Below are 72,089 nucleotides of genomic sequence, written 5' to 3'. Positions count from 1 at the left end.
ACAATGAGCAAACACTGCCTAAATCATTTATACATAATTATGGTAAAAATGAAGCACTTTTTTTATTACATTATTTTCACTGGAGTTCCTCTTTAAGTGGGAGCAGCTGACCAAAAACGAATTACATTAGTACACAGCAAGGAAATGAGCAGCACTACTTAAAAACAAACAGACTAGTGCCTACCTGCAAAAGAGTGCAAGCCCCACTTGTGGGGTCGAATACACACCGAGCATACACATGACCTGTCTACCACTAGAGGAGGATGTTGGTTTCCATTAACAGCTTGCATGCAACCTATTAAGTACTCGTCCCTCCCACTGCGAAGAAGTCAATCCTCCATGGCAGGGGCCTAACACTAACTAAATCCTAACCTATGTATATGCATAGCCTGGGTGCGGCTAATCAAATAAAATTGAAAATTGCGCAAAAGGTGGATCAGCGCAACACCAGGCCGCCTCCGAATGGCCTCCATCAGAGATGCGCTGAGCCCCCCAGGAACTACAAATGCACCTTGAACCCAAACAGAAGCTCTGCATATACACCAAAAGCATGGCTGTTAAGTGGGAGCAGCTGACCAAAAACGAATTACATTAGTACACAGCAAGGAAATGAGCAGCGCTACTTAAAAACAAACAGACTAGTGCCTACCTGCAAAAGAGTGCAAGCCCCACTTGTGGGGTCGAATACACACCGAGCATACACATGACCTGTCTACCACTAGAGGAGGATGTTGGTTTCCATTAACAGCTTGCATGCAACCTATTAAGTACTCGTCCCTCCCACTGCGAAGAAGTCAATCCTCCATGGCAGGGGCCTAACACTAACTAAATCCTAACCTATGTATATGCATAGCCTGGGTGCGGCTAATCAAATAAAATTGAAAATTGCGCAAAAGGTGGATCAGCGCAACACCAGGCCGCCTCCGAATGGCCTCCATCAGAGATGCGCTGAGCCCCCCAGGAACTACAAATGCACCTTGAACCCAAACAGAAGCTCTGCATATACACCAAAAGCATGGCTGTTAAGTGGGAGCAGCTGACCAAAAACGAATTACATTAGTACACAGCAAGGAAATGAGCAGCGCTACTTAAAAACAAACAGACTAGTGCCTACCTGCAAAAGAGTGCAAGCCCCACTTGTGGGGTCGAATACACACCGAGCATACACATGACCTGTCTACCACTAGAGGAGGATGTTGGTTTCCATTAACAGCTTGCATGCAACCTATTAAGTACTCGTCCCTCCCACTGCAAAGAAGTCAATCCTCCATGGGAGGGGCCTAACACTAACTAAATCCTAACCTATGTATATGCATAGCCTGGGTACGGCTAATCAAATAAAATCGAAAATTGAAAATTGCGCAAAAGGTGGATCAGCGCAACACCAGGCCGCCTCCGAATGGCCTCCATCAGAGATGCGCTGAGCCCCCCAGGAACTACAAATGCACCTTGAACCCAAACAGAAGCTCTGCATATACACCAAAAGCATGGCTGTTAAGTGGGAGCAGCTGACCAAAAACGAATTACATTAGTACACAGCAAGGAAATGAGCAGCGCTACTTAAAAACAAACAGACTAGTGCCTACCTGCAAAAGAGTGCAAGCCCCACTTGTGGGGTCGAATACACACCGAGCATACACATGACCTGTCTACCACTAGAGGAGGATGTTGGTTTCCATTAACAGCTTGCATGCAACCTATTAAGTACTCGTCCCTCCCACTGCAAAGAAGTCAATCCTCCATGGGAGGGGCCTAACACTAACTAAATCCTAACCTATGTATATGCATAGCCTGGGTACGGCTAATCAAATAAAATCGAAAATTGAAAATTGCGCAAAAGGTGGATCAGCGCAACACCAGGCCGCCTCCGAATGGCCTCCATCAGAGATGCACTGCGCCCCCCCAGGAACTACAAACGCACCTTGGTCAAGGTGCTTTTGGTGTATATGCAGAGCTTCTGTTTGGGTCAAGGTGCGTTTGTAGTTCCTGGGGGGGCTCAGCGCATCTCTGATGGAGGCCATTCGGAGGCGGCCTGGTGTTGCGCTGATCCACCTTTTGCGCAATTTTCAATTTTCGATTTTATTTGATTAGCCGCACCCAGGCTATGCATATACATAGGTTAGGATTTAGTTAGTGTTAGGCCTCTCCCATGGAGGATTGACTTCTTCGCAGTGGGAGGGACGAGTACTTAATAGGTTGCATGCAAGCTGTTAATGGAAACCAACATCCTCCTCTAGTGGTAGACAGGTCATGTGTATGCTCGGTGTGTATTCGACCCCACAAGTGGGGCTTGCACTCTTTTGCAGGTAGGCACTAGTCTGTTTGTTTTTAAGTAGCGCTGCTCATTTCCTTGCTGTGTACTAATGTAATTCGTTTTTGGTCAGCTGCTCCCACTTAACAGCCATGCTTTTGGTGTATATGCAGAGCTTCTGTTTGGGTTCAAGGTGCGTTTGTAGTTCCTGGGGGGGCTCAGCGCATCTCTGATGGAGGCCATTCGGAGGCGGCCTCGTGTTGCGCTGATCCACCTTTTGCGCAATTTTCAATTTTAGATTTTATTTGAGTAGCCGCACCCAGGCTATGCATATACATAGGTTAGGATTTAGTTAGTGTTGGGCCCCTCCCATGGAGGATTGACTTCTTCGCAGTGGGAGGGACGAGTACTTAATAGGTTGCATGCAAGCTGTTAATGGAAACCAACATCCTTCTCTAGTGGTAGACAGGTCATGTGTATGCTCGGTGTGTATTCGACCCCACAAGTGGGGCTTGCACTCTTTTGCAGGTAGGCACTAGTCTGTTTGTTTTTAAGTAGCGCTGCTCATTTCCTTGCTGTGTACTAATGTAATTCGTTTTTGGTCAGCTGCTCCCACTTAACAGCCATGCTTTTGGTGTATATGCAGAGCTTCTGTTTGGGTTCAAGGTGCGTTTGTAGTTCCTGGGGGGGCTCAGCGCATCTCTGATGGAGGCCATTCGGAGGCGGCCTGGTGTTGCGCTGATCCACCTTTTGCGCATTTTTCAATTTTCGATTTTATTTGATTAGCCGCACCTAGGCTATGCATATACATAGGTTAGGATTTAGTTAGTGTTAGGCCCCTCCCATGGAGGATTGACTTCTTCGCAGTGGGAGGGACGAGTACTTAATAGGTTGCATGCAAGCTGTTAATGGAAACCAACATCCTCCTCTAGTGGTAGACAGGGCATGTGTATGCTCGGTGTGTATTCGACCCCACAAGGGGGGCTTGCACTCTTTTGCAGGTAGGCACTAGTCTGTTTGTTTTTAAGTAGCGCTGCTCATTTCCTTGCTGTGTACTAATGTAATTCGTTTTTGGTCAGCTGCTCCCACTTAACAGCCATGCTTTTGGTGTATATGCAGAGCTTCTGTTTGGGTTCAAGGTGCGTTTGTAGTTCCTGGGGGGGCTCAGCGCATCTCTGATGGAGGCCATTCGGAGGCGGCCTGGTGTTGCGCTGATCCACCTTTTGCGCAATTTTCAACTATATTACCTACACTGGGGGCAACTATATTACCTAAACTGGGGGCAACTATGTTACCTACACTGGGGGCAACTATACTAGCTATTCTGGGGGTAACCATACTAGCTATTCTGGGGGCAACTATATTACCTACACTGGGGGCAACTATATTACCTAAACTGGGGGAAACTATACTAGCTATTCTGGGGGCAACTATTATACCTACACTGGGGGCAACTATTATACCTACACTGGGGGCAACTATTATACCTACACTGGGGGCAACTATTATACCTACACTGGGGGCAACTATATTACCTACACCGGGGGCAACTATATTACCTACTCTGGGGGCAACTATACTAGCTACTCTGGGGGCAACTATATTACCTAAACTGGGGGCAACTATACTAGCTATTCTGTATCAACTGTCCTGGCCAGGTCTGCTACATGATTGAAGTGTTTTCTGGCCAGGTTGGCCACATGATTGCATGTATTTTCTGGTCAAATCTTCCACATGATTGCATGTATTTTCTGGGCAAAGCTGCCGACATGATTGCACGTATTTTCTGGGCAAAGCTGCCGACATGATTGAACGTATTTTCTGGGCAAAGCTGCCGACACGATTGCACGTATTTTCTGGGCAAAGGTGCCGACACGATTGCACGTATTTTCTGGGCAAAGCTGCCGACACGATTGCACGTCTTTTCTGGGCAAAGCTGCCGACATGATTGCACGTATTTTCTGGGCAAAGCTGCTGACATGATTGCACGTATTTTCTGGGCAAAGCTGCCGACATGATTGCACGTATTTTCTGGGCAAAGCTGCCGACATGATTGCACGTGTTTTTTGGTCAAATCTGCCGACACGATTGAACGTGTTTTCTGGTCAAATCTGCTCACATTACATGTATTTTCTTGAGAAAACCTGCACAATTATGTGAATTTTCTGGGGAAAGGGTCACCAAAACTTGGGCCCACTGTCCCGAGGTGAGAATAATATTGAGGCTGCCATATTTATCTCCTTTTAAGCAATACCAGTTGCCTGGCTGCCATGCTGGTCCTTTGCCTCTAATTCTTTCAACCATAGACCCTGAACAAGCATGCAGAAGGTCAGTGGTTTCTGACAATATTGTCAGAACTGACAAGATTAGCTGCATGCTTGTTTCTGGTGTAATTCAGTTCTACTGCAGCTAAATAGATCAGCTGGGCTGCCTATTGTTTAAAAGGAAATACATATAGCAGACTCCATATCACTCTCATCCCGGGTTCACTTTAAATTAGTTAGCTCCACCCTCATCCAGTCATGGCCACGCCCGCTTAGCGCCGCAGATTATAACCACACCCATTTTTTGTTAGCTACCTAGGTACGCCACTGAAACTGTATATATCAAATAAGCAGCAGTATGACACTGAGGGCTTCATCCAATTTTCTTTTTCTCCTAATTTTTTTTCCAAGTTAATATTTTCATCTTGTCAATAACATGAATTTTAAAGCAATCCTGAAGCGAATTTAAAGAGAATCTGTACTCTAAATCCTGGCTTGTAATTGCCATTTTTAGGCAGTGTTTACAAACAAAAGACATGGCTTCTAACTAGAGTGTGATAGGCTTGAGAGTAGCTCAGTCTCTGACTACACTGACTACACTGATACAGAGCTTGGAGAGGGTGTGTATAGCTTCTGCCAATGACAAGCAGTGCAGCACATTCCACACATTCCAGCCTCAGCCGACAGAGCCGACAGAAGAGAGAAGATTAGATCATATAACAGAGATAACACATCCACTGTGCAACTAGAAAAGGCTGCAGTAACATAGACCACATCAGAACAGGTAGAGGAACTTATAGGATAGAAGAAATAAGGCTGAACATTTTGTTACAGAGTCTCTTTAAAATAAATACCTATGGAGAGTGAAGGCTCTGGGTCCTTTCTGCTCCTCCCACCGTCCCTTCATTCCAGCGCCGTCACCGCCATTCAAATCTCATGCACAGACGGTTGGCTCTGTACTGCGCATGCGCGAGAGAGCAGGTGTAGTACGGAGTTGCCCGTCTTGGAAGCTCCCAAAGACTTCTGAAGCGGCACAAAGCAGTCTTTGACCAATCAGTTGAAGACTGCTAATGGAGGATCCAGCGCTGGAACGAGGGGACCGTGAGAAGAACAGGAAGACTCTATAGGACCCAGAGCCTTATTATTATTATTATTTATTGGATTTACTGTATATAGTGCCAACATATTACGTAGCGCTGTACAATACATAAGATTACAGACAATGATAACAGGGGTGACCGACAGCGCAATACAGGTAATAGACAATAGATACAACAATACAGGTACTAAGAAGCAATAAGATACACAATACAATACAGGTAATAATACAATGCCAGACCATACACTGTAGTGGTAGTGCTAATAATACAGGTTTTCATATTCTGGTTAGGGTGTAAAATCAAGTATAATATGTAAGGGCAGAAGGCCCTGCCAAAGGCTTACAATCTAGAGAGAGGAGGTGGTGACACAAAAGGAGGGGGGTGTATCAGGAAGTTCTGGCAGAGAGAGTTGGGGCAGCGTCGAGGTGAGGTAGGCTTCCTTGAAGAAGTGAGTTTTGAGTGCTTTTTTGAAGGTGTTGAGCCTGATGGGCAGTGGGAGAGAGTTCTACAGGATGGGGAAAGCTTTAGTGAAGTCCTTGTAACGATCGGTGTCAGCTCACAGAGAGAATCTGATTATTGGTGATCTGCAGTATCACCAAGAATACAGATCTATACCTGATTATGGATGATCTGCAGAATCACCAATAATACAGATATAGTGCTAACCTCTGGACACCTCTAATAAAGTATATAGTGAGTGTTTGGTGTAACAGTATGACTTTGAGTAACCCACCTGAAGAGCAGGTGGCCCTAGGCAGTACAGGAAGTACTGCTATAGAGAGTACAGAAACCTTCCAGCAGCGTGAGACTCTCCAAGGGGTGGAGTCAGGCTGAAGGTAGGAAGGACCAGAGAGTGAGTGACACCTGGAGGTGGATGTCACTGACAGATCTGGAGACTATCTCTTAAGTGGAGAGAGATAGCTCTCGAGGTCGGGCAAGCCAGGTCGGCAACACACGGACAGACAAAGTACAAAAGACAGAAAGCTAATTCGGTATCCGGGGCAGGCAGGGTTTGGCAACGGTATATCAGATATGCGTGGTACCGACCGTGGGGACCGTGTGGGAGATGTGCCTACACGGGGCGTCCCTGTAAACGACGCAATTCACGGTTGCGTCCAACCGAAGCCTCCCACCTAAATGCTAATCTATGTAATTCCTGCTAGGTATGGTACAGCAGGCAAAGGGTGTATGACAGTGCACCTGATTGGCTGACTAGCGTCTGCTGGCCAGATAGAGGCAGGATATTGCTCTGACTGGAAGTTAGCAATTGTGTTTGATGCGTGGTACCGAATCAGAAAGCAGAGGGATAGTCAGGAAAGCAACAGGTCATAACAAATATCAAACAATGCCTAGTCTTGGGTGTGAGGTCCGTGGTCTCTACACCCTGGAACTAGTCTGATGTATAACAGAATAATAACACAAGTTCCCTAGTCTTGGGTGTGAGGTCCGTGGTCTCTACACCCTGGAACTAGTCTGAAGTATAACAGAATAATAACACAAGTAATCTGGCTCAGTGTGAATTCCCAGGTCCTCCTGGTTCAAACACACTGTAGGATCTGACTAAGGTCTGAGTGCTTCTACGTAGTGATCGCAACGGCAGACAATTTGAGAGTGACCAGCAGTAACCATATATAGAGCAGTGCTCTCTGGCGCCGCCCTAAAGTGATCAACCAATGGTTACCAGCTCTGAGGTCAGCTGACCAGCCTGGTCAGCTGATCCCCCCTTGGCCATCATAAAAGATCTGCCTTTCCCAAACCTATGTGAACCAACAGGCCCAGCCACCCCAGCCGCACGCTGCTGCGTGCAAACCGCCGCGCTGGGCGCGGAACCAGCCGCCCCGCCATCAATACATGCGGTGGCTTTTCCGCGTTCTGCCATGTCACTAGATGTACGCTTCTGCGTGCAGACCGCCACGTTGGACGCGGAATCAGCCTCCTTGCTGCTAGTACATGCGGCGGCTTTTCGGCGTTTTCTCACAGTCCTGTAGTCGAGCATGGGAGTGTGAGATGCGTGGGGTGCTTAGGAGGAGGTTGTTGGAGGAGCGAAGTTGGTGGCCAGGTGTGTATCTGCTGACCAGGTCAGAGATGTAGGTCGGGCAGCATTTCTGGGGGCTTTAACACAAAAATTTAATTTTGAGCATTCCTTATATACTGCTGTATAAGCCTAATTTTTCAGCACAAAAAATGTGCTGAAAAGTTACCCCCTTGGCTTATATGCGAGTCGGTGGAGCAAAACAGATGGTGAAGCAGGTTTTGTTACTGGCAGAGGAGTGTAAGGATCGTGCACTAGTGATCCTGCTCTTGCCAGCTGGCTCTCTGCTGTGTCCATTTTCCTATCCCCTGCAATATGGTGTGCAGAGTGTGCTGCTCAAGACTACCTGAGTGCCCTGACTTGTGGAGCGCAGTGTGCAAGCAAGGGTCAGTGGTTCAATGATTGGGGATTCTTCTTGTGTGTCAATCACTGTGCCTCATATCTATCACACCATCTAGTGGGGCCTTGAGACACAGCTGTATCATCCTTGGGGCACGTCTGGCTATGGGGAGGGGGACTGACTTGTACTGGGGGTACATCTGGCTACTGTGAAGGAGGCTGTACTGGGGAGGGGGCTTAAATGCGAGTCAATAACTTTTTCCTAGTTTCTGAGGGAAAATTGGGTTCCTCGGCTTATACGCGGGTCGGCTTATATGCGAGTCTATACAGTAATCCCACCAAAATAAAGGGACACGTGCAACACAATAGTGGCAGTAAATAAGTAAGGGATAATCAATATCTTCAATGTGATTAATGGGTAAAATATTTAGGCCAGGTGAAAAGTAAAGTGTTAGTTAGCCCAGTCCTTTTATAAGCCTATGATCTGCCTAAAATGGTGTAGTCCAGTGTGGTCAAATATTTACCCAACATGTTTCACAGTAAACGTTACTGTCGTGACTCCTGAAGAGGACTAACTTGTACCACTACACATGTGGGGCACATTCAAGGCTGGATTTATACTTTTTCCACCCCTAGGCCACATATGTTGGAAGATCCATGTGCAGTAGTGCCCCTCCCATTCCATGTACAGCTCCCTCTTCCATGTATAACATCTACAGTATGTACTGCAGCCCCTCTTTCGTGCACACCTCTTTTGGACATCAGCTTCAGTTTTCATGTGTTGCTCCCCATTTGCAACCTTCTCTTTCATATGTAGTAACCCCTATTGCAGGTCCAGGTGCCCCCTTGGCCTGCAGCTGCACATGGCCCGGGCCTTTGTGGCCTTTCCCGAAATTCAGACCTGGGCACATTGGAGGCTTCAACCCCTACTTGTTTGACAACTTCAGACTCAACTACTTGCAGCAGAGTACCGGTCAATGCTTATCATAGGATCCCCACAGAGAAATACTTCCAAAGTCTTAGACTCCAAGGATGCTGGAGAGAAACTGAAAAAACTGAAAAAGACATTCAGAGACTGACAAACACAATCCAGAAAGTGACAGATACAGAGAAAGGAATCCAAAAATAGACAAAGAGAAATCTAGAGACTAACAGAACATAGATGGAAACGTCTACAGACTGGCAGAGACAGACAGACCCCAGCAAGAAACTGATTCATCCAAAAACGGAGAAATCTCCACACAAAGACATCCAACCACTAACAGAGAGAGATACCCAGATACAGAGTCAGACCTCTGGAGACTTACACAGAAAGACAAAACCAAATAACTCCAGCAGAAAAGAGATCCTTTCAAAAACTGAGAAATAACCAGAGAGAGAGACATCCATAAGCCGAAGGAAAGACAGAGGCATTCAGGGACTTCAGAGGGACAAGTTGGGAAGACACAGATGACAGTGACAAACAGAAAAGGACAGTCTGAGAGTCAGCAGAGAGGATTAATGAGAGACTGACAGAACACACAGCAGGGACACAGTAAAGAGTAGATGAAAAATCTGCCATATCCTTAATAGACTTTTATTGATCCAAGAATAGCATGAGCCGATGCTTCAAGACTGAACAGGGTCTCTTTCACAAGGCAGAAAACTTAGCAATATATTCAATACTTCATACTGCTGCTCCATTGGTATACTCATAGAGGAAGCTACCGCAAAGTCCCTTTACTCCAGCTTCTATGATGTCACCAGGCCTCTGTTATCCAGAAATTGCATAAATGTGATTTCTGAGTAATTCGTTAAAGAGGAACCGGAGCCAAGGATTGAACTTCCTCCTAATCAGTAGCTGATACCCCCTTTCCCACAAGAAATCTGACTACACAGGAGGTACCGTAAGTATGACATGTGTATGTTTATTTTGACTTTTAATGTTCAGTTCAGGTTTGCTTTAATACCTGCTGCAAGCTGTTCACAAACAAAGGCACCATGGAGACTTGGCACTTACAGCACCCAGTGCAACACCTGTCGGCTTACCCTACTACTGCTCCTTCCAGCAGCAGATGGCGCTATGCTGTAGACAGTGAGAAGGCCATCTAATGCCTACAGTGCAGAATCCCAGAGTCCAGAAGGATCAGTAGAGCAGCAAGAACTGTAAACAAATACAGTGTTGGGTACTGGGAGAGGGAGGGAGCAGGTACCAGGGGCATGTTTGAGAACAGTCACATGCAGTTTAAAGGGATAGTGCAATGTATAAGTAACATTGTAACCCAATTTATCCGTTAGGCCCAGGCACTCGGCTGAGTGGAATCCACCAAACACTGACTCAGGTGAAATGATCAAAGATTTATTTGTGACCTAACAGTGGTCACTGTAGAAATGAATCAACCTAATACACTTTAATATCACAATACACTTTCCTTGCACATCAAAGGTCAAATAATACAATCTTCTGGTCTTCACTGCCAGTGCACCGGTAAAAGCTGTGTAATAAAAAGGTTAGTTACACACAAAGTATTTGAGCTACAAAGGTCTTCTCGTACAACAATCCATTTTACAGCATATACAATACACAGTACCGCTGTTGGGCGTGGGCTGGGGGAAAGGGGCTGGTCTACTGAGCAATTCAGTTCAGTTCCTAAACAGTTCTCAGTCCCTTCTAACCAAGTCCAAGCTATATTGCTCAGCAAAACCTTGGGGGGAACTTGTGACAGTTCTTGAGATGGTACTGAAACAATTTACAATTTCGCTGGTTGGTCCTGAACAGGACGTTCAACTTGTTCACAGATCTGTTAGGCTCTTTACTCTTTGTATGATAACACTCAGTTCACTTTACCTCCAAACACCTCCCCTTGGGATAGGGCCTCCTAAAATAACAAACCAAATAAAACATAAATCAAATAATCATAAAGGGTTAGAACAAAATAAAAGTAAATAAAATAAAATATAAAGTGACCGATGCACCCATCTATACCATCAATATCACCCTCTTACAATAGAATTTTCTTTGAGTGCACTTTGATGTCAAGGCTGAATAAGCTCTAAATTAGAGTTGATGCAAAACTTGTACTTCAACTTAGTTGACTTTGTATTTTGGTCAGGTATTGTCACAGGACCCCTAGTGGCCGGAACTCAAATTGCCTTCCAATCGGTTTCAGTACACAGACCATGCAAGCTGTGGTCGCAGTCGGTGCGCAGAAACCACTGGAATTTGGGCAGCCGACCGACTAGAAGGGAGCCTGTGAGTTACGGTAATTACAAATTACACACTATTTCAGGGTATAACTGCCACCACCTCTGTTACCATGAGACAGAGGAACTCACTGACTGGCTAAGTCTAGAACTGCAAATTAAAACGGTTAAACACACTCTATTCTGTCTAGCTAGCAACAATAGTAGCGTCTCTCCAGAGACCAGGTTCAGTTTGTGCGGCTGAATAGCAGGGTAGCTGAATCAATAAAATGACGATAGCGTCGGTTTATTAAAAATGCAATATAAATAATTAATATATACAGACAATCATTAAAATCAACAATTATTGAGACATTAGTAGCGCAGTATGAAAAGAAAAGGATAAAATACTTAGGTTCGTGGAAAGATGTCCTTTTGTGGGAAAACTTGTAAAGTTCAGTTTAGTTCAGGCAGGAGCAAAGTTCAGACAAGATGGTCGCCACTGTTCCTCAGAGTGGCAGCAGGCTCCCAGGAAGATGGAAAATGGAGGAATGAGGTCCGCCTGCTGGCAATGTGCTTTTGAAGAAGCTGGTTTGGGGACGTGGCAACGCCTGCCCCTCTGCATTACCCACCAATGACAGTTCATTCCCTCTGAGAGAGATTTTAGGTTTAAACTTATAAAATGCCGTAGTTCATAAACGATACAGGTCATATTTAGGTGGATAGCAGATTCATAATTGTCAGAAAATACCGATTAATATGACATCAGACGTGACTAGGGCAGCGGGTCAGGTTCCTGAGAAGATTCATAACTGGACGAGATATTGCCATGAATTTTATATCAGCACGTTGGGCAGACTTTAACGAATAAGACTATATGAATTTTATAGCTGTGTGATACACGGTCCCCATGTAATAGACAAGAAATCATAGAACACATGCATTCAAATCTGCCCCTGTCGGTGCCGCCCTGGCTGGCTTTCTCATGGCCACCTGGGAAGCCAGCTTCCTGGATCTTTTCATGCAGCCATTTGGCTGTTGGGGAAATGAGCTGGTCTCTGCAGGGGATCCGGCCACGTGCGACATTCCTGAGGGGTGAGAGGAATGCTTTACTCACAGGAGGACAGATCTCTGGTTTAAAAAAACACACAATAGTTTGTTCCTGTTCATTAGCAAGTCAAAAGAGCCATCCTGCAGTTAAGCTAAGGCTATTTCTCTGCTGAGAAGAAGAGAGACCCTAGATTGACTGCAGATGCTCCTACACAATCAATCCAGATTTTATCAATCTTAATCGCAATCGATGCAGAGAATCGATTGCGATCGCATTTTCTTCATGGGCGGTTCAAGGACGCGTCTGTGGCCACGCAACCGTCCGTCACAGGTATCACCTAGTTTCTCCTACAGCACACTTTAGTATCACAAGGTGCAATTTAACTCCTCCTCCTCCACTTATCGTCTTCAATACTGTTAAGTTCTCTTTAAATCTCAAACTCTCGGTAATTCTGCAGAACACATCAACTGAAGAACTTGTAACTTAAAGAGAAACCGTGACCAAGAATTGAACGTCATCCCAATCAGTAGCTGATACCCTCTTTTACATGAGAAATCTATTCCTTTTCACAAACGGATCATCAGGGTGCTCTGTATGGCTGATATTGTGGTGAAACCCCTCCCACAAGAAACTCTGAGGACCATGGTACTCCTGGCAGTTTCCTGTCTGTGAACCTTGTTGCATTGTGGGAAATAGCTGTTTATAACTGCCAAAAAAGCAAGCAGCAGCTACATAACCTGCCAGCAGTAAAAATGTCAGATACATGTAAATCAGGGTGATAAATGTCAGAATGTAAATCAGGGAGAGGAAAGATTTTACAATGGGTAAACACTGACATTTATACATTTATCATTTATACATAATTATTGTAAAAATGAAGTACTTTTTTTAATTACATTATTTTCACTGGAGTTCCTCTTTAACTCCTGACTTGAAACGGACGTGACAGGAACAATGTCTCTTCATATATCAGTACTTAATGCAAAGGGGGGCTGAGTCAGCTATGCGGGTACTTTAGGGAGGCTACTAATGTCTCTCAGCAGCAGCAAGGCCTGAACACTCAATGCACTTCTTATAATCAGCAGTAACTTCTCTTAGCACAATGTCGCTGTGTGTGGAAAGCTTTCTCACACTAACAGTCTCTAGTAACACCACTTTAGAACACACTCTGTGGCTTGCAATTGGCCCTCAGGCCTGTACTCATCTGTCTGTAGTATGCGGCCTAGCTTGCGTCTGGGCAGGGTCTGCCGCCTCCTGCCTTCGGTCACTGTCCAACCTGCTGCCACTGTCCTTACTGCTCTGCGCTGGTCACTTCTGTGGCCGCCGGGTCCCCTCTCACTCTCCGGGCGACTGCTACGGCCTGTGTCTCTGTCCACCTCCTTCCCGCTCCGAATCGCCAGCTCCTGGTCTAAGTCACGTCCACTCTCCTCACTCTCTCAGGCGTGCTCTCTCGGTCTCAGCCAGTTCCCTCCGGCTGCACCCTGTTATCTCTGCACCCTGCGCCTGCACAATAGCTCTCTGACAGGCCGCGGAGGCTTCTGGAAAGTTCCAGAAAGTTCCCTGCTTTGCTTACTCTGGTCGCTTAGCAACGGTCTATGCGATCATGCGGGCACTTGCACTTCATTCTCATGCGCCATTTTAGTTCCACAAACCTGGCGTCCAAGGCTTAAAGGCGCCACACACATAAAAATACATTAGCACTATGTAACCCTCTTTTTGGGGGGTTACAACATCAAGCTTGAATTAACTACATTTAAAGGGAAACCGAGATGAGAGCTACAGAGGCTGCCATATTTATTTCCTTTTATATTATGCAAGTTGCCTGGCTGTCCCCCTGATCCTGTGTCTCTAATACTATAAGCATGCAGATCAGGTGCTATGGTCTGACTGGATTAGCCACGTGCTTGTTTCAGGGTTGCAACTAAGACTGTGGCTGGATAGTGTACTGGTTAAGGGCTCTTGCCTTTGATACAGGAGCCCAGGGTTCAACTCATTGCTCTTCCTGTTCAGTAAGCCAGCATCTATTCAATAGGAGACCTTCGGCAAGACTCTGGGCTCCCTAACACTGCTACTGCCTGTTATTTATCTTGTCTTGTTTAAGACACTACTGATGTCAGAAGATCAACAGCTCTACCAGGCAAATGGTATTGCTTAAAAGAAAATAAATATGGCTGCCACCATATCACTCTCACCTTGGGATCACTTTAAAGAAGATGTTATACCAGGTGATTAAATATACCCTCAAGAATAAGGTACTCTCCATGGTTCTGAACTTTTGTTTTCACCAAGGAAGAATAGTAGAGATTCAATGCTCTGAAAAAAAGCACACTGTAGTTCCTTCCATTGTGCAAACCAGCACACAATCTAGACATGCAAGCTTCCTGTACCCAGAGAGAGGAGAGCGTTTCCTCCCTGTTAATCAAGCAGCTTGCATGCCCTAAAGAAGAGGGTCTAAAATGTTTCAGGTGAAGGAAGCATTAATGACTTTAAAAGTTTTTAAAGGCACCTCTTGGCAAGAACAACTCCCGAAAGAAGGCCTTCTGGCTGCATGGTTGCCTTCTGACTGGCTCTTGCTGAATGACGGCTTCTGCCAAGCTACAACTGACAGCTTCATTGCAGGTGGTAGCGCTGCAGAGATATCATTGGTAGGGGTTAGATTGTGACGTGACATATGTACTCTCTAAAGTGCTGCAGATGTTGGCAGTACTATAGAAATACTGTATGTAACATGACAGGTTTATAAGCTCCTTTGAGGGCAATGGGTGACAAGCACTCTGTATCAGTAATTAAAAAATGCCCCACCTCCCCAGTCCCACCATCATTGTCAGCAATAATCACAGGAAGAAGGCCCACAACACACAGATAATGCTAGTCATTGGAACTGTCCCTCTCTCCAACCACTAACTATACACAGTGCCGGCACACGAAAACAGTTATTTATTACAAACCCTTACAAAAGCACACAGCCACTCCTTGCCCCGCAAACACAAACAGTATCAGCAATGAGAAAGGCGAGCGCTGCAAAAAACAGCGCAGGAGATTTGGGCGCTGCTGGATTTTGCGGAATCTGTTAAGTTCCCCAGAGCTGCTCCATGCTCAATACTTACACTACTGTTCCATGCTCTGTACTCACACTGCTGCTCCATGCTCTGTACACACGCTGCTGCTCCATGCTCTGTACACACGCTGCTGCTCCTTCCAAAGTCAACTGTAGCAGGGAAAAAGGGGGCAGTGCTGTGAGCTGCAGGATATCTGCAGATATTCTGGTGTCTCAACTTGTGTCTGTCTCCAGGCACTGCACCGTCTTTCTCTGGTCTGGGGGGGATTCTGGGCAGCTGTAATCCCCCCCTGCATTTGCCTATGGGCTTCCCACAAAATTGACCTTAGACTATGATAAACATATGACTATGGTTCATTTGTAGACTATGGTTGTCATATGAGGGACAGTTAGTGACAAGACTATGTGCTCTATAAGGCGCGGCAGGAGACGGCAGCACTATATAAATTAAAAAAATATGTATATATTATTATGTATTTATACAGCACTTTACAGAGGACATGGTCCTATGTCTAAGGGCTCTTTTACACTGCGTTTGCACTATGTTTTGTGATGTAATTTTTAATTGGGATACAGGAAGGATGAACTCCGCACACCCGCAGGTAAAGTCCAAGGGTTTTTATTGATTCCAACTCACAAAAGCAGTAAAATGGCTGACATGTTTCGGATCATATCCTTACTCATAGCCTAAACATACTGACATCTTGGTGGGTCATATATACTCCCACAGCCCCGCCCCTAAGGGTGTACACTCCTGGGACCAAAGGGACTTAAAGGTGCAGGACTGAAAACCTGCTGGGGTGTATATATGGAAAGAACCACCATTACAATATTCCTATGTACAAAATAACACAGAATATAATAGCTAAAATACAAAAATACACTCCCAGGAGTGTACACCCTTAGGGGCGGGGCTGTGGGAGTATATATGACCCACCAAGATGTCAGTATGTTTAGGTTATGAGTAAGGATATGATCCGAAACATGTCAGCCATTTTACTGCTTTTGTGAGTTGGAATCAATAAAAACCCTTGGACTTTACCTGCGGGTGTGCGGAGTTCATCCTTCCTGTATCCTGATTTGCCGCATTGGCTTCCAGCACCTTGCCTTAGGTAATAGAGGTTGAGCGGTCTTATCTACTGCATCCGTAATTTTTAATTGCATGCGATTCGCAAAACACAGGCACACAGTGTTTAGAATAGAAATTACTGTTTCCGTTTAAATGGATGTGTTCCAACTGTGCAGCAATTTTTTTTTTTAGCCATTGGAAACGTTGCGCATGTTGCATTTGGCTTGCAACTACTGCTGTCCAAATGAAAATGCAAAAGTCATGTTTTGCAGTAGGAGCATAAATACAATTATTTATATCATCAGTTTATTAAATGACTTCCGTCTGATAGCGAGTGGAGTTTCAAAGCTGTATATAATTTTAATTATTTTCTTCTCAATGACCATCTCGCTTTTTCTCTCTTTTGTTTATAAAGTCTGAGTTTTCATCTATTATAGTTTTTTTTTTTCATTAACCAACGGTGTTTACAAAGAAAATAAAAAAAAAAATGATAACAGTACAGTGAAATTCAGCATAAACAGCTGGAGATGTCAACAAGCTGTATATAATGAAAAGTACACAAGGGAGGGGAAAAAAAACACATACTACCATATACATATAAATAAGCAGCTCCAGTATAATACCTGATTCAAAGAACACAACTTTTTAGACATTCCATGGTTTTATTTTATAATTAACCATTTGCAAACTAGATTGAATGTTTTGTTGCCTCTGCTCAGTGCTGGCCTAATAAGTGTCCCAGAGTTAGAAAAAGGTCAATAGTTCATGTATTTTATTTCCCTCTGCTCTCAGTTGTATTCTGCCAGGAAAACTTTGATGGCTGTAATCTGCTTATTAGTGATGTTTGCTATATTCCAGACACGCTACCGACAAAACAGAAGCTGTCACTTCCATGCCTAGAAATTAACTCTATCAGGCAGCAAAATAAAGCAAGTTAAACAGCCTGGTTATTAATGTTTTTTACTGTACATACACGTTTATCTCATAATGTCACTTCGGATACATTTTAACAGGGCCAATTTCAAAATGCATATAATTTGCGTTAATGCTCTTTTTCTCTGTATGTGTGTGACATGAAAAAGATTTGCGGAATCAATAGCACAATACTATAAGATCAATGCAGAACTCAGGGCTTGTACTGTAGTACACATCAGAATCGCTATTGCAATTGCTAGCATTTAGCATTAGCGATTGTGTGAAGCGTTTTTCAGAGTGAAATGAATGAGAGTTTTTTAGGGTTTTAGTAGCCAAGTGCTTCAAAGCGTTGGTGATCTGAAAAGCGCTCAGAAGCGCTCTTGGTGTGCACCAGCCCTAACTGAATTTCCGGCATTGCTTAGGGTGAAGGTGACCACACACCAAACAATTTTAAAAAAATGTTTTTGATTGATTGTAAATTTGAGAAATCTGACCAATGTACTATACACGTGTGTTCAATTTTTCCCCGATTATGAATGAAAAAAAAAATGGCTTGGGTCTATACATTAAAGGGACTTCGAGCAGTGTAGAAACTATGGAAAGATGCATATCATTTTAAAGCTCTCTTTCTCCTCTTTCCAATGATATATAAACCGCTGCCCTACACTTTTTAGTTTTCGCTATTTTCGCGATTGAAATTGCCGCGGCCGCGATTTCAATCGCGAAAATAAAGAAAACTAAAAGGCGTAGAGCGACGATTTAGGTGTCGCCAGAAAGAGGAGAAAGAGAGCTTTAAAATGATATCCATCTTTCCATAGTTACTTGTATTACACGGGACGACACTTTCCCCAGTGTCAGCAGCTCCATTCACCAGAAAAAGTCGGCCTGTGTAATACAATGTAACTATGGAAAGATGGATATCATTTTAAAGCTCTCTTTCTCCTCTTTCTGGCGACACCTAAATCGTTGCCCTACGCCTTTTAGTTTTCTTTATTTTCGCGATTGAAATCGCGGCCGCGGCAATTTCAATCACGAAAATAGTGAAAACTAAAAAGGTGTAGGGCAGCGGTTTATATATCATTGGAAAGAGGAGAAAGAGGGCTTTAAGATGATATGCATCTTTCCATAGTTTCTGCACAGCTCGGAGTCCCTTTAACAAATTGACAATCTACCCTACACTATTCCATTTTCATACAAAATTGAGTAAATTCAGTAAAATTCACCTCTCCTGATCGAACCAATATTGAAACAAAAAAAAGGAAAATCTAATCAGATTTCAAGAATGAAAAAAAAAAAAAAAGAAGTTTCCTATTTTTCTGTACAACCGATCATTTTATCAAATTGTCGTAAAATTGGATGATTTTATTGCATCGTATGTGGCCACCTTTATTTTAGCATACTGACTTGACACTGAGTAAAGTAGCTCACAGAGAAAAGAATATAGTAACCAAGCAGCTAGGGGTGACCCAAAACTGCAAGGAAAGTATAGGGGACTAAAAGAGACCAACAAGTCCTCTACTAAAAAGCAATGCTTAGTGATGTTTGCCTTCTTAAAGTGTACCAGAGCTGAGGAAAAAAAAGTTTTATACATACCTGAGGCTTCCTCCAGCGCCATCCTCAGTCTTCTCCACCGGGTCCCGTTACTTCCTCCAGTCGCGGCCAGTCTGACGCAAGTGAAGTGCACTATTTTTGTATCTCTCCAGCAGCCGCCGGAGAGACACGTAGAGGGCGCACTTCGCTTGCGCAGACTGGCCCAGTACAGAAGACGGAGAAGACTGAGGATGTGTGGGAGCTGGAAGAAGCCCCAAGTATGTATAAAACTTTTTTAGCTCTCACTTCCTTTAAAAAAGAAGGGATTCGCGATAATTCAGCTTTGAGTGAACATCTGTGGTTAGCCACAATGCACAGCTACTGAATATGCACATTATCTCTTTATGCCCCTAAAACCCAGGCTTGCATACAGAACAGCTGGTGTATAGCATGCCTATAGCTTTACATTTTACAGAGCCACATCAACTCAACATTCAGACAGCCTGTTTCGGACTTTTTGTCCTCCTCGGTGCATGGCAGGGATTGATATGGGATCAACCCTATGCCATAGAGACATATTAATCCCTGCCATGCACTGAGGAGGATCAAAAGTCCGAAGCAGACTGTCTGTACGTTAGGTTGGTGTGGCTCCGTAAAATGTAAAGCTATAGGCATGCTAAACACCAGCGGTTCTGGATGTAAGCCTGGCTTCAGGGGAACTCCAGTGAAAATAATGTACTAAAAAAGTGCTTCATTTTTACAATAATTATGTATAAATGATTTAGTCAGTGTTTGCCCATTGTAAAATTGTTTAAATCCCTGATTTACATTCTGACATTTATTACATGGTGCCATTTTTACTGTGGGCAGGTGATGTAGCTGCTGCTTGCTGTTTTGGCAGTTGGAAACAGCTGTAAACAGCTATTTCCTACAATGCAGCAAGGTTCACAGACAGGAAACTGCCAAGAGTACGTACTCAGAATTTCTTTGTGGGAGGGGTTTCACCACAATATCAGCCATACAGCGCCCCCTGATGGTCTGTTTGTGAAAAGGAATAGATTTCTCATGTAAAAGGGGGTATCAGCTACTGATTGGGATAAAGTTCTATTCTTGGTTGGAGTTTCTCTTTAAGAGATAATTTTCATATTCAGTAGCAATGCATTGTGGGGCAAATCACACTGAGGCTCCCTGCACACTGCATGTGATTCTGATTTTTTTTTCTCCTTTTTTTACATGCAATACAGATTTTTAATTGTTACTGCATGCTGGGTTTTTTTTTTTTTTTTTGCGATTTTCTGTTGATATCATTCAGGGAAAATCGGAATTGCAAATCGGAATCGCAATCAAAATCGGAATCGCAAATCGGATTTGCAGTGTGCAGGGAGCCTAAGAGAAAAGAATGTAAGAATCACCCAAAAGCCAACAGCATAACAAAATAAACCATAGCACTAAAAAAAATTAATGAAAAGATCAGTGGCGTAGCTAAGGAGCTGTGGGCCCCAATGCAAGTTTTACAATGGGGCCCCCCAAGCACTGTATACATAACAATTGATACGACGCACCAAAACCTGCCAATGGCAACCCCAGTGTCAGAGGTGCAAGAAGGGGATGGGGAACAGTTTGTTAATGATTACCACTATTCAAAGTATCTATAGAAGAGTTGGCTGATGGTGTGCAGTTGGCTGATGGTGTAATGGTTAAGGGCAGGGGCGTAGCAATAGGGGGTGCAGAGGTAGCGACCGCATCGGGGCCCTTGGGCCAGAGGGGCCCCGAAGGGCCCTCCCTCATCTGCAGTATTAGCTCTCTATTGGTGCTGTGATCAAAATAATTACTTCTATAGGTACTTTGAATAGTGGTAATCATTAACAAACTATTCCTCATCCCCTTCTTGCACCTCTGAAACTGTAGTTGCCATTGGCAGGTTTTGGTGCACCGCATCAATTGTTATGTATAGAGTGCTTGGGGGCCCCATTGTAAAACCTGCATCGGGGCCCACAGCTCCTTAGCTACGCCACTGGTTAAGGGCTCTGCCTCTGACACAGGAGACCAGGGTTCGAATCTCGGCTCTGCCTGTTCAGTAAGCCAGCACTAATTCAGTAGGAGACCTTTGGCAAGTCTCCCTTACACTGCTACTGCCAATAGAGCGCGCCCTAGTGGCTGCTGCTCTGCTCTGGCGCTTTGAGTCCGCAAGGAGAAAAGCGCAATATAAATGTTATTTGTCTTGTCTTGTCTAGAAGTGATTATTATGAGCACAGGACCAATAGAGAGCTAATGCTGCAGTTGAGGGAGGGCCCTTCGGGGCCCCTCTGGCCCCGATGCGGTCGCTACCTCTGCAACCCCTATTGCTACGCCCCTGGAAAAGATTCATTAATCTTTAAAAGCCATTCAAGCGTAATGATAGCGCAGAAAGCTGGCGTAGCTGGTTGTGCAGAGGAGTATCCTCCAGTGACACATCTAGCTGTCACTTCAGCGTGCACTACACCGGCTGTCACTCTCCCCGTCCCCGCCCATTCTGCTAGTAACACGCAGAGCAGGGAACGCTTGACGTGAGAGCAGTGACAAGCCGAGGGGGGCGGAGACGCTCGGCGGCCAATCAGATGCGCGTACATTCCATCCTTTCACATTAGCAACCACGATAGCAACAGGTGGTGACGTCACGGGGAGCGCGCTGCGCGGCCCCGCGGTGCTGAGCATGGAGCTTTCTGCGGTTGGCGAGAGGGTATTTGCGGCTGAATCGCTGCTCAAAAGGCGTATCCGAAAGGTGGGTGAGAAGCGATTCTGTCGGCGCCTCCTGGTAGGCCCCAAACCACGGCCTCTCCTGATTTGTATAGCCGAGCGCAGGCAGGGGGCGCTGGGGAGCAGCATGGGAGGCTGCTACCTACTATGGTCATCTGACAGGCTGGCCTGTTGTGATGAGCCTGTTTATCTGAGACCCTTAGCATTGCATTGAGGCCTGTTCTGCTACAGGCCTCTCATAGGCTGGTATGATTTGGCCTATGTATATGATTACGTTGTGTAATAAGATTTCTATGCCTGATATATCTGTGTACACCATATGCTCAGTCAGTGATGGTGCTTGGGGTACAGGTACATCTCTGTCCATACACAGATAAGGGTCTATACACTGTACAGCTGTGTATTGAAACCTTCTTGTGACCACAGCAGGAGCTATTTGATGCATACTATGGTGCCATGGACATTGATTGCACTATACCATAGCTCCCAACTGTCCCTCTTTTGGAGGGACATTGCCTCTTTGGGAGCCCTGTCCCTCTTTCTCCAATATTTGTCCCTCTTTCAGTACTTTGTCAATCTTTCTATGTAAATATATATATTTCTCTACTAAAATTGTGTTTAAACTTTATTCTCATCCTTTAAAATGTTAATATTAAGGAAAATGAACCAGGATAGAGCGGATTAGTGTGGTTTGAATTATAAAACAACATATTTTTCTTATGAAGTTTTTATTGTATGCGTGACTAGGGGTGTGATGGGGGCATGACTGTCCCTCTTTCTCATCTTAAAAAGTTGGGAAGTATGTATAAAACCTTCATAAGAATACATGTATACTAAAGGTGGGTACACACGTCAGATAAAAGTCTTTGGAAAATGAAAGATCACAGAACAATTTTACCCCCTTTCATGTAGTATGAGAGCCATACCTACACAGTCTATTCTATGGAGCTGAACTCCCCAACAGACAGAAATATTTGCAAGATGCTGCACACAAAGATGCTGTACAGACACAAAAGATCAGTATCTGCAAAAGATCTGTTCCTGCAAAAGATCCGTTCCTGCAAACTGCATTCATAGTCTATGATATCTGCAGATCTCATACACACCTTGTTTAACGGGCAATTATCTGCAGATCAGATCCACCAGGTTGGATCTTCAGATCGGCAGATAATTGTCTGATCTGCAGATGAATGTCCATTAAACTAGGTGTGTATGAGATCTGCAGATATCATAGACTATCAATGCATTTTGCAGGAACGGATATTTTGCAAGGATTGATCTTTTGCAGATAATGATCTGTTGCATGTGTACAGCATCTTTGTGTCCAGCATCTTGCAAATATTTTTATCTGATTGGGAGTTCAGCTCCATAGAATAGACTGTGTAGAGTATGGCTCTCATACTACATGGAAGGGGGTAAAATTGGTCTGTGATCTTTCATTTTCCAAAGACTTTTATCTGGCGTGTGTACCCACCTTTAGCCCCAGGTCAGATAACTTTTTTTTTTCTCCAAAAGTCTCAGGGTGGTTTTGAAATGCTGTGTTAAATTATGTCTATATAGGTGTAGATTGACACTTCTTTGATTATATTCCATTTTTCAAGCAGATCCCTACTTTGAAGTACACCTGAACTGAGAGGGATATACCGTAGAGACTGCCATGTTTATTTATTTTTTTAAACAATACTAGTTCCCCACCTGTCCTGATCTGTTTGGCTGCAGTAGTGTATAAATCGCACATCTGAAACAAGCATGAAGCTAATCCAGGCACATTTCAGTAAGATCACCTGATTTGCATGCTTGTTCAGGGTCTATGGCTAAAAGAGGCAGCGAATGAGCAGGACAGGCAAGTAATCTGCATTGTTTAACCTCCCTGGCGTTCATTTTCCCCAGGTTTTCTGTGCAAAAAGTGATTCAATTAATTTTCATAACTTTTTTTTTTTTTTCCTGTAACTTGCCAAAATGTGTCAAGCAAAGGTCTAGTAAACAGTGCAGGACGTATGCACATCAATACCGTTCGCAGCATATTTTGTATTGACGTGCATAACCGTCAATACCACCAGGGCGATTAAAAGGAAACAAATATGCTGGCTTCCGTTCAATTCACAGTTCAGGTGTGCTTTAAGATAGCAATATTTATAAAGGAGTACAGTGTTCTCCCCAGAAATGTTTTCCAGCCGGGTGGCATTAAAAAGTAGCCGGGTGGGGCAAGATGAGAATGCAGGGCCAGTGCTTCTGTGAGCAACTCTTGCTTACAGCATAGGAGGAGGTGAGCCAATGATAGCCGGGTGGTCACCAAAACTAGCCGGGTGGAGCACCCGGCTAAAAGAGCCTGGGGAGAACACTGGAGTAATTTTTTTTTCTAGTGTTTTAACTACCATACTCACCCTAAAGTGGTTAGCTGCAGCTCCATTCTCTCGAGTAGCAGACCTCTACTTGTATTGCTAGGTACACACCATACAATTTTCTGTTAGATTCTTCTGTTAGATTTACCTACAACATGGAAAAAAGCTATCTGGCAGGTAAATCTAAGAGAAAATCTAACAGAAAATTTTATGGTGTGTACCTAGCATTAGACCATCTTGTTAGAAGAAGCATCTGTTTGTGGTCCATTCATACTATTGTGGTACTTTTGCACTTATTGCAAAAAGACAACATCATCAAGTGGTGATCACTTTAAACTTAAAAACACTTATAAAAGTGTCTCAGCTAAGCTGATCATGTTTATAAATATGGCATAGTGCAGATCTCCATAAAAGCGTTCTGCAGGAAATACGATAACACAATTCTGGAAATGTACAGGTGAACACCTTTGTCCACAGGCCACTATTATATAAAGCCTTTTGATTATTCATCTATCAGGATATGGTTTTAGACATGGGGAAAAATTACATATTTGTTCATCTAGTATAGGTATGTGTTCAAGGATTTACTGTAAATGTACCTATTTAAAGCAGCAGGGATGGCCATACTATCCTAGAAAAAAAATGACACATATATACATAGATAAATACTTGTTCTACTTACATAACATATGTATTGTACTGTCCACATTTTAATTTCAGTAAGGGTTTTCTTTTATTTTTTATAGTAAATAGAGAAGTGTTCCAGGCATTTTCCATTTTTAATTCTTCTGACTGCCAATCCTGATGTCATTTCCTGCCTTGCTCTTATTTATTTATTTTTCATTTTTTTTTTTATTCTCCTAGAAACTGCACTGACATATCTAGCTTGCTTTGTAAACACATGCGAGCACATCAGAGATTAGATTTCAGCAGTTTTTCCCTTCTTAGCCTCCCATCACATCACACTGAGCTGCCCTCAGCCAATCAGTGAGGAGCAGGAATGTGGGATGACAAGCTTCCTTCTTGTAGGCAATGTACCAAATAGAGCCAGGCTGACTGAGATAAGATTTATTACAACAGAAACATTTCGGAGTAGATTTGAATGCTTGCCATGCAGGGTTAGGTTGCAGGCTACATAATAAACACAGAGCAGTGGGTAGATGTAATTTGATTTTGTGGCTGTCAATTCCGCTTTAAGAAAGGTGCTCATGCCAGTGTGAGCCTTCAGCCATGTAGGCTTGATGCCTGAAGAAGTGGGCTAAACCCACTAAAAGCATTGTAAAATGTGCTAATAAAAACCTTATTGATAATATCACTGGTTCAGGCTTAATTGTGAGGTAAGTTAAAATCACCTCTGCTATTATTACTATTAGTACCGGTAGTCCCAACTTACGAACACCTGACTTAAAGGGATACTGTAGGGGGGTTGGGGGAAAATGAGTTGAACTTACCCGGGGCTTCTAACGGTCCCCCGCAGACATCCTGTGCCTGTGCAGCCACTCACCGATGCTCCGGCCCCGCCTCCGGTCTACTTCTAGAATTTCTGACTTTAAAGTCAGAAAACCACTGTGCCTGCATTGCTGTGTCCTTGGTCCCGCTGATGTCACCAGGAGCGTACTGCGCAGACACAGACCATACTAGGCCTGCGTAGTACGCTCCTGGTGACATCAGCGGGATCGAGGACACGGCAACGCAGGCGCAGTGGTTTTCAGACTTTAAAGTCTGAAATTCCAGTAGTAAATGGGAGGCGGGGCCAGAGCATTGGGGAGTGGCTGCGCCAACACAGGATGTCTGCGGGGGACCATTAGAAGCCCCAGGTAAGTTCAACTCCTTTTCCCCCGACCCCTACAGTATCCCTTTAAGAACAACATGCTGATATGAACGAGCTGAAAATGTGAAATATGATTCTGTGGCAACAAGTGTGTTTGTTTTTTTTTTCTTCAAAAAAAGACCATGTAGTTTTTGAAAAAAATTTTTTAAAAAAAAATTGTAGAAAACATGTTTTTTTAAATCAGTAAAACTACATTTTGCTGCAGTGCACTGCTGGCACAGGCAGGCAGAGTTGAGGCAGTGAGGAGGAGGAGGGGGGGGGGGCATAGAAGACACTGGAGGCACGAGGGGCAAAGAGGAGGTACAGGGGGACAAAGATGGCACAGTGTTTCCCCTTATGGACAGATTCAGGTTAAGAATGAACTTAGTCCCTTTTTCTGGTTCATTATTCAGGCACTATCTGTATTACCGTTTTCTTGTCATTGGACAACTCAACACAAAAACGTTTGCAGTAGGAGTGGCTCATACTCAGCTGGATGGTTGTAAAAAATAATTACCAGAAGGGAAGAACACTTCATCTTATGTGGCCTTCAGGCTACTAGGTCCCCAGTGACTTGATCTAAACCTTTGACTGCAGGCTCCATTGCACAGTGACCCATTTTACAGCATTGCTTCCCTATCTTCTTTCAGTTACTGCATGTGAGACCACATTTTACAGTTTTGAAGGAAAGTTACAAAAGCATTTGTGAAAGGGACCACATAGTTATTTGGGTTGAAAAAATACATACTTCCATCGAGTTCAACCAGAGAAAAGTACAACACCAGCCTGCTCCCTCACGTATCCCTGTTGATCCAGAGGAATGTGAAAAACCCTTACAAGGCATGTTCCAATTCCCCCAAAGGGAAAAAATTCTTTCCGACTTCAGACTGAGGAATTACATAAACTTGTTTGTAAATCCAGTCCAGGTTTTCAGGTTTATTTAGGTTCTCTACAGTTTTCAAGCCTTCTGCACCTATTGGGTGTAGACACCGTTTTCTCTTTATTTTAAATGTATGAAACGACTTAAAGAGAAACTGTAACCAAGAATTGAACTTCATCCCAATATGTAGCTGATACTCCTTTCCCATGAGAAATCTATTCCTTTTCTCAAACAGATCATCAGGGGGCTCCCATAGTGTAATGTCAGGACCAGGGTGCTGACATCACACTGTGAGAGCCTTGTTGCATTTTGGAAATAACAGCTGTTTCCAACTGCCAAAAATGCATCATCTCCTTCGACAGACATCACCAGCCAGCAGTAAAAATGTAACCATTTGATAAATGTCGGAATGTAAATCAGGGAGAGGAAAGATTTTACAATGGCCAAACACTGACTAAATCATTTAACATAATCACATAATTATTGTAAAAATTAAGCACTTTATTCATTTAGTTATTTTTTACTGGAGTTCCTCCTTAAAGAGACACTGAAGCGAAAAAAAAATTATGATATTATGATTTGTATGTGTAGTACAGCTAAGAAATAAAACATTAAGATCAGATACATCAGTCTAATTGTTTCCAGTACAGGAAGAGTTAAGAAACTCCAGGTGTTATCTCTATGCAAAAAAGCAATTAAGCTCTGCGACTTTCAAAATCGTGGAGATGGCTGTTATCTGACTTTTTTATTATCTCAAGGCTTATTGAACTATTTACTTTTTCTCTGCTAGAGGAGAGGTCATTAGTTCACAGACTGCTCTGAAAGAATCATTTTGAATGCTGAGTGTTGTGTAATCTGGACATATTATAGAATGATGCAATGTTAGAAAAAACACTATATACCTGAAAATAAAAATATGAGAATATTTTCTTTGCTGCTAAACTACTAGTAATTATTCATAGTACACAACCAATTCATTATATCATATATTTTTTTTCGCTTCAGTGTCTCTTTAAGTGTAAGAAGTTCAAAAAGTAGTCTGAAATATTAAGTGTAGTGCAAACCGCTTACAGCTTATGGAGCCCTACCCTTTGTACATCCCATTTTATTAGCAGGTGTTATAACCTTACTGTAGTGGAATTCATTGTTCTGATAAGAGGTGGGTGTATTTACATTCTACACACAAAAGGTGTGTACAAACTGCCCATGGGGATTGAATCTCTATCTATGGCCATTGTTATGTTACCTTTTCTCCATCTCTATTGCTTTACCCTAAAACAGACTTGGAAGTAATAAGAATAGTAGTGTAACGTTGTAACCAAAAATCATGAATTTAGACACCCTACAGCCAAATATTTAACTACAGTAGAATATCGTTATAGTAAACTCCGATATAAGTAGGTGAAATCCGCTGCACCCCGGAAGCCAGGATAGTGCTGGAACAGGGCGACTTAACCCAAATAGACAACAGGAAGGAGAAAGTTCCGCACAAAATCCTAGGTTAGATATGGTCCCAACTTTATTGAAGTATATAAAAGCTGTACAGCCTAGTAGCTGACATGTTTCGGACACGCAGGTCCTTAGTCATAGCACCATAACCATGACTAAGGACCTGCGTGTCCGAAACATGTCAGCTACCAGGCTGTACAGCTTTTATATACTTCAATAAAGTTGGGACCATATCTAACCTAGGATTTTGTGCGGAACTTTCTCCTTCCTAAACTCCGATATAGTAAACCTCTGGCTTTAGTAAACTCAGTCCCCACGTCTCATATATGCACTGTATGACCAATTCTAATAAAGTAAACTTCTGCTATAGTACACTACTTGACCAGGTTCCTTGACATTTACTATGAAGGGATTCCACTGTATACTTCTGTATGAAGGAACCCAGCTTTGAATTGCTCGTCTCGGTGGGGTTCTGGAACTGTTTGCATCATCAAATGCTCAGTATGTTTAAAGAGGAACTTCAGTGAAAATAATGTAGTAAAAAAGTGCTTCATTTTTTACAATAATTATGTATAAATAATTTAGTCAGTGTTTGCTCATTGTAAAATCTTTCCTCTCCCCGATTTACATTCTGACATTTATTACATGGTGACATTTTTACTGTGGGCAGGTTATGTAGCTGCTCCTAGCTGTTTTGGCTGTTAGAGAAAGCTGTAAACAGCTAATTCCTGTCTGTGAACATTGTTACATTGTGGCAGTTTGCCCAGAGTACCGCGGTATTTAGAGCTTCTTGTGGGAGGGGTTTCAGCACAAAATCAGTCATACAGCGCCCCCTGATGGTCTGTTTGTGGAAAGCATTATGTTTCTCATGTAAAAGGGGGTATCAGCTACTGATTGGGATAAAGTTCAATTCTAGGTTGGAGTTTCTCTTTAAAGAGAGTCTGAAGCGAGAATAAATCTCGCTTCAGACCTCATAAATAGCAGGGGCACGTGTGCCCCTGCTAAAACGCCGCTATAGCGCGGCTTAACGGGGGTCCCTTCACCCCTAAATCCCCCTCGGTGCAGCGGGGGAGCGCTTCCTGGTTGGGGCAGGGCTAACCGCCGCAGCCCTGCCCCACGCGCGTCTGTCAGCGCGTATCTCCGCCTCTCCCCCGCCCCTCTCAGTCTTCCTTCACTGAGAGGGGCGGGGGAGAGGCGGCGATGCGCCGCTGACAGACGCGACTGGAGGCAGGGCTGCAGCCGTTAGCCCTGCCTCCAGGAAGCAATAAATCTGCGACCTTTCTACGACACTCTTTTGCGGGGGGTGGGTTGGGGGTGAAGGGACCCCCGTTTAGCCGCGGGATAGCGGCGTTTTAGCAGGGGCACACGTGCCCCTGCTATTTATGAGCTCTGAAGCGAGATTTATTCTCGCTTCAGAGTCTCTTTAAGGGTTTTATTTGCTAAAAAAAAAAAAAAAAAAAAAGTTTGATAAAAATAGGAAATTAAAGAAAGAAGTTGCTATAGCAACTAGTCCACAAGCAATCAGATTTTTCGAGTTTTTAATATGGAAACATGAATCAAGAATATTGATAAGTTGCTGCAGGTAACCTTTTAACATCAGTTCTCACTTCTTTAGAGATAAAACTTGAAAAGGGCAGGTCCCTTCTCTACTGTAGATGAAAATGACATTGGAAGGAATTAGTTGGGTTTCAGATTGTCTGTGACCTTTTTCTGTCCTATGCACAGTGCCTGCAGATAGTAAGGTTAGGCACTTCAAAGTAGGTTTTTGTGTTACTTTTTTAAATAATGTACTTGTTCTATAGGTTAGTCCAAACTAGTTTTGACATTTTGCCTATATCCCTATTTAATAATCAATAGCTTTATTACTATTTGTGATGCCTTATGTGATGAAGAGGAAAAAAATAAAATAAAATGTAAATATTATTTTGCACATATTGGACTTCTGGAGAGGGGGAGGGGCTTTTGGTATGCATTTTTTTTTCTAAAACCTATTTTATTGCTTCTAAGAAAAGTTCCCGTCAGCTGAATAAACTGAAAAGCCAAAATATAAAAAGAACAATATAAAGTAAAATAAGTACAGTGTAGGAGCAGCACATTGCACAGCTAGTCATACTCAGTCCGTACAAAATTGGACAGCTGCCAATAACCATAAAGCCCCCAACCCTTACTTAGCCGCCCCTCCTACCCACCTACTTGTCATCTCTCTAAAGGTACATCACAGTCCATTATAACGATTGTTATCTCCAGCCTTCCTAAAGTACCCTGGGGTTGCTCCATAAGGTATCACTTGGTGTCCTTGAAATTTTCCATCAGATCATTGAGTTCTTTCCTAGTGTGCAATGCTAATATAAAGAGCTTCTGCATCATAAAGACGCTTTTTTTTCTTTGTGAGTGGTAGCATCTAACTTGTCCTAATGGAATAGATGAGTCAGTTCCTCTTTAACATCCCACACTGGAGTAGTGCTTGAGTATATCCATTTGTTAAAAATCACCTTCTGAGAAGCAATGATTATCAGATATGTCATTTTGTGAGGCAAGAACCTAGCTGCAGCCTTGGATTCTCTGCATTTTTAAAGGGAAAGAAAATATATATAGAAAAAAATAAAATAAAAATAAATGCACATTTTCTTGACTTTTAGTAGAGTTTATGGTTTTGAAATGAAGAGTGGTACTGCAGGAAAAACCCAAAACATGTGTATCTCCTTTATCAAAACCTTAAATTATGTTGCTAGCAGAGTACTATATGTACTCGCGTATAAGCCTAATTTTTCAGCAGAAAAAATTTGATGAAAAGTTACCTCCTCGGCTTATATGCGAGTCAGTGGAGCAGAACAGATGGTGGAGCAGGTTTTTTTTACTGGCTCCCTGTTGTGTCCATGCCCCCCAGCCCTGCAACATGGTGTGCAGAGCACGCTGCTCAGGACTACCTATGTCCCCTGGCTTGTTGAGCAGAGCGTGTAAGCAATGTGTCAGCGTTGCAATGATCGGGGATTCTTCCTGTGTGACAATCTCTGTGTCTCATATCTTTTGATGCCATCTAGTGGGGCCTTGAGACACAGCTGTATCATCCTTGGGGCACACCTGGCTATAGGAAGGGCGGCTGACTTGTACTTGGGGGCACATCTGACTACTGGGGAGCGGACTATACTGGGGAGGGGACTTATATGCAAGTCAATCACTTTTCCTGGTTTTTGAGGGAAAAGTTGGTACCCCGGCTTATATTATAGATAAATGATGGATAGATGTGTGTGGTAAAACCCTCTTTATCTGGCACCAATGGAGATTGGCTGATGCTAGATAAGTGTAGTTTCTGGTTGCTTGAGAGTCAATGTTAAAAATTGGCCTAGCTAAAAAACACCCCACACTGTACAATTACCATATGCTCTGTCAAATACAGTAATACAAATTGGGACAATAGACAGACTTAACTTAATGGAACAGAGGTTTATTACGGTATAAAGAGGTGTAAAAGTAGACTTATGAATCCTCCAAGGCCAGGTTTTTTTTCTGGTTGCTTGAGGCTTCTGGTTAATTGAGTTCTGGATAAAGGCTCATACACACATCAGACTATAGTCTTTGGAAAATGAAAGATCACAGACCAATCTTACCACCCTTCATGTAGTATGAGAGCTATACCTTCACAGTCTTTTCTATGGAGCTGAACTCCCCATCAGAAAAAAATCTTTGCAAGATGCTGCACACACAGATGTACAGACACAAAAGAACAGTATCTGCAAAAGATCTGTTCCTGCCAAAGATCCGTTCCTGCAAATTGCATTCATAGTCTATGAGATCTGCAGATCACCATACACCCCTTGTTTAACTGACATTCATCTGCAGATCAGACCATCATCTGCAGATCTGAAAATCCATCCTGGTGGATCTGATCTGCAGATGAATGTCTGTTAAACCAGGTGTGTATGATGATCTGCAGATATCATAGACTATGAATGCATATTGCAGGAACAGATCTTTTGCAGATACTGATCTTTTGAATGTCTACAGCATCTTTGTGTGCAGCATCTTGCAAAGATTTCTGTCTGATGGGGAGTTCAGCTCCATAGAATAGACTGTGTAGGTATGGCTCTCATACTACATGGAAGGGGGTAAAATTGGTCTGTGATCTTTCATTTTCCAAAGACTATGATCTGATGTGTTTATGAGCCATAACTCTGGTTTTACTATGTGTGGGTTTTTTTTCTTTGCACTTCAACAATAAAAAAACATGTAATGCTAAACAGAAGAGATTAGTAGGGAGGGCAATAGGTTATTTTATTGTGTATGTGATGTTGTCTGAACAGTGGGCCTGGTTATGGGAGGTGGCTGCACAATACATTCATTGTAATAGTTCTATGTTTCATTTACATTGAATTCTCTTTATTATGCTTACATGTCACTATTCCATGTTTCATCTTTTAGTGCACCCGCCTTTATATATGCATATTGATTTGGATTTATTAAAGCTTGATTGTACATATATTCAGCGACTGGACTTAAGCTCAACACACACCATACAATCTTGGTTGTTCTATCTTACCACTTTCATGTAGTATAAGAGCTTATCCAATCAATTATACAAGGTATTTTCAATCTGTTGGCCCTTATACTACATAGATTTGGTAAATCTGTACAACCAAGATTGTATGGTGTGTGTTGAGCTTTAGGCTCAACACACACCATACAATCTTGGTTGTACAGATTTACCAAATCTATGTAGTATAAGAGCCAACAGATTGAAAATACCTCAAATGATTGATTGGATAAGCTCTTATACTACATGAAAGTAGTAAGATTGAACAACCAAGATTGTATGGTGTGTGTTGAGCCTTAAGGTGGCCACACACCATACAATTTTTTAAATATCTGTTCAATTTAAGAATTGCAATCAATTTTTCTGACTGTAACATTTCAAAAATATGACCAATGTACCACACACATATGCTCAATTTTTTCCTCAATTATGATAAAAGTGATTGGAAACTCAGAGAAAATTGCTTGGGTGTGTATATTAATAAATTAACAATCCAACACACACCATACAATCTTTAGTAGAAATTGAAGAGAAATATCTGGCATTCCGGATCGATTTAAATCGAAAAAAACGGGAAATCCGATCGGATTTTTCAGTCGAATGAAAAAAAAGCTTTCGATTTTTTTTCTAGAGATACGATAGTTTTTATCGAATTACTGTAAAATCGGATCATTTTATTGTATCGTGTGTGGCCACCTTTAAGGTGGCCACACACCATACAATTTTTTAAATATCTGTTCAATTTAAAAATTGCAATCAATTTTTCTGACTGATTGTAACAAATTAAAAAATATGACCAATGTACCACACACCTATGTTTAATTTTTCCCGAATTATGATAAAAATGATTGGAAACTCTGAGAAAATTGCTAGGGTGTGTATATTAATAAACTTACAATCCAACACACACCATACAATCTTTAGAGAAATTGAACAAAATTATCTGGCATTCTGGATCGATTTTAAATCGAAAAAAACGGGAATTCCGATCGGATTTTTCAGTCGAACGAAAAAAAAGCTTTCGATTTTTTTTCGAGAGATACGATCGTTTTCATCGAATTGCTGTAAAATCGGATCATTTTATTGTATTGTGTGTGGCCACCTTTAGCCTCAATACCAGGATATTTCCTTTTATTTCAGCACTGATATTTGTCCTGATGAAATAAGTTATATATGCTTACGAAAGTGTTGCCCTGGTGCAAATAAACTTCTTTCCTTATCCTTTATCAATGTCTTCTTTGAGGTAAGCCACCTCCAATTTTTGTTTTAAAAGGGAACCAAGCACCATTTTTTCCTCCTGCAGTTCTCCTTGTTTCTAATAGCTATAGGAGCTGCCATGTTCCCCTCCCCACTCTGCGATCTGTGCTTGGTGAATGGGAACATGTGTTCCCTGAGCCAATCAAAGTGCCTGTAAGGGAAGGATTAAGGCTTTAAGGAGAAGCCAATGGTCATTCCTGTTACAAACTCTGCTTGTGTGCTCCTAACTCTGTTCAGTGCACACAGAATAAAATGTGTGGGGACAAAAATATATTAAAATACAAAAAAATTACACTAAAGTTTAAACTACTTCCTCCCCTGCACACCGTAGTTACCAAACTAAAACACTTGTAAAAAAAAAAAAAAAGAGGGACATTTAAAAAAAAAAAAAATCACCTTTTTTTTTTTTTTTTTTTTTTTTTTTTTACTATGTATGGCATGAGGGTATATTAGTTATTTTTGCAAATAAGGGCTTCTAATTATTGATCAGGTACAAAAATACACCTTTATTTTCAAATAATATCTCGCCATACATTGTACTAGGAACATCACTTAAAGAGACTCTGTAACAAAATTTTCATCCTTCTTTCTTCTATCCTATAAGTTCCTATACCTGTTCTAATGTGCTCTGTCTAATGCAGCATTTCCTATTTGCACAGTGGCTGTATTATCTCTTTTATATGATCTAATATTCTCTCCTCTGTCGGGCTGAGGCTGGAATGTGTGGAATGTGCTTTGCTGCTTGTGATTGGCTAGAAGCTATACACACCCTCTGCAGGCCCCCTGCACACTCTGTATGACTTACACACTCAGCTCTTCTTAGCGTATCACTTGCTATGTCTTTTGTTTGTAAACACTGGATAAAAATGGCAATTACAAGCCAGGATTGCAGCAGGGAGATGCAGAAACAGCACAGAGGGGCTAGGAGAACATAATGAATTGAATGGTATGATTTTTATTGTAAGAATTTTAGAGTACAAATTCTCTTTAAATGTAATAGCCGTGACAAATGGGCAAAAAAAGTGTGGATTTTATTTACAGTAGCATTGTTTATTTTAAAATTATAGGGAGCGGAATTGGAGAAATAGTGTATTTTTTTCTTTCCCCTTTTAACCATTTGCCGACCGCCCACTACCAATTGGCGGTGGCAAAGTGGCACCCCCCGGACCGCCTAACACCGATCAGCACCTGGGGGACTGATCAGCCAGGGAATGCGCACAGGGATGCGTGCGCATCCGCCGGCATTAGGCCCGGCCCACCCACGACGTCAACCCGCCGGCCTATTAGCAGCGCCGGCGGGTTGATAATCTCCGATCTGCCGCATACAATGTGTATAATACACTTTGTAATTTATAAAAAGTGTATTATACAGGCTGCCTCCTCCCCTGGTGGTCCCAGTGATCGAGGGACCACCAGGGGAGGAAACACACACACACACACACACACACACACACACACACACACACACTCTCTCCGTGGCAGATTTTATTTTTATTTTTTTGTCACAAGTTAGCAGAAATGGAAACTTTTTTTTTTGTCACAAAGTGTCATTTTCCGCTAACTTGTGACAAAAAATAAAACCTTCTATGAACTCACCATGCCTCTTAGTGAATACATTGGGATGTCTTCTTTCCAAAATGGGGTCATTTGGAGGGTATTTATACTATCCTGGAATTCTAGCACCTCATAAAACATACTTCAAACTGGGGAAATTCACTTTTTGCACCATAAATTGTAAACGCTATAACTTTTACCCAAACAAAAAAAAATCCAATAAGAGTCTATTTATTGATCAAAGAAATGTAGCACAGTAAACTTAGACAAAAATGTATATAGAAATTTTTACTTTATTTTACTTTATTTGAAAAATGTCAGCACAGAAAGTTAAAAAAAATCATTTTTTTTGACAAAATTCATGTCTTTTTTTGATGAATATAATAAAAACTAAAAATCACAGCAGCAATCAAAAGAAAGCTGTATTAGTGACAAGAAAAGGAGGTAAAATTCATTTAGATAGTAGGTTGCATGACCGATCAATAAACCATTAACCTTCTTAGCGGTATGGACGAGCTCAGCTCGTCCATAAACGCCGCAGGGCATCGCCCTGCAGATTCTCGACGACAGCCGCAGGCTAGTAAACGCGTGCAGTAGAATGGCTCCTGCATGCGTTGTTAGATGTGAAACCGGCCTAAGGGGTTTTAAGACTGCAGTCCTTAAGTGGTTAAAATGCGTAGAAAGCAAATTAAGTACTGAAAACAAATCTCACCCAAAAAGCCTAATTTGTGGGCAAAAAAACAAGATAGAGATCATTTAGGTTAGCCAAGTAGTGATACAGTTATTGGCAAATGAAAGGAAGGAATGCTGGAATGTGAAAATTGCTCTGGTCCAGAAGGGGAAAAACCCCTTAGTGGTGAACTGGTTCACATGCCATAGAGATATTGGCCCTGATTCAATTAACTTTTCTCTTAAGAGGAAATTTTACATCTTGTTTTAGAAATATATTTCTTGCTTCCATCAATTAAAAAAGTACTATGGAATAGGTAAGGGAATAATCTTAAACTTATTCCGAGTATTTCCTTCCTGGCTGGAGGCTGAAGAGATATTCTATTTATGAGGTTTGAGAACATTTCCTGTGACAAAACTCAGGAGAAAAGTTAATTGCGTAAAGGCCATAGTCTTTTCTTCATTATGAATGCTCGTCAAGTGCTTAAAAACTTCCTGCCAAACTACATGAGGCTCATTTGACATTACTCATTACTATGGACTTCCATTGTAACCCAGGAGCTGGCCAAATGTAGTAAGACAGCTGTAGGGAGCTGTTCTAAATGCCCAACCAGGAAAACGTCAAGTACATGAATGTCTGTGTGAATTGTTTATTACAATATATCAGAAATGAAACCTCTGGCTGTTTGCCTGACTGCTTGGCTGCATAAAACGCCGTGTCTAAACATCAGATGTGATAACATAATGTAGTGTGCGTGTGATTTACTGTAGTGTTTACTATACCAGGCGCCACATCCAAATACTTATAATGGTGGTTGACTAGCAAATGCATCTGTATAAATATACAATGTATGACCAGTTGTGATATAGTAAAACTTTTTTTTTTTTTTTTCTTCTGTCCTAATACTCAGCAGTTAGGAATTAAGCTGGCCACTAATGATCCAATCTTTTTCATCCAATTTTACCATTTCTATATAATATAAGGTAACTGCCTGAAGCATCCATTCAATATATTCACTCACTTTACCCTTATACTACATAGATGTGGTAAGATTGGATGAAAAAGATTGGATCATTAGTGGCCAGCATTAAGGAAATCAGCGAGTTCAAAGACTATATAAATCTGACACAAGTTCGAACCCTCCCCTACTCTATTCTTAAAATAAAAAAATAGAAATAATAAAAAAAAGAAACACTTAAGTGGCACATTTTTAAATGTGTTCAAAATGATGGGTCATGGGTGGTGGATAGTGTACGGCCTGAGAAGATATAGTTTACATGCGGAATAAAAGGAAACTAAAATGGGCAGTCCCATACCAAGGCGGTGGCAAGAGCAGTCTGTGGGATGGGTTCCAGTGGCATGATACTAACCGTTATATAACACAGTGCTTGGTAGATTTCGCATGTTCAATATGCACCATTACTAAATAAGTGCTGCATTTTAAGCCGAAGAGTATCTTCTGGGCAATGTAGAAGATTTAACCTTCATAATGGATAAAGCAGATGATCCAAAATTATCAACTGTGAAGGCCAGGAGAGGAAAGGGTGGCGGAAATTATCAGAAGGATTCTCATCTATTACAGTGATGGAGGAACTAGAGGCAGCCAACAGTGACACACTGCGGTGGGGCTGATGAGGCTATGAAGCTGAGTGGAAGGCATCTTGTTTAATCAAAGTGTACCCTAAATTCAAATTCCTCTCCTCAGAAAGGATGAGAAAAAGAAAAACCGATTCAAAACCTACTTCCTGGAACATCAGCATCATGCTCATGTCTGGTAAAATAGTAAAGGAAATCTCCAAGTACGAATTTGACCTAGTTGGACTGCAAGAAGCTGGATGGAGCAGACAAGGTCTGACACACCCCTCCCCATGTGTACTCTGCATAGGGGGCACCCACATTGTACTGTATAGCACCTGCGGATAAGCCCACTCCCCCACTTTTTAGCCCTTTGGTTATTAAAAAGAAAAGTGTCAACTTATCCACAGTGATATACGGTGGTTAACAGTACAGTACCTGTTTTAAATACAGTCATCTATAAAGGAACTCGGAAGGAATCCAGAAGCAGCCAGGTAAATTAAATTGTATTTAACTCCCCTGGCATTGATTATTTCCAGAGTTTTTAGGGTCTTTTTTTAAAAAACGTTTCAGAGCCTAAAATCAGGAAAAAATCATGCCGCCAGAATGCCTGCAGCAGCCCCTGCTTTCAATCACCTCCCTGGGCTCCAGCCCTGCAATTTTACCTCCGTCCTCCAGGTGGCACTGTAACTCTGTGGTGAGATTGATGACCGCAATCTCACCAGAGTGATTCAGAGCCTCGGACAACAGGAAGGAGAACACCTACCGGCATCTGGATCCCCCAGAAGGTGAGTAAAAACGCCCGTTGCGCGCTATATTCTGCATAGAGCTCCCGGCGGCTAGCCTAAGTGTAGTTTGGGATTACTGCCAGTGAGGTTAAACAGGAACGCTTAGCGCTCAAAATATATTCAGACAAATCATTCTGGATATTGCCCAAAATGGTGGGTGTATAAATATAGGAGTCTTTGACCCAATAGTAAATATTGATAGAAGAGCAAGAGTTTCCTCTTTCCAGTTTTAAAAAAAATATTACTCATTGACATCTGTGCAATAGAGCAATCATAATTTATTATCCAAAATGAAGATAAAAAAACAATTAAAACCAAGACAAGGCCACCTCGCCTCCTAAAAAATATATCAAAAATATCTAGCAAATCCAGCTTGGTCTCAAATCTGTGTCAGGACTGGTCCATCTAAATCAGGCTTTCTCAACCAGGGTTCCTTGAGTACTCTGCAGGGGTTCCTTGGCATTCCCCCCCCCCCCCCATCCTGGGGGAAGTATAGAGTACATTATAATAGGTGATACTTCAACAAGAAGCACTAAATTGGGGGGCAGAATAATAATGAGCACATTAATAAAACGCACTGTGATAAGGAGACAGTATAATGAGTGGCAGTGTAACGGGGTAGTGAAATAAACAGCCTCAACTACTTTTAAAGACCATGCCTCCTGCATATAATTGCAGGGGTTCCTCAAGATCAAAAAACTGTTTGCAGGGGTTACTTGAGATCCAAACATGACTTGCAGGGTTCCTCCAGGGTAAAAAGGTTGAGAAAGGCTGATCTAAATCATTGCCACCCCTCAATAATAATAATAATAATAATAATAATAATAATAATAATATCTAATAAGGTGTGGTGGTGATTTAGATGGACCAGTCTTGACATGTATTTGAGACCAAGTTGAATTTGCTAGATATTTTTATATTTAGATCAGTGATGTATGTAGATGGTCACGGGGACTTTGTGGATATGGGCGGGGGGGGGGGGGGGGATTGGGGGTGGAGTTTGACAATAATACTGATTTACAGAAGTTACTTCCCCTGCCACCTGCCAATTCTAGCATAACTTACAAAGGTTTAAGTTAAATAAATTAATTCTGTATCACAACTTTAACCCCCTTGCCGTTCCAATTGTTGTGGCATGGGGGCAGCGCAGCACTTTTTTTTTTTTTTTTTTTAACCTCCCCGGCGTTCTATTGAGATCGCCAGGGAGGCTGCGGGAGGGTTTTTTTTTAATAAAAAAAAAACTATTTCATGCAGCCAACTTAAAGTTGGCTGCATGAAAGCCCACTAGAGGGCGCTCCGGAGGCGTTCTTCCGATCGCCTCCGGCGCCCAGAATAAACAAGGAAGGCCGCAATGAGCGGCCTTCCTTGTTTTGCTTAGATCGTCGCCATAGCGACGAGCGGAGTGACGTCATGGACGTCAGCCGACGTCCTGACGTCAGCCGCCTCCAATCCAGCCCTTAGCGCTGGCCGGAACTTTTTGTTCCGGCTACGCTGGGCTCAGGCGGCTGGGGGGACCCTCTTTCGCCGCTGCACGCGGCGGATCGCCGCAGAGCGGCGGCGATCAGGCAGCACACGCGGCTGGCAAAGTGCCGGCTGCGTGTGCTGCTTTTTATTTGAAGAAAATCGGCCCAGCAGGGCCTGAGCGGCAGCCTCCGGCGGTGATGGACGAGCTGAGCTCGTCCAGACCGCTCAGGAGGTTAAATCCTGTAGCTAGCCTAGCGCTAGCTACATGACAGCCGCTGACAAGCGGCATCCCCCTATCTTCTTCGATCGCCCGCCGGCGATCTGCGCAAGCAGTAAATCCCGTTAAGAACGGGATTTCCTGCAGGGCTTCGGCGGGATGACGTCACCGACGTCATGGACATCGGGACGTCAGAGGGAATCCCGATCCACCCCTCAGCGCTGCCTGACACTGATTGGCCAGGCTGCGCAGGGGTCGGGGGGGGCGGCTCGGCGGGTAGCGGCGGCGATCGCGTACCACACGCAGTTAGCTAAGTGCTAGCTGCGTGTAGGGAAAAAAATTATGAAAATCGGCCCAGCAGGGCCAGACCTGGCAAGGAGGTTAATAAACCAAAACCACTATTTGTTATGTACTATAATATCAGACTGCAGAACACCTCTACTGGAGTTCACTTTAGTGAAACAGCCACACACTGAGCTTTATTCTTCCAGAAAAATACTTCCTTATGACTCTAATCTTTTAAATAAGACATTTCAAAATATATTGGGCTTGATCCAATTCACTTTTTCTCCTAAGTATTCTCCTAGGTAATATTTTCACACCTTATTAAAGCAGATCCGAGATGAAAAACTAACTATAACAAGTAACTTGTCTATATATCTTATCTAAAGTTTATATAGTTTACACACATATCTAGCTGCAAACAGCTTCAAAAGTTTGATTATTTATTCCTGTGATACAATGAGAGCGACCATGTTTTGTTTGTCACATTGTCACAGGCTGAGGGCTGGAGATGCTATCAGCTTGCCTGTGTGTAAATTCAGTCCCCTCTCCTCCTCCCCTCTGCCTCTGAAATCTCTGGCTAGTAACCTCCTCCAGCCCAGACTGAGCTCCCATAAGCCCTTGCTACAGTGCCAAGGCTCAAAAGGAGCTGTGGGCGAGGCTTGTTTAGTTTATAGGGAATTAGAGTATTAAAACAAAACAAAAAAAGTATTTGGCTTGAGGAATGCCCTATAAACTATATGAAAGGAACACAATTATGCAATGATTAAAAGTTTATCTCGGATCCACTTTAGGAAAATGGCTTCCATCAACAAGCAAGAAAAAAACAGTATTTGTTCACCTACTTTATCAATTGCAGTGTACTGCAAAGTCATTTAAAGAAAACAAAAATTATCTCCTAGGATAAAACTTGGGAGAAAAAGTGAATTGTATCGGGCCCATTGTATTTCTCATTACAATTTTTAAAATAAGAATTGGTACATTTTTGCCGACTCCATTTCCAACTCCATGTACCCAGTAATTGCTTCTGAATCCATTCTGCTGGAAGTAGATCTTTATCGGGGGAGGATGCCCTTGGTTAACCACCCTGGCGTTCTGATTAAATCGCCAGGGTGGCTGCGGGAGGGTTTTTTTTAAATAAAAAAAAAACTATTTCATGCAGCCAACTGAAAGTTGGCTGCATGAAAGCCCACAAGAGGGCGCTCCGGAGGCGTTCTTCCGATCGCCTCCGGCGGCCAGAAGTAACACGGAAGGCCGCAATAAGCGGCCTTCCGTGTTTCGCTTACCTCGTCGCCATGGCGACGAGCGGAGTGACGTCATGGACGTCAGCCGACATCCTGACGTCAGCCGCCTTTGATCCAGCCCTTAGCGCTGGCCGGAACTGTTTGTTCCGGCTACGCTGGGCTCGGGCGGCTGGGGGGACCCTCTTTCGCCGCTGCACGCGGCGGATCGCCGCGCTGCAGCGGCGATCAGGCAGCACACGCGGCTGGCAAAGTGCCGGCTGCGTGTGCTGCTTTTTATTTCATTAAAATCGGCCCAGCAGGGCCTGAGCGGCAGCCTCTGGCGGTGTTGGACGAGCTGAGCTCGTCCAGACCGCTCAGCAGGTTAAAGAGGGATTGTCAGCCACAAAATCAAGTTCCATTTACCCACTGCACTGTTTTCATTATGCAGCCTTACCCTGCATTGTAAGCATCCCAATGTAATCAGAAATGTTTCTGCTGTAATAAATCTTATCTGTCAGACTGGCTCTATTTGGTACATTGCCAACGAGAAGAAAGCTTGTCATCTCCCCTCCCACATTCCTGCTCCTCACTGATTGGCTGAAGGCAGTTCAGTGTGACACAAGGCTGAAATCTAATCTTGCTGTGCTCACATGTTTACAAAGCAAGCTAGCTATGACAGAGCAGATTATAGGAGAAAAAAGTAAGGGAGGTAATGACATCAGGATTGGCTTCAGTCAGGGCATCCAAGATGGCAAATGCCTGAAACAGAATTCTCTCTACTATATCAAAATAACGGAAAACAAATTGTGGGCCATACCATACATCTGTTATGTAAGTAGAACAAGTAGTTATCCACTTATATACAGTATGTGGTTGTTGTTGTTTTTTTGTGGTTTTGTTTTGTTTTCCTGGCATAGTATGGCTGCTTTAAATTATATCTTTGCTGGGAAAGGTGTAGTTAAAGAATTCAAGAGCTGAGGAGTGGTGAATGTGTTTTGGGAAAGAGTTCCTAACGAAGCATGAAGCTCGTGAGAAGACTTACAGATATGAATGTGAGGTGGTGATTCCAGTGAAGGATACATTTTGCCATGGCTTTTGGGTCTTGTAGTTCCCTATCTCTTTGCTCTGCATTATTTCAGCTGATTTGTACAGCAAACACATAATTGTATTCTTTTTCTTACAGGGTCGCATGGAGTATTTGGTGAAATGGAAGGGTTGGTCTCAGAAGTAAGTTTGTTTTTTTTGTTTTTTTTTCTTTTTCTCTGGTCTTGTTTCTTACTAATTATAGTACACTTCAGCAAAAGGGAAATTAGTCATTTAGTAGAGTCAGTTAGAATTAATCTTTCCCTTTTTTATATAGCAGTGGTGGTCAACTGACACTGCACTCCATACCCTTATCATTGTTGCTCCATTTTAGCACCACTTACCCCTACTGTTAGTCCCCATGCTATTCTGTGCCGGTTTGCCATTAATGTTCTTAAAGTGGATCCGAGATAAACTTTTACTCATTGCATAATTGTGTTCCTTTCATATAGATTATAGGGCATTCCTCAAGCCAAATACTTTTCTGTTTTAATACTCTAATTCCCTATAAACAAAACAAGCCTCGCCCACAGCTCCTCCAGAGTGCCTTGGCACACTTGAGCCTAAGTAGCAAGAGCTCAATCTGGGGAGGAGCTCAATCTGTGGAGGAGGAGGTTACTAGCCAGAGATTTCAGAGGCAAATGGGAGAAGGAGAGTGGAGTGAAGTTTTCACAGGCTGAGGGCTGGAGATACAGATCAGATTGCCTGTGTGTAATGTGACAAACAAAACCTGGTTGCTCTAATTGTATCACAGGAATAAATAATCATATACTGTTGAAGCTGTTTGCAGCTAGATTTGCTGTGTAAACTATCTAAGCTTTAGATAAGCTATATAGACAAGTTACTTGTTATAGTTAGTTTTTCATCTTGCATCCGCTTTAAGGCTAGAAACCCACTAGGAGAGCTTTTCTGAGCGCTTTGTGATTTGAAAAGCTCTAGCTAATGTAATGCTATGGGTGTGATCCCACTAGAGTGATGTGATTTTATAAAAAAAACCCATAGCATTGCATTAGCAAGAGCTTTTTCAAATCACTCACACTTAGAAAGCGCTCCCAGTGGGTTTCTGGCCTAAGCCTTATAAACAGGCTAGATGGAACTTGGCCGAGGTGGCCAATAATGACCACTTCTGCCGAGAATCTACCGTGTGAAAGGTGGTCCCTGAAGTCCCCCAGAGATCAGCCTGGTAGAACGATTCTTCTAAGCGACCGCTGAGAGCATTGTTCTCCTCGCATAGCCCTCCTGAGCTGATCTTTTGGCCCTCCCCTCCCCCACATAGCAACAGAGCCTACAGGCTAGTGATGAGTCTGTACAGCCTTGGCCCTGCAATGTCACCCGAGGGATCGGGACGTGTGTATGAGGCTTAATATGACACCCGCTGCCTGTAATTGATGTTCTATTGGCCTCTTCCCCTATAGTTAGAACCCGCAGTACTTGTCGCGCATACATTTGAAAAGTCGCAAGCTAATTTAGGCGTAACGTTAAATAACGATATTACTAGCAATATTGGTAAATAACAGTTTAAGTGCAACATTAAATATCAAAATCAATAACAAACACGGTAAATAATGATTTAATTGTGGCCTTACATTATCTGTAAATTTACAGATAATGTTGAACCTAACTATAACCTCTCCTTAATCTCACACAGAACCCTCCCCTGGTGGTGCCTAACCCTAAGACCCCCCTGGTGGTGCCTAACCCTAAGACCCCCTCAGTGGTGCCTAAACACTAACACTAAAATCACCCTGGTGGTGCCTAACCTTAACACCTTCAGATTCCCAATAATAAAATAAATTTCAATTTAATTTCAGCCGCCCGCTAAATAGCGTAACGGCTTTCTATATTACGATAAATAACAATTATGCCCACATACATATCCATAAATAACAATTGCGCCCACATATATCGATAAATAACAATAGCGCCCATTTTTGGCCGTGACTTTTTCAACTGCTACTCCTCTCGCCTGTCTATATATTTCATTCAGCCTGTTTCCCTCTCTCTGTATTTTTATGTCTTCTGTGCCACACATCTCTGTAATCGCCTCTCCCTGTGTACCTTCTTCTGTAACTGGAGTCCCCTTTTCATTCTCCTCTAATAAGAGCTCCTTTCCCCATTTCCTATTTGATTAGGGAGACCTGTGCTTTCCTTCCTGTAATAAGTGTCCCTTTATTGTGAGCAACACTTTGCGTTGCTGTACTCTGTGCCCCTTCCAAGATAATATGTCCCTATGTACCTGTTACCATTGGTGTCCGCTGTGCTCCCTTTCCATGATGTGTTCTCTGTACACCTTAACTCTACCCCCCCCCCCCCCCCCCACAAATCCCAGTAGCTGTGTGCCCATCTTTGTGGTGGTCCCATGTGCTCCCTTTCCATTCCATATGATTTGTGTCCTCTATACACCTTAACACCCTCCCAGTAGTGCTATATTGGCCTCGATTCATCATTGTCTTTGAGATAACTTTTTCCAGTTTGTTAAATTACCGAATTCGAAGTTTATCGATTTCTAGTTGTATTCATCAAGGTTTTTCCGCATTCGGTGTGAATTCGTTAACAATTCGGTAACCATTCGGTAACGTGTCGATATTACCATTTTACATCGGTAATTTAACACAAGGCCATAAGATTCCAATGGAATTGTGGGTAAAAGACAGTCCTTTGAACACTACGTAGCAACATTCTGAATAGGGCTTAACACCTGGACCAGGATTCTAGAAGTGGCTTGGGACAATCCCACAATTTAGCCAGCTGCAGCTTGACAGGAGCCTAATCTATAAAAATATAGTGCAGCTAGCAAATTAGCTAACCCTGGCACTGCCTGTGTTCTCTTACAAGATGATTCAGGAGAAATGCAGATGTCCTGGTATAGCAAATAAATCCATTCTCTTGCAGATTGATATAGTTCTAGACCTTATTCTTGCCCTTCAGCGCCTTTGAATCACTCTCAGCTGATACATAACCACTTCAAATGGCTCCATCTTCTCTGTCAGCAATGATCTGACAGGAATAACGACAGAGCAGTGAAGGAGATAACTAATCCTAAATGTAACGCTAAACCACGCCCACTTTCATTTTCATGAATTGCACTTTCTTCCGTTTTAGCGAATCATTAACGAATCGTTACCGAATGTTCGCTAACAGCTGTAGATAACTTTGATGAATCCTGAAATGAAGTTAACAAATTCGGTATTTTACCAAACTGTTGTTTAATAAATTTGCTAAGTCTTGATGAATCGAGGCCATTGTGCCCACCTCTGTGGTGGATCCATGTGCTCCTTTTTTCAATACCCAAGGCCCATATGCAATCCACTATTTCACCTGAGTTTTCTCCTATGTGGTATTTTCACAACTTGTAAATAAAATGTGTTTTACACCGTCCGCAAGCAAACCAATGCTCAAAATAATGTTGGCAGTACCTTTTCACCTTATTTTTGGTACTTTTTCCATTGCAAAGTGCTAAAAAGTTATTTTAAATCCAAGCAGGTTATTTTTATGCTTCTGTAGCTGTTTTACCTCACAACAGATTTCCATGTCATAGAGAAGCTGGAAATTGTCAGTTTCAACCCATGTTACTGGAATATGTTACAGCATAGTTTGATAAATGGGTGGCTGTTCACTGGAGTGGAGGAAAATGATTGCTTGAGGTGACCTTACCCCAGAGTTGTCTCCAGAGCTATCACAAGTATCTCTGCTTACTGCAGCTTGCTCAAATATTTCAAATCACTAGACAGGTGTATCAATAAAATATGTTTTGTTTGCCCCAAAATAATTTATATATTTTGTGATCCACCTCTTTTTGTTATTAAAGATAATACGTGTTGGAATAATTGTGTAATATTGTCTCAATAAAACATAATCTGTTCATAGGTACAGCACCTGGGAACCTGAGGAGAACATATTGGATTCAAGATTGGTCTCTGCGTTTGAGGACAGGTATGCAGACCTTTCCCCAGACAGCATTGGTTTGAATTCCCCTAAAGACACACAGACACACACAGACAGACAGACACACAGACACAAACACACCTTCAGCAATCATCCAGTGTAGGGATGGTCAATGAGATGCAAATAATTTCCATCTGATGCAGGATTATTTAAATTATGTATGCAGGTTGGAAATGGACCAATCAAATTTTACCTCAGCAATTTGATTGGTTAATTTTTAAGCTGCGTACATTTGCATATAAAATTAGCATAATACTGCATCAACTCAAAATTATTTGCATCTCTTTGACCATCCCTAATCCAGTCTTGGTTCACTCCATGTTTATTGATCCAATGTGGTGAAGAAGCCAGCTCTCGTCAAACTCCCCCCCCCACCCCCCCCACACACACACACACACTCTTATCGTAAATACTCGAATATGAATTGACCCCGTGTATAAGTCGACCACTAAATTTGACCTTAAGCTGGAATTACTCGAATATAAGTCTACCCAGCAAAGTTAGCGGTTGCACTTCTCTCCTCTCTACTGCAGTGAAAAGCATGCCGTGGTATACTGATCCCACCGCCAGGTGTCGGGACCTTCCTATCCTCTCAGTGCGACTCCGTCAGCTTGAATTAGCTCCCCTCTGTCGGCTCCTGATGATGTCACCGGTAGCCAACGAAGGGGAGCTAACAAATATTGTACTTTGGCTGCACTTGGGGACCAGGAGGGTTTAATGGCCACACTCGGGGATCAGGAGGGGTTAACAGACAGTGAAAATGTATTGCACACATTATCCCCTCCTGTTCCCCAAGTGCAGCTATTAATCCCTCCTGATCCCCAAATGCAGCCAAAGTACAATATGTGTTAGCTCCCTTTCGTTGGCTACCGGTGACATCATCAGGAGCCGACAGAGGGGAGCTATTACAAGCTGACGGAGCCGCACTGAGAGGATAGGAAGGTCCCGACACCTGGTGGTGGGATCAGTATACCCCGGCATGCTTTTCACTGCAGTAGTGAGAGGAGAGACAATGCCCAGTGGTGGAAACGGTATATGCTTTCTTTCCGCTGAAGTAGCTTTATCGTGGGGGAAGAGAGAGGCGGGCGCTTGGAAGGCATAGCGAAAAAGAGAATTGGCCACCCACATACAACATTCCGGCTACAAGTTAGATATTTAGGCCTGACTGTATTACATATAATAATATATATTGTCTAACCCCCAGACCCCCCCCCCCCCCCCCCCCTTCCACCAGTACATATCAAGCAGCATGTCTGTACAGCACTAGTTTTCCGAAAGTTCACCTTATTACTGGATGAACTTTCATGTGTAAGAAGATTAAACCAGCATGGATGAATTCTAGCTTTTATATTACTGAGTGAGCAGATAATACGGTTTCTTTACCTCTAGCTGATTGCATAGTCATAACATATGGAACTTAATGTAGTCTGCAGTATTTATCAAGGCATCTGAAATCATTGCATACTTTGATAGTGTCAGGAATCCCTGGGGAATTTATGGTAGCACCTCTTCCCAAAGCCTATGGGAAAGATTTGAAATTTATAGGATTCTGAATGTCTGCAATATTTCTTTTATTCTAGGGAGAGGGAAAGGGAGATGTATGGACCGAAGAAAAGGGGCCCTAAACCGAAAACGTTCCTACTAAAGGTAAAGTAATAGACCACATCTCCTTGCACAGATCCTAAGGCTGGACTGTAATCATCCGTGGCAGACAATAATTGGGCAATCAGGCCAGCGTGGTTACAGAGGTTCAATGACGATTGCCAAAGATCCGACTTGTCAGATCTTTAGCGATGACCAACGCTGAAGCACTGTACGATGCCATTGCTCTTGCCGCTCCCCCAAAACCGCTCCATCGCCCGTCTCAATGTCTCTCCATACTGTGCCTCCTCACGCAGGCTCAGTACGGAGCTGCTTGTCTTCGGGAGCACTCAGGCTCCTGAAGACTTCCAAAGCCTCCCACAATGGCACAGAGTAATTTTTTTTTAACCATCGGTCGAAGACTAACGCAGGCGATAGTGTTGGAATGAGGTGGCCGTGAGAAGAATAAGACGACTTAATAGGACCCAGAGCCTTCCCTCTCCATAGAGAAGTATCTGTTGTTTTGTTTCTTTACTCGCGTCAGTAATACTTTAAGGCCTGATGCACAGAATTAGATTTTCTGGCAGATTTCCTGCCAGATCAACCATTTTGCAACCTGTCCAACCTGATTTTCCGATCAGTATTTTTGATCAATTTTCCATTCACTTCTATGGAAAATCGATCAGAAAGCAGATCGGACAGGTTGGAAATAATCGATCTGGCAGGAAATCTGCCAGCAAATCTCATCGTGTGTATTTGACATAAGGGACAACTGAAGCAAGAGGGATATTGAGGCTGTCATACTTGTCTCCTTTTCAGAAATGCCAGTTGCCTGGCATTACAGCTGATCCTCTGTCTCTAATACTTTTAACCATAGACACTAAACAAGCATATGCAGATCAGGTGGCAAGATTAGCTTCATGCTTTTTTTCTGGTGGTGTTTAGAGACTACTGCAGCCAAATAGATCAGCAGGGCTGCCAGGCAATTGGTGTTGTTTAAAAGGAAATGAAAATGGCATCCTCCATATACCTTTCACTTCAGTTGTCCTTTAAGGACCAGAGCCTTTTTTTGTTTTTCAGATCTAGAGTATGATCACTGTGATTGGCTCACACTGATCACAGGGTCAGCAACCAATGAAATTGAGTGCAGTGGCGGCAGGAGATTGATAATCACATCCTGGCAGTGATAAAAGGCTCAAAATAGAGTGTAGATTTAATTTGGCTGTCACTGGAAAAGGTGAAATGAAATAATCTGCATATTTGCCTGCTATAAATTTTCCACTCTTCTTAGCTTCTCCCTCTTTTCATCTTACTGCCAATGGGAAGATTTTATTTTGTTGCTTGGCCGCTTTGCTGCTTCTTCTACATAATGGCACTTGGCCAACCCATCATCCCACGTCTATGCTCCGGAACTGAATTTATTTAAGCCCCGTTCACACTGCACGTGTTGCCGTCCGGATTTCGGCAACGCGTGCATGAGGCGGACACGCACAACATCAGACAGTGCATAGACTGCACTGTCTGATGTTCACACTGCATGCGTTCCGGACCAGTGCGGTCCGGAAACGCATGCTGCATGCATTTTTTTACCAAAATGCGCGGCTGACCCATTCACTTTCAGTGAATGGGTTTAGCCACGCAACGCATAGAAACGCAGATGGCGAGCGTTGCGTTCCGAACTCACGGCCATCTGCGTCTCATGATGTGAACGTGGCCTGAGGCTGCCAGTCATTTCACATGCAATGTTATAACTGAGTCTTCTGTAACAAGAGGGTTGTAGGAGAGGGTTTAGTGCTGGATTTTTTTTTTAATATAATATAATAATATATAATATTATAAGTCTACCCAGCAAAGTTAAGTTGCACTTGGGGCTCAGGAGGCGGTGTTAATGACTGCACTGCATACAGTATTGCAGCTATTATCCCCTCATGGCCCTAAAGTGCAGCCAATCATTCCTACAGGTCCCTAAGTGCAGCAATTATTCACTCCTCTTCCTGCTGCCCAGTAGTGAGCCCCACCCCTTTCCTTGTTAATTATTGTGGGCAGGACTTTCAGACCTGTGTTTTCTTGGCATTTCCTTTCCTCAAAGTATTACTTACCACAGGATAAATTGGTGAAGATGGTAATGTCAGTAATAGTGCACACATTACTCAGTGTTGCTGCCATTGGTTGGTAAAAATGTCAGTGTCTCACAGGCAATGGCTGCCTCTAGTCAGCCCTGGACCACCAGGCAATCATCTGTGCAGTCCAGGTCGCTGACAGTCTGAACTATGCTCCATCTCAAAAGCCAACTGCAGGGAGGAGTAAAATGTCACGTTAATATTCAATGAAACCTTTTTTTTGTTAAAGATAGAACTTCATTATGTATGCCATACTGATTTCTACATGGGCGGCAGGCTGAATTCCAGGACTTATGAGCTTTGACCAGGGAGATATTTGTGTAAAAAAAAATCTTAAACTGGAATTGATGAGTACCCACTCTGTTACTGTAACACTTAAAGTGAACCAAAGGTGAAATTAAACTAATAAGATACACAATTGGATCTGTCCTTCTACTCCTAAAAATAACTCTTTTAGATATCTCAAGGTTTTATTTTATGTATAAACATTTACAAAGCAGATTTAATGTTTCATAGTCTCTGCTCAATTGCAGTGTCTCAAGAGTCCCAGAGTGAAAATACATGAACAATAGTACACCTTTTTATCTTTTTCTCTCACAGTAAAAAGCCCAGGTATCTGCTTAGGAAAGTTTTTTTTTTTTTTTCTTTTTACAGGTGTAATTTTGTTATCAGTGAGCCGACTGAGCCCTGACTGGAGACAAACTGTCAGTTCCATAGCTAATTCTAAACTCTTTCAGGCAGGGGAAAGAAAAGAAAAAGGAGGACAGCATAAATGTCTGTATGCTTGCCACTATATATGCACATGTCTATCACACCATGTCTCTGCTACACTTTAAAGTTGCCCTACAGCGAAATATTTTTTTGTTTTGTTTTTATTGCTAGTTAAAAGTAAACCAGCATGTGGTAAATTTTATGTTAAAAAGAAAAAACAAAAGCAGAGCTGTCGCACAACTTGCAAAGACACTTGGCATCCCGTCGCTTGTTAGCGACTGAGATGTTGAGCAGCTTATTTATTTGTGGGGGAGGTCAACAGTAACTGCTTTTTTTTCTGCAGAATTTATTTCCGCTCGTATTTTTGGTAGAAACGCTGATTCGATTCCAGTTTTCTCATCTATCTTGTGTCGCTGCAGAACGTAGTTTAACTAGCTACACTACTCTTACAGGCAATCATGCAGGCTCTTCTGGGAACACCGAAGTGTGTCTGTCCATCACTATTCCTGAGTGATGGATGGGTGCACTTAGGTGTCCACAGGAAAGCCTGCTCAAGAGCTGGCTGAATCAGACACTATGCTGCCTGTAAGAGCAGTTTAACTTATTAGACTACAGTACCTTTATATATTCCACAGCAGCACAATATGAGGAAGGTAGCAATGAACCACTGTTCATACTAGAAACATAAAGTTCTTCCGAAAAAAAAAAAAAAGTTTAACTGCTAAAGGTTGACAGTTTTTGTTTGAGACAGTATAGTAAACAATTTTGTCTCTGCAAATATAGAAACCCTGTAGAAATGAGTTCCAGGCTTCAGACTTCCTAAAATGGTTTCAACATTTTGCAGCTTTCATATCTTGCTAGCTGAGGAGTTGGGAGGGTCAATGAAATTCAAATAATTTTGAGTTCATGCAGGATTATGTACATTTTTTTTAATGCAAATTTATGCAGCTTGAAAATAGACCTATTAAGTCCCTCCAAGGTTTAAATTGATTGGTCCATTTTCAAACCCCATACATTTGCATACAAAATTTACATAATCCTGCACAAACTCCATTATTTGCATCTCATTAATCCTTTCTACTGAGGAGTTAACAGGGCTATGCTTTCAGCTACAACAACCACTCGTTTGTCCTTCAGTGTTGGCAGTGGCTTGGGAAGCGATTGGAATCCGCTGCCAATGCTATCTTGCCAATTCAGGAACCCCACTTTACAGTCCAGGGACTGCTATAGGTCTTGTTTAATAATTTTCAGCATGAGTAATAAGTGTTCTGTATCTTGACAGGCACAAGCTAAAGCAAATGCGAAGACCTATGAATTCCGAAGAGAATCTAATCGTGGCGTTAGAGTTCCATACCCAGGACGTCCTCCTGCTCAGCAAGTCCCATCTAAGTCCAGGGAAGGTCTCAGAAGTACTTCAAATTCTTCACATGAGAGTAGCGGCTCCAAAGATATCCTTCAAGAAAGAGTAGGCCGGCCAGACATTGGAGGCGAGCATTATCCTTTACATATTATTAAGAAAAAGAAACATCATCATGAAAAGGGGCTCCATAGAGAAGATGCCTCAGCTATGAGAATGTCTTCTGCTAACCATAGTAGTCAAGTCGAACTTATGACTGGTTCTTCCAGGATGCGTGATGCAGGACCATTAAAATATAAATCTACACATAGTGTCATACAGCTCGCAAGACGACATAACTCAGAACTGGGGTCAACAAGCCAAACAGATCTTCTTTACTTACCTAAAGAACACGGACAGATGAATTCAAGGCCGGAACAGTCCAGCTTTGACCCTCCTGCACATAGGGCAAATCTTCGGACTGATAGTACGAGCCCTAATTCTCAAGCTACAACTGTCCCAAAAACCAAGCACAATTCTGGGTATCATCATCATCATCATCATCATCATCAGATGCCTGACTTCTACAATACTGCTTTGGTAACGCATAGAGGGAAGCCTTCTCTCATCGCCCGTATTCCTGTGGCCAGGATACTTGGTGAACCAGAAGACGAGACATGGAGACCTTCAGCGGACAACTTGGAGAAAGTAGTAGTGACAGATGTGACTTCTAATTTCCTGACAGTGACAATAAAGGAGAGCAATACAGATCAAGGCTTTTTCAAAGATAAAAGATGATCACATGTGCATATATTTGTGTGTATATATAGCAATCACAGTTAGGAGCTGTAGTATTTTATATGTATGTCTGTAAATATATACCCGTGCATTTTTTTCACAAGTAAATAGATGTATTATACAATGTAAATATTTAAATAAGTCCTTATATTCAGAGAACAGTGGTGTCCAACATCACTAGAAAATATCATATATTTGGAGTTCTGTGACCTGTACAAATGCACTTAGCTTATTTTACAGTAGGGAAAAATATATTACGTTTACTGTTAAGTTTACTGAAGAGGCTTCAAGTTTTTACATTTTTTTTTTTCCTGATTTCTGCCAACTTGCATGAAATTGGCAGCCGGTCCTACATGAACTTGCTTAGATAGTGAGAACAAGAGAAAGTAAAAACACTTAGCTGAAGCTTAACCGTTTTCTATGTTAACAGTCTAATTAAAAAAATTTCATTTTATTTTCTGTATTCAGATATTTTACTTTATTTGGCATTTTGGAAATGTCCCGTTTTAAAAACCTGGTTTTATTGTTTTGAGTGTTGTGAACTCAAAGTGATGTTTTAAATATATGTGGTAAGTTTTCCCTCCTCCTGATTTGCAGTCGTTTGTGTCAACGTTTATTTTGGCTTTATTGTTCTGTATTGTGGCTTGCTTTTTCACGAGTCTGCCATGTACTAATGCACTTATATATATTTTTTTTAAATCCAAAATCTTGTACGAAGCACTGCTATAGAACAGCTTGACACAAAGGCTAACTTTAATGCATTATTTGTGGTGATTAATTACAGTGAACCTGAAATAAAAATCACGTTGACCCTATAGCACACAGCAAATTCTATTACCCTTCCTTCCTGCTTCTGATAACTATCCCTGATAGCCTCTAAACTTTTGTGCAAAACCAAGAAGGCCCTGGTTATATTCAAAGTGCTTCTACTCAGAGCCGGTTCTATATTTTTTGCTGCCTTAAGCAAACGTGAGGATGCGCCCTCCTCCTCCCCGGTTTGGAATGAACCTTAGCACCCGACTATTTTCACTGCACATTATAGCGAAGGTGTGACTCCACCCCCCCCCCCCCCCTCCAAAAAAAAGCCCCCAGTATAGGTTGGTAGTTTGCAATGGAAACAGAGGTGCCAGCAGAGTAAAAATTGATCATAGGTAACAGATAACAGTTTGGGGGGCAAGGATGGACTTACCTCTTCAAAACCAAACACAACCACTATGTAGGCTTTAAACAAGATTTAATTCGTACTCCAGAGCAAATGCAACACATTTCGTGGGTCTCTAGCCCACTTCTTCAGGCAATAATGCAGATAGGAGTAACTCAGAAGTTGTGTCTCCAAGTACAGCGCCTCTGTGTAGGTTGGTAGGTGGCTAGGTATAGGAAGCCAGGTATGGGTGCCCCCCAGGTATAGGTATCCAGGTATAGGTGTCCCCAGTATAGTGAGCCAGGTATAGGTGCCCCCAGCATAGGTAGCAAGGTATAGGTGACACTGCGGAGATGGGGGCTGACATCCTCCCTCCCTCCCTCTCCATGAGTCCCCTCATGTCCCCCTGGAGAGTGGCGCATCAGTTGGTTTTCTAAATGACTGGCCCGTCCATGCGACACATCCATCCGCTCTGGCAGCCAGCTCCTCTCTGGCCGCCTGATCTGTGTATGACACGTGTTTGACGTGTCATGCAGGGAAACAGGAAGTAGAGAGGAGCAGATGGACACGTAGAGCAGTGACGTGTGTCATTTACAAAACCCACAGCCACTCTGCAGGGGGACAGGAGGTGAACCCATAAAGAGAGAGGGAGGAAGGATGTTGGCCCCACTTCTGCTGGACACCCCGGTCCCCAAGCACGGACCCCGGTCCCCGCCACCCCAAGCGCTGCTTCCATGTAAATGCCGCCTGAAGCAGGTGCTTCAGGCTGCATCATGGGAGGTCCTGCCCTGCTTCTACCTCAGTATGGGGTGGTGTGTTACCTACTACTGGTTGCTGGGCCCAAGCATAGGCTTGTGGTCAGGTCATTTGCACATCTTGCATCCTGTGCGTTTTAGGGTTTGAGTATGAGAGTTGTAGACTGACAGAGCAGTCTATTGGGAGTAGGGGAGGTATGACCTTTTAAGGTGGAACTTTATTGCTTATTTTGTACAATATTAATTTATAAATTATTTAGTCAATGTTTGTCCAGTGTAAAAAAAACAAACAAAAAAAATCTCACCCTGATTTACATTCTTAAAGGAAACGTGAAGTTAGAAGTATATGGTGGTTGCCATATTTATTTCCTGTTAAACAATACCAGTTGCCTGGCAGCCTTATCTATTTGGCTGCAGCAATGTCTAAATCACACCAGAAACAAGCATGCACCTGATCTTCTCAGATCTGACAATAATGTCAGAAACGTCTGTTCTGCTGCATGCTTGTTCAGGGTCTATGGCTAAAAGTATTAGAGGCAGAGGATCAGCAGGGCTGCCAGACAAGGAAATAAATACTGCAGCCTCCATATACCTCTTGCTTCAGGTTCCCTTTAATTTACCAGTTTAGGTACATTACTGTGGAATTTTTTTTGTTAAGTTAGCAGAAACACCTGGTCAACCAAAGTGCACTGGGAGGAGAAGGCTTTGTGGTATCCTAGCCTAGGCTAAACATAGTTACATAGTTAGTTGGGTTGAAAAAAGACATCCATCCATCAAGTTCATCCAGAATATATGGTACAACAGCAATACCAGTTACATGGCAGCCCTGCTGATCTATTTGGCTGAAGAATTGCCTGGATAACACCAGGAACAAGCATGCATCTAATTTTGTCAGATCTGACATTAATGTCAGAAACACCTGATCTGCTGCAGGCTTGTTCGGGTCAATGGCTAAAATTATTAGAGGCAGAAGATCAGCAGGGCAGCCAGGAAACTGGTATTGTTTAAAAGGAAATAAATATGGCAGCCTCCACATACCGCTCGCTACAGTTGTCCTTCAAGGGGGGGGGGGGGGGAATCCTTCCTGACTCCAAATAGCGATCAGAAAAAAAAATCCTTGGATCAACACCACCAGTAATTATAATGTTATAGTAATTATAGCCATGGGTGTCCATCAGTGAAAAAGGCATCTCAGCCCTACTTAAACACAGATATAGAAATTGTCATTTACTACTTCCTGTTACTACTTCTCTTACTGTAAAGAACCCTTTCCTAAATAGATGGCAAAAAATGTATTCCTCCAAATGCTGATCACGTTATTTAGTCTTTTGTACATGCACAGGGATAAAAAGTTCATCTGCCAACTTTTTATACTGCCTTCCAATGTATTTGTTAATTAAATCTTCTCTAAGGTGTCTCTTCTCCAGACTAAGTCCAGCGCTGTACAGCATTATGTAGATATTGGAAGGGCTTTTTATTCTGAAACCAAGTGTAGAGAAACCGAGAGCCCAATATAGTGTAGTATGTTAAGCATAAATGAAGTAAAGGTTATCGTGAGAAAATTATACTCACAAACATGGGTTACCACACAGGCAACCACTGTATAGGCAGGTGAGGAGATTAGACCTGTCCTCACTCAGGGATAAGAAGTCGCTCTCTGTAGATGCGAAAGGGGGTAGATCACCCCTCCACCAGGGGTGGACACGGTATAGCAGTAGGAGAACAGAGGCGCCAGCAGGATAAAAGTGGATAAAAACTTTAAAATTTGCTGGGAGGAAGCGGTGGACTTACCTCCATAAAGCAGACATGAAAGACTGTCTGAATAGTAGTCACATTTATTAATTAGTACCCCAAAACAGTGCAACGCGTTTCGCAGGCCCAGCCCGCTTCATCAGGCAATAAAAATGGGGACAAGACAGAAAATTCAGCAATAGCAGGTGTAGCGCCTCAGCCTGAGGCGCTACACCTGCTATTGCTGAAATTCTGTCTTGTCCCCATTTCTATTGCCTGATGAAGCGGGCTGGGCCTGCGAAACGCGTTGCACTGTTTTGGGGTACTAATTAATAAATGTGACTACTATTCAGACAGTCTTTCATGTCTGCTTTATGGAGGTAAGTTCACTGCTTCCTCCCAGCAAATTTTAAAGTTTTTTTTTATCCACTTTTATCCTGCTGGCGCCTCTGTTCTCCTACTGTTATTCTGAAACCAGTATAAACAACATAAAAGTGGGGACTTGGAATTTGAAATACATCCTTACGGTTCCTCTTAAAGCTGTATGGGGTTTGTGGGTGTGTAATGTTTAGATCTGGTTCACTTTAGGGACTTTATAAGATTGTTACATCACTCAGAATTGCCCCAACTCTCCTGTGATCAGTAAAGTTTGTTACTTGAGTGTTCATGGAATGCCTTAGCTCTGCATTGCTAAATTGAGTAAAAGAGACTCAAGTCACACCAAAGGGTATCTGTCACGTGTCCAATGTTGCACATCGTATCTTAATAAGCACACTTCTTTTTTAAATATATCTACTTTAGGGGATTTACTATCCTCCTAAACACCTGTCTGATAGAACTTTCCATTATTTGACCCTGACACTTCAAAGTAGTTTAAGAACAGTGCGCATTCAAGGGAAACTGAAGTGAAAATAAACTTATAAGATAATGAATTGTATGTGTAATACAGCTAAGAAATAGAACATACAGCTAAGCAAATATGAGTCTTGTATTGTTTCCAGTACAGGAAGAGTTAAACTTCATTTTTCTATGCAAAAGGTCTTCTCTGAGCTCTCCGACCCAACTTCAATTGGAGGCAGTCCTATTTTCTGAAGCAGTTCTATATCAAAGAAACCGTGAAAGGCGGCGTCTGATACGTTTTTATTGCAGGGGAGTTCAAAGGGTTATTAGCTCTACTCTGTTTAATAGTTTAAAGTACAGTGTGTGGTTTGTAATTGCAAATATGACAGAATGATGCAATGTTATAAAAAAAAAGCTACTGTAGATAACAAATAAAAATGACTCTTTTATTTGCTACTAATTTTCTATTAACCAGCTGAGCGGTCTGGACGAGCTCAGCTCGTCCAACACCGCCAGCGGCTGCCGCTCAGGCCCTGCTGGGCCGATTTTGATGAAATAAAAAGCAGCACACGCAGCCGGCACTTTGCCAGCCGCGTGTGCTGCCTGATCGCCGCCGCTCTGCGGCGATTCGCCGCGAGCAGCGGCGAAAGAGGGCCCCCCTAGCCGCCTGAGCCCTGCGCAGCCGGAACAAAAAGTTCCGGCCAGCGCTAAGGGCTGGATCGGAGGCGGCTGACGTCACGACGTCGGCTGACGTCGATGACGTCACTCCGCTCGTCGCTATGGCGACGATATAAGCAAAACAAGGAAGGCCGCTCATTGCGGCCTTCCTTGTTTATTCTGGGCGCCGGAGGCGATCGGAAGATCGCCTCCGGAGCGCCCTCTAGTGGGCTTTCATGCAGCCAACTTTCAGTTGGCTGCATGAAATAGTTTTTTTTTTATTTAAAAAAAACCCTCCCGCAGCCACCCTGGCGATTTAATCAGAACGCCAGGGTGGTTAAGTATCTGTACTACACATACAATTCGTTATATCATACATTTTTTTTTCTTTGTTTGTCTTTTGGTACAGTGTCGATTTCAGCAAATTTTTTTTTTTTTTAACTGCCATGGGCGTTGAAATGAACTTATGAGCCAGGCAATGGCAACCTCCATGGGACAGGTATCACATATTGTTACATAGTCAGCTGAGTTGGGAAAAAGACGGGCGTCCATCAAATTCAACCTCTTGAGCCTTTCCTCTGCATATCAATCCAGAGAAAAGAAAAAAAGTCAAAGGGCAGAAATCATCTCCTTAACCTAATTAAGGTGACATCTTCCCAAACCTAAGAATCCTAGCTGTGGATGCAAGGATAGCATTTTATAAAACTACTTCCTGTGGTGACATGTTTCATGTCTTAAAGGACTTATGAGGTGAAACATCATAAAAGTTAAATACCTATTAGGTTTTATCATCCTTAGGGGACGCCATCCGTGCCTCCCGGTTCATTCTGAGATGTCTTTTTTTGTAACTCCCAGGCTCCGGCGGGATCCCGACCCGATTCCCCCGGGTCGTCTTTAGCTGCCCCAATTAAGATAGCCGCCAGGTCCTGCCGTGACTGCGCAGTTCTCATAGCCGCAAGTACGGCTGCACAGCTCTGAGTCCTCCTCCAGCTCTGACCTCGTTCCCTGTGGGAGGTCAGAGCTGGAGGCGGACTCAGAGCTGCGCAGCCGCGACAGGACCTGGCGGCCATCTAAATTGGGGCAGGGGTTCGGGACCCCACCGGAGCCTGGGAGTTACAAAAACAAAAAGCCGGTGGAATGAACCGGGGGGCACGGATGGCGTCCCCTAAGGATGATAAAACCTAATAGGTATTTAACCTTTGTATGATTTTTTTTTACCTCGTAAGTCCGTTAACCACTCTTACTGTGAAGATCCCCTTTCTAAACAGGTGGTTAAAGCAATGTTTTGAATCAGGATGATGCTATTTATTGGCCTGGAGGAAAACAAAAAGTAAGCTTTTGGCTAATAATAAGCCTTCTTCAGACTTTGTTCCTTTATATTAACAAGATGTTTAAACACACAGCTTATATACACTGGACATTCGGAGGAGAACATTCCCTTGCAGCCATACATAAATCTCCTCTTGCCCATCTGTACTTCATGTCTTCTTGTCTATTGTACAGACCTGGAGATTGAAAACTCATCTGTAAAGCTTTCATATTAATTACGTTGCCTCTAAATGATCTTTGCAAACTGAACAAGTCCAGTTTATGTAACCTTTCTTGGTAAGTGAGGCTTTCCGTCCTGTTGATTAATTTAGTTGTCCATGTTTGTATCCATTCTAGATCTTCAATGTCCTTTCTGTAGTGTGATACTGAAATCTCCAGATGTGGACTCAAATGTTTTTTACAGAGAAAGTAGTATGCTAGCATCCAGTGGTTTATTTACTGTTTTATGCATCCCAGAATCGTGTTTGCTTTAGCTGCTGCTGCTTGGCATTGAATACGGTGGTGTACCTTTTTATTAACCAGTATTCCGAAATTCTGATGTTCCCAGACGTATTCCATTATGTTCATACAGTGCTGTGGTACTGGCACATCCAAGGGATACATGTAAAATCAAAGCTGACAAATTTGGGCGCAAGATGAAGCCGATAAACTGCTTACTGTGGTCCTGAACAAGTCCCGGCGGTGCTAATTACTATACCCCTCCAGGCCGCCATGAATAGTGGGGGAAAATGTAGTTCGGCTGCCAGCTCTTGCTGGCGGACGAATCAAATTGTTTTAAGCAATGTGGGCTCAGTCTTTCGCCGGCGCCCAAATTAGCTTCTGAGTGCTGCTATACCCGTAATTCACATTACGGTCTATGGTGCGCCCAAATTTGCCGGGGCCAAATTGTTCTGCTTCACATCCAAGATGCATGACCTTACATTTATCAACATTAAAATGTATCTGATATTTGTCTGCCCATATAGTCATAGTCATACTGTCAAGATCTTTTTGTACTATGTCACTATCCTTCAGAGTGATAATTGTACATATTTTTATTTCATCTGAGATGTATGATATACTGTATAGTATATAATAAAAGGCTCTGTGATGATATTCAGGAGAATAATGGCAGTTAACTGGTATGAAAACTGTGAATGCAACTTTATAAAAAAAAAGTCCTAAAAGGAATATTAATTAGTTGTTTCAATTGTTTCATTGGTAGCTATGCATTTGCAAGTGTTTTTACATATTTTTAGTCCTTTGTTCGATCAGTTCTCCTAATTTCTTTGGCAGCAGTTCCCATAACTCTACATCAGCCATTCTCAACCTTTTTACCCTGGAGGAAACCTGCAAATAACTTGAAGCTCAAGGAACTCCTGCTTCTTTTTACAGAACCCGCTATTATATTGTGCTCTATCATACTTCCCCCCACTATGGGGGAAAATGCCAAGGAACCCCCGCAGAGTCCTCAACAAACCCTGGTTGAGAAAGCCTGCTCTACACTTTACAAGACATCTGTCAAAATATCTTCTTCCCATTATGACATGTCTTACATGGGAGGTTGTGTGTATTGGTGTCTGTGAACTCCAGGGCTGTGGAGTTGGAGTTGAGGAGTCAAAACAATTTTTGGATACCTGGAATTGGCGTTAGTGGTTTCATAAACTGAGAAGTTGGAGTCGGATGATTTTTGTACCCACTCCACAACCCTGGTGAAATCAACAGGGCTTGCAAAGTGCCCCATGAATAACTTTAGTATACCTAAATTCAGTAAGCTTTGAGCTGGATTTAAGAGGTCAGCTGAGATGATCTAAGACCAGGTCCCTACCTGGTCTTAGAATATCTTGTAAATAAAATGCAATTTCTCAACCACTTACTGCACCTTGGGCCATATGCAATTCACTTTTTCTTCTAAGTTTCCTCCTAGGAGATAATTTTTCATCTTGTATTTAAAATTATTTTTTAGCACTTGATTGAAAAAGTAGTGAGAAAGAACTATCAAAATTATTTTGTGGTTTTTTTTTTTGCTTGTTGGTGGTTTAAAAAGTAGTCTGTTGACAAGTTGTGAAAATATCAACTTGGAGAAAACTCAGGAGAAAAAGTGAATTGCATATGGGCCCTTGTGCAGTGTATCTACGCCCTGGGAAACTTCATCTGAAGTAACATGTTGACGCATAAGTTATGCTGTTACTATGCTAACAGGAAATAATGTGCATGGAGATCTTGTGACCAAATAGTAAAATTACACCTACATACGTTTTTTTTTTTTGTTTTTTAAATAAAAGACCTGCACATATATTAAAAATTAAGCCCTTACCTCCCACACTCTCCCATAGTTACCCAAATAAAACCTTTGCAAGAAAAAAAAATAAGATGACAATTAAAAATACATAAATAGTTACTTTAGGAACTAAACTTTTTTTTTTTTAATATGTATGTCAAGAGGGTATTCTCTTTTAAATTATAGGCTTGTAATTAGTGATGGACGAAAAACTGAAAAAATCCACCTTTGTTTCCAAATTAGTGGTGCCATACATTGTACTAGGGAAATATTTTAAATGTTGTGCGAACCAGGACAAATGGGCAAATAAAATGTGTGGTTTTATCCACAGTAGAATGGTTTATTTTAAAACTATAATGGCAGAAAACTGAGAAGAAATATTTTTTTTCTTATTCCTATTAAAATGCATTTGGAATAAAATTATTCTTAGCATAATATACTACCCAAAGAAAGCCTAATTTCATTTTGTTGTGATTAGCAGTGATTAAGTTATTGGTGAAAGAAAGGAAGGAGCGCTAACAGGTGAAAATTGCTCTGGTCCTAAAGGGGGAAAAAACCTTCAGTAATCAAGTTATATAATAATTTTTAATCTTCTATTTAGTTCATTTTTCATCTTCTATTTAGAATACTTTTTAAGAACTTTGCAATTAAAAAAGTACCAAAAAGTAAGTGCAAAAGTACGGTCAAAACTGTATTTTCTTGCTTGCTGGTGATTTAAAAGGCAGTTTACTGACAAGTTTTTAAATATCACTTAGGAGAAAACTCAGGAGAAAAAGTGAATTGCTTATGAGCCACAGTGCATTATTTCTTTTATTTTTGTGTGTGTGTGTGTAAAATTGCTATGCATTCACGTAAATATTTATTTAATCTGCCCTTACTAAAGATATCTAAAGTCAATGTTCATATCATATTTCAGGGAAGACGTGTTTATACATATTTACATGCATTTTCATGAATCTACAAAAGACTAAATAAAAAAAAAATAGATTTATTATTTTTAGCAGTATACAACAGATTTAAGAAAAATAGAAACATATAACAAACATACAATCCGTTATCTGTGCTCTGCCTGATTTTTTTTTTTAGTGAGCTATGTGAGAGAGTGCAGTTTTACTGCTAAAGTAAATCTGAAGCGATATTAAAAACAAAAAATAGATACTTGACGTAAGGAGAGGGAAGGCTCTGGCTCCTACAGAACCTACCTGTTCTCCTCATGGTCCCCTCGTTCCTCCACAGGCTTCACCATTCAAATCTACTGCCGTGGGAGACTTCGGAAGTCTTCAGAATCCCGGGTCCTCCTGAAGACAGGTGGCTCTGTACTGCGCATGTGTGTACACAGTACAGAGTTGTACCCCGAGTGCTTCTGAAGCCCAGTCAAAGTGGAAGACAGCAGTCTACGATCAATTGGTCGTAGACTGGTAACGGGGAAGCCTGCGGGGGACTGTGAGTGGAACAGAAAGGCTCTATAGCAGAGTTCCCCAACCCAGTCCAACCAAAACCACAAACTTGCCCAGGTGGGGTAATTAGTGTCTCAGCAGAGCTGATTAACTTCCTCTGTGGATTTCTACAAAACATGCACTGTTGGTAGGCCTGGAGGACAGAGTTGGTGAACATTGCTCTATACGACCCAGAGCCTTCCCTTTCCTAAGGCTGCTTTCACAGTGAGACGTTACAGGCGTACGTTAGTGCAGCCTGTAACGCAGCCCACTGCACAGTAATGAAAAATCAATGTGCTGTTCACAGTGCCCACGTTGCGTTACACAATTTGTAACGCAGGACGTCCGTTAAATGTGCTGCTTGCTGCGGCGTTATGTGCAGCTAAGCCGCGTTAGACTGCACACATGCTCAGTAGTGTTGGAGGAGGAGGTCTTCCCTCCTCCTCCTCGGCCAGCCACATGGCTAATTAATATTCACTGCATGGTGTGACATGCAGTGTTTACTTCCTGGAGCGCCGCTCTGTGCGGCGATTGGCTGGCGGAACCACGTGATGCCGCTTGCGTCCAAGAGCACGCATCGCGGCATCACGGACGCCAGAGTGAGCTGCACAACGCGGCTCACTCTGACGTCCACATCAGAGAGCACCAGGCGTTGCGTTAGGAGCACGTTATGCGACCATAACGTCCTCTAAAATGCAACGTCTTGGTGTGTAAGTAGCTTTAGGTAAGAATCTGTTTTTTTGTTTTTTAAATCGATTCAGACTCCTTTTAACGGTTTTAGAGCTCTTTTCTTCTTTAGTATACTTTGGCATAATAAGACCTTTCTTTTAATTTTTAAGAGTTTGCCAGTGAAACCAGCAGGTGAAAAGCGAAGGAGAAAATCACCTTTTTAGTTTATATATAAAAATATGTAATTTCCTATTTAGAATATATTATTTCTTAAATCTCTTTTTAGTAATAACCACAATAAATACAATAAAATTAGAAAAATTGTTTAAACAACTGATCGCTAGCTTAAAAATAAGCAGTGTCCCTATGCTTTTCATTATATTATGAATACACACATTGCAATAAGTTATAAGTTGGTGCCCGTTAGGACTTTCTGGATGATTTTGGTCTCCAGGCTAAATGACAGTAGGAATGCTAGAGTATGAACAGCCATTCTTGTGATGTGGGAAATGTCTCCAGTGCTCTGGGTGGTGGATGCAGCCACATCCAGTGTTGCTCAGTCAGTCAGTTGACAGAGGCTCTACTATGGAGTTGTGGATTGGGAGGGTAAGGGCTGATACACAATAATCTATCCATATAAGAGTAGGAATGGTTAGTGAGATGCAAATAATTGAGATGATGAACAGTTATGAATTCTGTATGCAAATTTATGCAGCTTGAAAGTGGACCAATCAAATCCCACTATGGTGTTATTTTATCTATTGTCAAGCTGCATACATTTGCATACAGAATTTGCAAAATCCTGCATCAGTATGGAAATATTGGCATGTCATTGACTAGCCTTAAAGAGGGACTTCAACCCAAAAATAGACTTCATCCCAATCAGTAGCTTAAACCCCGTTTCCCATGAGAAATCTTTCCCTTTTATCAAAAAGATTGTTGGGGGGGTGGGGGGGGGGGTCTGTATGACTGATACTGTGGTGAAACCACTCCCACAGTGTGATGTCAGGACGATGGTCCTGACTGTTTCCTGTCTGTGAACCTTGTAGTGATGGTCAAGTAGATGCAAATGACTTTGAGTTGATGCAAATTTATGCAGCATGAAAATGTACCAATTGAATTTTACCTCAGCAGGATTTGATTGGTTCATTTTCAAGCTGCATAAATTTGCATATAAATGTGCATCAACTCGGTTATTTGCATCTACTTGACCATCACTATAACCTTGTTGCATTGTGGGAAGTAACGACTTTTTCCAACTGCTGAGCAAGCAGTACCTCCCTCTGTGCATAGAGCTCTCAGTAACGAACATTCCACAGCGATCACCTGGCAGGACTGATGTCACCACCAGTGATACATTTCAGAATGTAAAACGGGTTGAGGAAAGATTTTAAAATGGGCAAACACTGACTAACGGCAGTGGCTAAGTCTATTCCTATTGTGCAAGTGAGTAGGGAGGCTGGCTGGTATTTCACTATTTTGGTAGTTAAACTGCCATTCAGGAAATGCTTTTGAAAACAAAGAAAACCCAGAGAATCCCCCATGGGGACATGTGCTAGTCCAAAACCTGACAGTTCTATCAGATTTAACTGCTTAATTTTTCGATTGAGTGGTCACTTAAACCACCTGTCATCCCCAAATCACCTGTGTGAATTGCCCCAACTGGTTGCAGGTAAAGCAACTGAATGTTGGTAAGTCACTGGCTGCTGATTGGCTGAATTGCATACATCAACCGCATGTATAGAATTAATCTTACATGAGGATTGTTATTAATCTGACATTTTTAAGTTTTTATTTTATACAAAAAAAATTAAATTTTTTACAGGTAACATAACTCTACAGGGGCATCTCAAACTTCTTGCACACATAAAAGACTAATGAAAAAAATGTGAAGAAATAAATAAATGACATAGCAATTGTTGTGTCAGCTTTTCAGCATTGTCAATGGTGGTATGTAGAAAACTAGCACAAAATCATGCTTGTCTTTTTAAAAAAAAAACACACCACTCACAGAGTAGAGCAGCACAGGATGGAGGGAAACTTCGATAACAGAAATAAAACTAGACTCAATAATGTATAGAATTGGCAGAACCTTAAGTGTGGAAAGCTGCAGCAACAAATTCACAAGTTAGCAAACAGGTAAAAGTCTCCTAACATTTTAAAATTATTGACTAAATCCAGTGTTTAAAAGATATCATGTTTAGCAATAATTGTACCTCTATAAAACTGTCCACTGTTCCATTTCTGCATCAAAAATATACTTCTAGGTGTACCTGAGATGGCCATCAGGGGTGTACAGTATTTATTCTTACCCTCCCCCAGCCCCATGTGGCTCGGGGGCTCCCTAGCCGACCCCTCAGGTCACTAGGTTAACTTATAATCTGCTCATAGAATCTGGCCCAGTCATGCGCTCCTGCCTGGGAGCACGAAGGGGTACATGCGCCCGAGCCGCACATGCACAGAAGAGTGTGGTAGGCCGGATTACCGATAAGGATTAGAAGATAACGGAATGACCAGAGGGGAAGGCAAGGGAGGCTACAAACCTCATGGGTTGGAGGAAGCCCCCGGTTAGTATAAATGCACCCCTGATGGCCATCTCAAGTTTACGTTAATAAAATTAACCACTTGCCGACCGCGCACTCATACCGCGCGTCGGCAAAGTGGCAGCTGCAGGACCAGCGACGCAGTTCTGCTGCAGGCTAATTAATCAGGAAGCAGCCGCTCTCGCGAGCGGCTGCTTCCTGTCAATTCACGGCGGGGGGCTCCGTGAGTATCCTGCGGGCCGCCGATCGCGGCTCGCAGGCTAAATGTAAACACAAGCGGCCGGAAATAATCCGTTTTGTATACATTCGTACAACGCTGCTAACAGTAGCAGCGTTGTACCAGATCAGCGATCCCCGGCCAATCAGCAGCCATGGATCGCTGTTACATGACAGGCAGGAGCCTGTTAGAGGCTGCACAGGACAGATCCGTTCCTGTGCAGCCTCGGATCTCCGGGGAAGAGAGGGAGGGGGGGAATTTTGCCGCGGAGGGGGGCTTTGAGGTTCCCCCCCCCCCGCAGCACCCAGGCAGGCAGGAGCGATCAGACCCAGCAGCACATCATCCCCCTAGTGGGGAAAAAAGGGGGGCGATCTGGTCGCTCTGCCTGCACCCTGATCTGTGCTGGGGGCTGCACAGCCCACCCAGCACAGATCAGCTAAAACAGCGCTGGTCCTTAAGGGGGGGGGGGGGTAAAGGGTGGGTCCTCAAGTGGTTAAATACATTCTGCCTACAAAAGACAAGATGGATCCACAGAAAGGGCTCGTTCACACCTAGGGCATTTTGCTTTTTTTTTTTAAGCACCAACCATTTTCAAAATCGCCCTAAAAGCGCTTGTGCAGTGATTCCCTATGAGAGAGTTCACATCTGAGCGGTTTGTTTCCGACCCGCTCAGCCCCCAGCGATTTTGATTTTAGATGTGAACAAAGCCAAAAAGCTAAGAAAAAACTGCAACAATTTTAATTTAGATACCGGTATATCTTCACAATGCAATACCAATCTTATAAAGAACTAGTCGACAGAGCATGCATGTCTGTGCACTCCCATGCACAACTGCGCCTATGCACGCCAACATCCGCCTGGCACACGCATGGCAACGACTATCGCTGCACACTTGGCAGATTCCTGGACTTTTATTCGGTAGAATGAAAAGAATGTGATAGCTGCCATCTCTGATTTTTTAAAAGATTAAAAAATAGTTTCTGTAATACTGGTCCTAAATATGAAATACGTGTCAATTATCTACATGGGAAAGGTGTATAGTTCTGTTGTACTAATGATCTTCCTAGTTGTTCCAGATGAGAATAAACTCCAGTCAACTAGTAGTTTCAGAAGAAGGTCCGCAATAACTTTCTTCATAGCATCTTAAAGCGGAGTTGTCCTTGGGACAAGCACTTCTAATAGTTTGAAAATATAAGAAATTTACGGTAAACAACAATCATGCACTCCAGGGATAAAATGGACCATTTTTGAGATGTTTCTTGACTCTGAAACCTTGCCCTGTTGTGTCTAGTGACTATTTCTGGATGGTACAATTTTTTAATCAATGTTTGTCCTTAAACTTTACAGCATATACTGTAACTTAATGAATATAATTGCTTTTTTATATTTATTTATAAATTATTTTGCCAATACTTTGCCCATCGTAAAATCTTACCTCACTTTGATTTTCTTTCTTAGAGGAACTCCAGTGAAAATAATGCAATAAAAAAGTGTTTCATTTTTACAATAATTACCGTATGTATAAATGATTTAGTCAGTGTTTGCCCATTGTAAAATGTTTTAAATCCCTGATTTATATTCTGACATTTATCACATGGTGACATTTTTACTGCTGGCAAGTGATGTAGCTGCTGCTTCCTGTTTTGGCAGTTGGAAACAGCTGTAAACAGCTATTTCCCACAATGCAACAGGGTTCACAGACAGGAAACTGCCAAGAGTACGTACTCAGAATTTCTTTGTGGGAGGGGTTTCAACACAATATCAGCCATACAGTGCCCCCTGATGGTCTGTTTGTGAAAAGGAATAGATTTATCTTGTAAAAGGGGGTATCAGCTACTGATTGGGATAAAGTTCAATACTTGGTCGGAGTTTCTCTTTAAAGAAAACCTGAAGTGAGAATGATTCGCAGTCTGCTGTATTTACTGTATTCCCTTTTAAACAAAGCACATTGCTTGGTTATCCTGCTGATCCTCTGCATGTAATCATTTTAGCCATAGACCCTGAATGAGAATGCAGATTAGGTGTTTCTGACTAAAGTCTGACTGGATTAGCGGCATGCTTGTTCCAGGTGTGAGGCACTAAAGATCAGCAGGACTGCCAGGCAACTGTATTGTTTTAAAGGGAAGGTTCAGGCACAGGCAAAAAAAAAATAAAAATCCAAATCCACTTACCTGGGGCTTCCTCCAGCCCGTGGCAGGCAGGAGGTGCCCGCGGCGCTGCTCCGCAGGCTCCCGTGGTCTCCGGTGGCGCGCCCTAACTGGCCAGGCCGGCGGCCAGGTCGGGCTTCTTCTGCGCTCCAATCTGCGTTTCACACGGGCGCGATGACGTCATCAGACGTCCTCCGGGCTGTACTGCGCAGGCTCAGTATTTCTGAGCCTGCGCAGTACAGCCCGGAGGACGTCCGAAGACGTCAGCGTGCACCAGTGAGACGCAGATTGGAGCACAGAAGAAGCTCGACCTGGCCGCCGGCCTGGCCAGGTCGGGCGCGCCACCGGAGACCACCGGGAGCCTGCGGAGCGGCGCCGAAAGCACCTCCTGCCTGCCACGGGCCTGTGCCTGAACCTTCCCTTTAAGCACACTTGAGGGATATGGTGGCTGCCATATTTATTTCCTTTAATACAATACAAATACAAGCATGCAGATCAGCTATTTCTGATGGATCAGCTGTGTGCTTGTTGTCAGGTATGTAATTCAGACATTACTGATGCCAGAAAGACCGACAGGATGTCAGTCAACTAGTATTGTTTTAATGGAAATAAATATGGCAGCCTCCATATGTCACTTCAGGCATCTTTTAAAAGGAAAAAAAAGGCAAGCTCCCTATGGCTCTCACTTCAGACTCCCTTTAAAGTTATCAGAAATTCCTGCATATAGAAGCTGTCTACCTTAAACTAATGTGTGTGTGCGCAGGGGTGGGGGCAAAGGCACCTTATTATTGTATGGGGGGGGGGGGGGCAAACATCCGCTATGGGGTCCTATGATTTGTAGCTATGTCCTTGACTGGGAGACAGGGACGGATCTAGGGGGGGGGGGGGGGGGGCAGGCGGGTATCTTGCCCCAGGCCCAGCTTGTTGAATTCTTAAAAAGGCGGCAAAATTTGGATGGGGAATGGCAGTTTAGGCGCCAAAACCTGACCTTTAGGTGCCAAAACTGGATGGGAAATGGCAGTTTAGGGGCCAAAACCTGACCTTTAGGCGCCAAAACCTGACCTTGCCCCAGGCGCAACTTGGTCTAGATCCGTCCCTGCTGGGAGGTTGAGATTACATTCATACATCAATTTAAAAAAAAATATTCTTACTTCAGAAGGGGAAGCCTCTGGATTTTTGGGCCAAACATTTGGGGATCCCGCTACTGGAAAGGGGCTGAAGGGAAATCTCTTTAGGATCCAGAGACTACCCCCTCCCAAGGTAAGTACCCCCCAGGGGCAATTTGTTTTCCATTTCAGGGTTACTTTAAAGAAGCACTTAAGGTAAAACCTTTTTTCTTCAGAAATATCATTTCTGATGCTACAGTGCTGGCTGTTGTCTGCTATGTTCCTGTTGAACATAGCAGAGCCCATGGCCCTGTGGGCGACATCAGGTAAGTTTGCTCCTATATCAGACATGGTTCAATCATGGATATGCTCATTGTATGTGTAGGATGCGGATGCATCCACTGTTAGCACAGGGACCCTCTAGGAGATTGACCTTGAAGTCGGCAGTGGGGCTTAACCCATATGGCCTGTTGGATATGTAGCACCAACAAACTCAATTATTTTGGGATGTTGCATTAAAGCGCTGGCTATCTGTGAGTTTTGAGTCCAAGTCCCTTTAAATTTTGCTCTATGTTGCAAATCCCAACTGATGGACAGTTTATTAAAATATCTGATTTAGTTAGTGTTAGGTCCCCTCCCATGGAGGATTAACTTCTTCGCAGTGGGAGGGACGAGTACTTAACAAGTTGCATGCAAGCTGTTACAGGAAACCAACATCCTCCAGTGGTAGACAGGTCATGTGTATGCTCAGTGTGTAGTTTATCCCATAAGTGGGGCTTGCACTCTTTTGCAGGTAGGCACTCATCTGTTTTTAAGTAGCGCTGTTCATTTCCTTGCTATGTACTAAAATATCTGATTGGTTTAGCTGAATCATTTAAGTGAGTCAATTCTTCTCCAGCCTTGGGAACCCTTGGTACACCAGGCCCAATGGTTCATAAGACAGACATTGGGGGAAATATTTCCATTAATTGGTTGTAAATCTTCCTCATTTCATCCAAAGTCAGAAGAAATGTTCAGGCTGGTGGTCCACATAAACGGGAGACGGGACTGATGAGTGGATTAGATGTTCAACAAGGTTGGTTCTCCAGCCAAACAATATGTTTCTGCTCATCCATGATGGCATTCTTTACTCTGAGGAGCAGAGAGTCTGTGTCCGTCCAGCTCTCAGGATCGACTGTCCTATAAAGACAAGGCAAGGCATCCAGCTCAGCCTCCTCTCTCTGGGCACATTCCAGGAGCAGGTCTTCACATTTTCCCCACCACTGACGAGTTTTCCTAGTTACCATATAAAATGCATTAGAATTGTATTTATTGACAATGTAACTATTCCTATATTGTCACGCAAGTATATTCTGTTTAGATGCCTAATGTGAAGATATCTAATTTTATATACCCGTATATACTCAAATATAAGCAGACCCACGTATAAGCCGAGATACCCAGTTCCCCCTTTAAAAACCAAGAAAAAGTAATTGACTCGCGTATAAGCCCTTTACCTTGTAGCCAGATGTGCCCCCAGTACAAGTCAGCCCCCCCTTCCCATAGCCAGATCTGCCCCAAGGATGATACAGCTGTGTTTTACGATGCCACTAGGTGGTGTCATAGATATGAGACACAGTAATTGCCACACAGGAAGAATCCAAGATCATTGCACCACTGACTTTGCTTGCACGCTCCACTCCACAAGCCAGGGGACACTGGAAGACTTGAGTAGCGCAATCTGCACACCATGTTGGGGATGGGGGCACGGAGCCAGCAGGATGCCAGCTGGCAAGAGAAGGATCACTAGTGCACAATCCTTATGCTCCTCTGCCAGTAACTAAACCTGCTCCACCATCTGTTCTACTCCACCGACTCGCATATAAGCCGAGGGGGGTAACTTTTCAGCACATGTTTTTGTGTGAAAAAATAGGCTTATACATGAGTAAGTAATAAGGTAGCTTTTTGTTTCTTTGGGTCTGATTCACCAAGCTTTTCTCTTGAAGGCCCATATGCAATTAACTTTTTCTCTTGAGTTTTCTCCTAGGTGAGTTTCAAACTTGTCAGTAAAATATCTTTTAAACCATCGGCAAGCAAAAAAATTCTAAAAATAATCTTGATAGTAATTTTGTATCTACTTTTTGGTACTTTTCCCA

The 72,089-nt window shown here is 42.7% G+C and overlaps 2 protein-coding genes across 2 annotated transcripts in view; one reads left to right on the top strand and one right to left on the bottom strand.

Annotated features, from left to right (window-relative positions):
* Positions 1 to 21,378: 21,378 nt before the first annotated feature.
* CBX8 (chromobox 8) lies at positions 21,379 to 53,713 on the top strand. The gene is made up of 5 exons (XM_068262610.1): positions 21,379 to 21,532; positions 42,733 to 42,776; positions 46,500 to 46,565; positions 48,158 to 48,224; positions 52,272 to 53,713. Exons 1-5 carry the CDS (start codon positions 21,464 to 21,466, stop codon positions 53,121 to 53,123), a joined length of 1,098 nt encoding a protein of 365 aa, XP_068118711.1. The 5' UTR covers positions 21,379 to 21,463; the 3' UTR covers positions 53,124 to 53,713.
* A 15,496-nt stretch (positions 53,714 to 69,209) lies between these two features.
* The window catches only part of CARD14 (caspase recruitment domain family member 14), a 123,462-nt gene continuing 120,582 nt past the window's right edge, over positions 69,210 to 72,089 (bottom strand). The window contains exon 22 of the mRNA XM_068262430.1: positions 69,210 to 71,229. Within this exon, the coding sequence (XP_068118531.1) occupies positions 71,022 to 71,229 (208 nt within the window). The 3' untranslated portion in view covers positions 69,210 to 71,021. The remainder of the gene's footprint in view (positions 71,230 to 72,089) is intronic.

The sequence above is a fragment of the Hyperolius riggenbachi genome, chromosome 12 (genome assembly GCF_040937935.1).
Source record: "Hyperolius riggenbachi isolate aHypRig1 chromosome 12, aHypRig1.pri, whole genome shotgun sequence".
NCBI lineage: Eukaryota > Metazoa > Chordata > Amphibia > Anura > Hyperoliidae > Hyperolius > Hyperolius riggenbachi.
Note: the sequence above shows the minus strand (reverse complement) of the source record. Positions and strands in the feature narration are given on the sequence as shown.

Bases quoted from the DNA above. Each gene is read 5' to 3' on its own strand.
- CBX8 (XM_068262610.1), top strand. From the start codon at position 21,464: ATGGAGCTTTCTGCGGTTGGCGAGAGGGTATTTGCGGCTGAATCGCTG. The intron at 21,533-42,732 runs GTGGGTGAGAAG...TTTTTCTTACAG, and splicing joins TCAAAAGGCGTATCCGAAAG to GGTCGCATGGAGTATTTGGT. The intron at 46,566-48,157 runs GTATGCAGACCT...CTTTTATTCTAG, and splicing joins GTCTCTGCGTTTGAGGACAG to GGAGAGGGAAAGGGAGATGT.